Source organism: Diadema antillarum, unplaced genomic scaffold (assembly GCF_040938485.1).
Source record: "Diadema antillarum isolate AM-2024a unplaced genomic scaffold, OU_Dant_1.0 seq00000696_RagTag, whole genome shotgun sequence".
Taxonomy (NCBI): domain Eukaryota; kingdom Metazoa; phylum Echinodermata; class Echinoidea; order Diadematoida; family Diadematidae; genus Diadema; species Diadema antillarum.
This window is the reverse complement of record NW_027271601.1, coordinates 1,668,047-1,740,135: the sequence shown is the minus strand read 5'-3', so window position 1 is coordinate 1,740,135 and position 72,089 is coordinate 1,668,047. Positions and strand designations below refer to the sequence as shown.

General features: G+C 38.6%; 2 protein-coding genes, 1 long non-coding RNA gene and 1 pseudogene across 3 annotated transcripts in view; 1 reads left to right on the top strand and 3 right to left on the bottom strand.

Annotated features, from left to right (window-relative positions):
* Positions 1 to 12,935, top strand: part of LOC139737573 (tetratricopeptide repeat protein 27-like) — a 17,624-nt gene extending 4,689 nt beyond the window's left edge. Inside the window, exons 7-21 of the mRNA XM_071648255.1 lie at positions 1,789 to 1,925; positions 2,492 to 2,604; positions 3,288 to 3,354; positions 4,224 to 4,337; positions 5,269 to 5,364; positions 6,005 to 6,127; positions 6,943 to 7,170; positions 7,802 to 7,900; positions 8,333 to 8,385; positions 8,718 to 8,796; positions 9,428 to 9,575; positions 10,296 to 10,432; positions 11,017 to 11,128; positions 12,320 to 12,420; positions 12,813 to 12,935. Of these exons, the coding sequence (XP_071504356.1) occupies positions 1,789 to 1,925; positions 2,492 to 2,604; positions 3,288 to 3,354; positions 4,224 to 4,337; positions 5,269 to 5,364; positions 6,005 to 6,127; positions 6,943 to 7,170; positions 7,802 to 7,900; positions 8,333 to 8,385; positions 8,718 to 8,796; positions 9,428 to 9,575; positions 10,296 to 10,432; positions 11,017 to 11,128; positions 12,320 to 12,420; positions 12,813 to 12,935 (1,730 nt within the window). The remainder of the gene's footprint in view (positions 1 to 1,788; positions 1,926 to 2,491; positions 2,605 to 3,287; positions 3,355 to 4,223; positions 4,338 to 5,268; positions 5,365 to 6,004; positions 6,128 to 6,942; positions 7,171 to 7,801; positions 7,901 to 8,332; positions 8,386 to 8,717; positions 8,797 to 9,427; positions 9,576 to 10,295; positions 10,433 to 11,016; positions 11,129 to 12,319; positions 12,421 to 12,812) is intronic.
* An 8,239-nt stretch (positions 12,936 to 21,174) lies between these two features.
* On the bottom strand, positions 21,175 to 49,525 carry LOC139737572 (uncharacterized). Its single transcript, XM_071648254.1, has 11 exons — positions 49,364 to 49,525; positions 37,775 to 37,888; positions 35,976 to 36,116; positions 34,783 to 34,983; positions 31,547 to 31,618; positions 27,924 to 28,037; positions 26,007 to 26,153; positions 25,237 to 25,416; positions 23,588 to 24,874; positions 23,131 to 23,214; positions 21,175 to 22,253 (listed from the first exon to the last, which is right to left on the bottom strand). The coding sequence occupies exons 1-11, from the start codon at positions 49,422 to 49,424 to the stop codon at positions 21,877 to 21,879; spliced, it is 2,778 nt and encodes a 925-aa protein (XP_071504355.1). The 5' UTR covers positions 49,425 to 49,525; the 3' UTR covers positions 21,175 to 21,876.
* On the bottom strand, positions 42,696 to 45,067 carry LOC139737600 (uncharacterized). Its single transcript, XR_011711384.1, has 3 exons — positions 44,971 to 45,067; positions 44,355 to 44,460; positions 42,696 to 43,200 (listed from the first exon to the last, which is right to left on the bottom strand). It is a non-coding gene; the product is annotated as an uncharacterized lncRNA (long non-coding RNA).
* An 8,239-nt stretch (positions 49,526 to 57,764) lies between the features above and the next one.
* Positions 57,765 to 58,874, bottom strand: LOC139737599 (heparan sulfate glucosamine 3-O-sulfotransferase 1-like; annotated as a pseudogene).
* Between the last annotated feature and the right edge of the window lie 13,215 nt (positions 58,875 to 72,089).

Here is a 72,089-nt window from a genome sequence, read left to right as displayed (position 1 = left end):
TATTTGCAGTTTGAGCACAATTAATCTCTTAATCTGCCTTTTCTCTCTGTACTGTATGTACATCGTTTGCACTACTATATTTTGTGTTTTACTTATGAGCACAGCAAAGGTGATGTACCAGTATGTTACATTTTTTTATGCCTCCGCCACGAAGTGGTGCCGGAGGCATTATGTTTTCGGGTTGTCCATCCGTCCTTCCGTCTGTCCATCCGTCCTTCTGTCCGTCCATAATGAATTTTGTGGACAACGTAACTTAAAAACCTTTTGAGGTATCCTAATGAAACTTGGCATGTATGTGTATTAGGGGGTGAAGTTGTGCCTATCAACTTTTGGGTGCACATGCTCAAGGTCAAAGGTCAAAAGGTCAAGGTCAAATATGTAAAATTTCACTATTTCCACCATATCTATGCAATGCCGGAAGATATTTTCTTGAAACTTAGTGTATAAATGTATTACCCTATCTAGATTCTCTGGTGAAAGTTTGGGGTCATGAGGTCAAAGGTCAAAAGTCAAAAGGTCAAGTAAAAGTATTAAAACTTCACTTTTTTCTCCGTAACTTGGAAACTGTTCAAGGTATCTTCATGGAACATAGTATATATACATGTACTGACTGGCAGTGATTATCTAGAGAATTTAGGGTTCATGGGGTCAAAGGTCACGGGTCAAAGGTCAAAGGCAACACTTCAAAATTTTACTGTTTCCCTCATATTTATGCAATGCCAGCAGGATTATTTTTTTTTTACACTTGGTGTATGCATGTATAACCTAATAGAGATTCTCTGGAAAGTATCTTTCTCTTTTTTTTTTTTGCCTCAAAGGTCAAAAGGTCAAAGATCAAGTGAAAGTGCTGAACTAGCTTTTTCCTCCATATCTCGGAAGTGGCTCAAGTTATCTTGAAACTTACTACATATTTATGCATGTTCTGCCTGACAGTGACTATCGTATGAATCTTAGGGTCAAAGGCCAGATGAAAATGGTAACAATTTACTATTCAATACAGAAATTGCACTTTTTCTCCCTACCTTGAAAATTACTCAATATATAAACTGATGAATGGGTCAAAGTCAAGTTAAAGTCCTTAAATCCCCAAATACATGCTCTCCTATTCATCCAATTAAACCTAGGTCAAGGAAGGTGAACATTCAACACATTTGTGACAAACGTCATATTAATATTTTGCCAATTTTGTGAAATGTAATCACACATTGTCCACATGTACTATAGACCTATTACGAGAATCATGCATTATGGCGGAGGCATACCAGTCGCCATAGCGACATTTCTAGTTTTCATATGTTTCTTCTTAAAGCCACGAGAAGTTACAAAAAGTGGAAAGGTGATCATCATCCTATGAAATGTGTAGAGATTGACTAATGAAGATATGAGTATCATTGTGCCATTGATTTTACTTGCCAAACATTCTTTTTCTCTTTATCTAAATTAAAATTGTTTGTTTTTTACTGAAGCATGAGTTTTCTAAACATTGATTTAGCATGTCTTACATGTGCAGTTTCTTGATTTTGCCAAAATACAGTTATTTTCTTCAGACTGTTTTTGTTTATTTGTGTGTTGTACTATGTGTGCATGATTTTTACTCAAATAGTCATTTTCATGTGTTGCAGGACCTCTTTGCAAAGTAGTTCCAAGTGAGCTGAAAGGGCTGCCCTGCTAAAAGAAAACTGAATAAATAAATAGATAAACATATTATGTTGTTATTTCTGCATAGATCAGCAGCAATGCATATTACAATTGTACTTTGGACTGATTAGTGAACTCTTGCAATGACAGGGGCCCTTGGGAAGAGGACTCGATTCCAGGAGGAGGACCGAGCCCAGCTGGTGCTGAGGGTGAGGAGGGAAGGAGATGGAGGTGGAGAGCAGAAATCTGAGAAAATTTTGGAGAATGTTCCGGAAGGCTTGCCAAAGGTATGACGAGCAGGGCTGAGGAAGATGAGCAGTAGCAGCAGGTTACGTTTGTCATGATTTAGGGGAAAAAATGAAAAAAGAATATTTAGGAGTTAGAGAAATATTATGACACATGTAACTGTTACACAAGTTTTTCAATAGAATCGGAATATAAATTTCTAAGAATTACTAACATATGCATTATGATGTTCTAGTGATCATTCCCATAGTAGCAAGTCCATCTTGACCTAAGAGCTGAATGTGTGACAGAGATAATAGGCCCCTACTGATAATAGGTTTATATGATTTCATTTCTTTTGAGCCTCTTGCTGTAATCAGAAAATACTGAGTGTCATATCTGTTTTTGTGAAATAAGCTGTGATTAAGAGATTCTTTTTGAACGGGGGAGGTTTGATGCCAGATGCAAGCAAGAATGTGTTCATTCCATACCTCATTATTCAGTGATAGAACATCAAAATGTCATCATCAATATAGTATCCCCATCTTCATTCAAATTATTAGAATGTTAGATTATCATGTTCACAAGCATTTATTATCCCATTCCTGATGTCTTTTCTCTTTGACAGAGTCTCAGTCTTGATGATGACACCGTGTTGGATGCCATCAACTTCCAGGATGAAGGGTCCGTTAGACTGCCTGGCCTGTCAGGCTTAGAGCAAGCTGTCATCCTTGGAGTCTGGTGAGCCTCTTACTTTAATAGATGGTCCTTGAAAATTACCACCACCACCAATAACAACAACACCAACACCAACACTACCCCCAGCACCACCAGCACCACCACCACCAACACCACCACCACCTACACCACCACCACCATCACCACCAATACCACCACCAACACCTATACCACCACCAACAGTACCTACACCACCACCACCACCTACACCACCAACACCTACACCACCTACACCATCAACACCAACACCAACACCAATACCAACACCAACACCAACACCTACACCACCACCAACAACTATATCTCTATGATAGACTACCACAAGAGATGTTTACTGTTGGTTTCTGTTTGTGTGTGTGTGTGGGGGGGGGGGGGGCTGTCTGTATCATTGATTATCTGGTGCTTGATTTGTCAGTTTTCTTTTTCTTGTATGGTCTGATAGCGGCATCACAATATCCTTTGTTTGCCCATCTTCTCTTGACCGCTAGACACATACATCAGCAAAAACCACTGCCATCTACAATGACACAAGTACCCTTGGTCATGAGCTTGTATGTCAATGACATTCCGCCCCCCCCCCCCCCCCCCCCCCATAGACAATCTCTCAAGCACTGATCATATGGTAGCACACATTAATAGAATCTCTTTTAGAAATGACAGAACATTGTTCTATTTCCTCTCCACAGCATGGAGCACAAGAGGTCGAGAGCAAAGGACTTGCTCCTCGCTGAAGAAGTGATTTCCTACCTTGTGGTAAGCATTGCATATTTTGGGTATCTACTCGTACATTGAGATGCTGTATCAGTTTTTACCAACTTTTATTACAATGAGAATGCAGATGGTGAAGCTGAAATGTACTGCACTGTAATTATGAGGTCTGTAATTTTGCGTATTATGGTCCAAGTTTCCTCTGTCAGTATTGTGTTTCATATTCCTAAAAGTCCACTGGAGGATTGAATTCATGAAAGCTTTCTTGAAAGATCATTTGAAAGAGCAATTGCTTTCTTCTTACCACCATGAGCTTGTGTTTTTGCTCTGATTGTGCTTAAATGTAATTGCGAAAGCTTATTTGAATGACTTGATGAAAGAATCAGTCAGTCCTACAATTTCTGCTCACAGTAAAAATGACGATAGCCCAATACCTTATCTTTATTTTCCTATATATTGTGATGACATAACGTTGCATACCAATCTATCACTTTGAAGTGATGGAAGTGGTCGCATTAGTCAATTTGATATCATTCAGTGACCTATTTCAAATTCTAGTATACAAACATGTATCACAATGACAAACTAAGAAAATATGTGATATAGCTTTGAAAGCAACAAAAGATAAGTAGAATGTGCTTATGGAATGATAACAAGATGAATAATATGAATGATTGTATTAACATTTACACTGTATTGTTCAGATTGCAGCCATTGACAGTGGTATTTTTGACTTTTTGTTTGAAAGGCTCTGAGAATTGATTGAAGAGCAAAAGAATTTGATATAGCTGAAATATAGTTCTCGCAATTCAAAGATCATTCACAACTGCATTAGGGTTTGTTTGTTTGTATAATTTTTGATATTTTTTTTTCTTTCAAGAAATTTGAATTTGAATTTTAACTTTTCCAACCAGGGCATACTGCAGCAGCCACAGGACTGGTCCGTCCAGACCCTGGCCCTGAGGGTTCGCTGTCAGATGGAGAAGAGCAAGTCAAGGAAGAGGGAGAGGGCCATGATGCAGATGCAAGTAAGAGATACTTACTCCCAGATTACGATTACTTCTTTTCTAAATATCCTAGCTCAAAATCTTGTAGCATTTCATAATAAGTTACCAGTAACATCATGGAGCAATTTGGGTTTTTAAGAAGTATATGAAGCTTGCTCACTTATTCAACTTGTACATTTGTCAGATGCAACCATGTAAGCCCTTTCCCCTTTACATATTTCTGTAAGTTCAGTAACTTTCTTTGAGCAAGTATTTTGTTCTCTCTTTAATGATGATGTTCTTATCAAACTTTCATCATTCAACTTCATGTTTTGCTTGTTATGAAATGATGTCAACAGTTATGACAGTCAAATCATCATTCAAATATAAAAGTTTAGACGAACTTCATAATAATCTATTTTGTGCCATCGATTACTATGCTGAAGGTAACAAAGCTAGCCAGATGACTGTGAACACATTTGAGATGGTCCAAAATGATACTCATTCTGTGTGGTTTACCCTCATGTTTTTGGTGGCATGGATGTACTCAAATAGTGCATGAAAAGGAAAAGCAGAATGTATCATCTTTCTAAATACTGTTTGTGACATAAACTTCATGAGCATACTATTTCATGAGTCAAGACTTAGTAAGAAAATTCTGGTATTGGTTCAACTGTATTTTAAGAAGCACATCACAGGAAAAAGTGATTGGTATTATCATTTTTAGAACTGAAGTTAGCCATTAACTACCTTGGAGAAAATATATATTGTATTTGCTGTACTGAAGGCAATATTGTGTTTTTTTGTTGAATATGTCCACGGATATCAGTGAACTAGCTAGATTAGTTAAAATCAAACACTGCAAAATTATGTGGCATGTGCATTAGGTTCAACCCAAAGTACATTTAGTAGATGTTGCATTTTATACTTCTTTTTTGTTTTTGTGTACATCTCATACCTAATGTGCTGGTAGGTTCTTGTGGACCAAATTTCCAGTGCAACTTGTCCTGCCCCGGACAGGTTGAAGCTCTTCTACTGTGTCAACCTACCTCCAAAGTGGACTCTTGAGGTATGAGGAAAATGTCTGTCAGTGATACATGAATAGTATAATTTGTTAGATAGTTTATCAAATTATGAATATTTATGTTTTCTTGTTGTATGTGCAAAAGACCCTTACAACCCCGGGTGGATGTTTGGAAACCAGACAAAAACACTTGGCTCAAAGTTTTGTTTTGATTTGCAATCATTTTGAAGAAAGCATTAATTGAGTACCTGGTACTATGAGTTACAGTGTGAACAGGAGCAGGTGCAAATTTGTTTTTGTTTTGTGTTTTTCCTGTAGCAGAATTTATGAGTATGAATGCCATCTGGCTTGCTACCCAGATTTCATGTGCCCTCAAGAGTCCTTTTATCACATTTCAAAAGTATTGAGGTCATGACCTTTGTATGAACCTACTTTAATTTGATAAGTTTTATGTCTCTGTCAAATGAACAAATAACTATCAACCCGTTGAGGATGAGTCCCGAGTATACTCGGGCAGGTGTCTATGGGAAATGCGTGTTGTAGCAAAATCAGCCCGTCTGCAATGGGTTAAACACATTCTTCATCTTCATTAAGTTAGGGAATATGCATAATGATATTTCAATTATTTCATTCCATCCTGTTTCACACTTGGACTGGTTGAGTACTCGATATTTTTTCCCCACAGGGTGAGCTAGCTGAGCTACTGATTAGCCTTGGCTGTGTCAGCGCTGCATTAGAGATTTACGTCAGACTACAGTTGTGGGAAGATGTTGTGTCTTGCTATAGAAGCCTTGGAAAACCAGACAAGGTTTGCAATGTATTCCTCTTTCTTTTATTTTATTTTTTTTTTGGTGAGCTCTGAATGACTTTTTAAGTATCTTCTTTCTCTCTCTCAAGTTCTCCCAGTTTCCTCAGAATTTCCATCAGCATTTGACACAGGTTGTCAGATAGACTGGTGTCAAATTGTTCACTGCTTCGAGTGTGATTTCAACATAGTGATCCGTTTGGTCATACCTCAAATGTTTGCCAAATAATAAAATACAATTGATATACAGGAAAATACATCATGCATGTATGACAAAAGATTGGTAAGATACAACGTCGGAAGAGAAGACAGTGTATTGATGGCGCCAGGTCCCTTGAATGTTTCTTACTCATTGTGCGAGTCTGCTATTCATATTTCTCACTTTCATTAAGGAAGCACTGAAAAACAAACATATTCCACAATCTGATATGAACAAATGTGTTTCTTCTTATTTCAAACAGTAACCTTATCAAGCTCAGATGATTGTGTGTCAATGTCAGTCAGTGTGATGATAAGAGGTGGGGGTATGTGAGATTCTTTCATGTCGTGGGGAGTGGTCGATGCAGTGACAAAGTAAACCAAAAACAATGGTCATGGGCACAGCATTCAACATCCCTCATTTACTTTTATTTGCCTGAAATGATTGGTTTCATGTATGTTCAGGGATTGATAAGAGTTTTTACTTGCTCGTGACATCAAACTTAGAAGAAGTAAATTGTCCATTAAACTGTTTCGATTCCATATGTAGTTGCTGCTGGGGAAAAAGAATATCTGAAAAGAATCAATATTGTTCAACTCTTGATTTTTTTTTTGAACAGGCAATCCATGTTATTGAAGAGCAGCTGGCGGTAAAGGAGAGTGCCCTCATGTGGTGCCTCCTGGGAGACGTGACCCAGGAGAAGAAGTACTACGAGAAGGCCTGGGAGGTGTCGGGTCAGAGGTCAAATAGGGCACAGAGGTTACTGGGCATTAGATACCTCCATGACAAGGAGTACGAGAAGGCTATCGAGTGTCTGGAGCTCTCCTTGGAAAGAAACTTTCTGCAGGTGAGCGTTTCACTTTCTCAGTGGAAAGGGAAATTAAATCACGGGAGAAAATTATGTGAATCCATGCAGAAAGAAGAAAACAAGGAGGAAGAATTGAGAAAAGTTTGTTACTGAAAAGCAAAGATGATCAAGACTGTTAAAGTGCAGGCACCTGATGAGATGTGAAGTCTTTTTTTGGAACCCTGTAACTTTTTACAGATCATTCTCAAGAATACTCAGGCAGGTGTCAAAAGGAAATGTGGGTTCAAAGTGAAATCAGCTCGTCCTTAATGGGTTATAGATGGCAGCAGAATCATCAGGTTATTTAGTATTACCTTTGTTGTGCTGCCCATCTGTTCAGCAAACACCAAGACCAAATATGTGATGATTCTAAAGTTTATGCAAATGGAACAACATGCTCTTGATCAGTTCTTTATAAATATGCTCTTTATGTTTGAACACTGTCTCTGTGATACATCTTGAATAGACTCATGAAGAGATGTCTCTTCATAATATAATTGTAGAATGATGACGTACTACCTTCGTAGAAAAGAAATGCAAACACTTTCATGATTATATGTTGTTGTCATTGTTGTCATGCATGGAAAGTTGTGCCTTATTTGTTTGTTTGTTTGTTTGTTTATAATGTCAGTATGGAGCTTGGTTCAGCCTGGGCTATGCTGCATTCCAGTGCGAAAGGTACGACACAGCGGCCAAGGCCTACCGTCGATGTGTTCTGTTGGAAGCAGATGTGAGTACCGATAAAATCTAAGTGTTCGTTGATGACACTGAGGATGAAGATAATGATGGATAATGATGGATGGTTGATATGATGGTTGGTGAAGAAGATGATAATGGTGATGGTGATGATGATGATGATGATGATGATGATAACGATGACAATAATGATAAAGATGATGATGACAAAGTGGATGATCATGATGATAATAACAATGATAGTGATGATAATGATTATGATGATGTTAATGATGATGATGATAATGATGGTGGTGGTGGTGGTGGTGATGATGTTGGTGATGATGTCGATGGAGGATGAGAAGGAAATAAGACGATTAGTTCTGTAAATCTCTGATGAAATTGTAAGTTGCATCTTTAGTTCAAGCAAACCATTCTGCTCATGTCTATTCTTACTTGTTCAGGTATTGCCGTTTCTTCTCCACAGAATTCCCAGTCGTGGAATAATCTGGCAACTGCGTATGTCAAACTGAATGAGAAGTAAGTTTCATACACACACTTTGTTTTCCAGAGTTAAAGGGGCAAGTTACCCCCTCCCCCTGTAAATGGCATACTTTCCTTACAGGTCAGCAATGAAACATCAAGAACATAAGAATGTCAGTAGAGAGGAAAAACTGTTTGTGGGCGCCAACTATTCCAGTCACCTATGGAGGCATTTATTTATTTACATCTGTATTATCCTTTCTTCAGGGCACTTGTTATGTTTTTGTTCATTCATCATAGTTGAGTCTTATGTGTCACTCTTGCTTTGCTGCAATATTGTTTATGGTGCTTCATAGCAACCGACAGTGTATTTTGTCATCTTTCGACAGGGGCAAAGCCTTCAGAACACTGCAAGAGGCTCTCAAGCGTGACTATGAGAACTGGAAAATCTGGGACAACTTTCTTGGGGTAAGGATGCAAATAAGAAGGAGTGCAACTATCCAAGAATGAGGGAAGTACACAATATTAAACAACCTTGATATTGAGTTGGAAATTGGCAACAGACAAAAGTTGTTTGTAATATCAGCATGTGTTTCATATCTCTCCACATGCTGATGTAAAACAAAGGCTCACAAGCATCAATCTACACAGTCGGTGGACACTGTAACATAGATATGTTTCATGTGAGCAATGAATGAATATTGATGTTCCTATATAGACACTAAAAAGTGGGCAGTGTGTCTACATCATTGCTGTCCTTGTCCATGACAAATTACATCACCTTCAAAACGATTTCTGATAATCTAACACAATCTTTGTTGCCGGGGAATACCAATAAATTTCTTTGCTTTATGTGACATGTCAGGAATGTTAACATATTATAACTTGATATCTTTTTTTTTTCATTGGTTTGTCAAATTCTGCAGAGTTTACTGTACTTTCTCTTGCTTGTTTGACCACGTCTACAAATCAGAGTCTGTATGATCTTAGATTATCTGAGAAAACATGTATGGCTCAGTTGACACTCCACAGGAGATCGTTTGAATTCAGAGAACGTGTGATAAAATGATGATGACTGTTACCATGGTTACGCCACCAGGTGAGCATGGATGTTGGCGAGTTTGAGGAGGGCATCAGGGCATACAGCCGGCTGCTTGATCTGAGGGAGAAACACGTGGATGAGGCGGTGCTTGGAGTCATGGTGCGCGTTGTGATGGAGGACGTTATGGATAATACTGGGAGACCAGGTTAGTCATGTAACCTTAAAGGGAAAATCCACCCACAAAATGAATACACTCCAAAAGAGAGAAAAAAGATTTTTGTCATTTCTGAGGCGGTGCTTGGAGTCATGGTGCGCGTTGTGATGGAGGACGTTATGGATAATACTGGGAGACCAGGTTAGTCATGTAACCTTAAAGGGAAAATCCACCCACAAAATGAATACACTCCAAAAGAGAGAAAAAAGATTTTTGTCATTTCTGTATATGAAATCGAATAAGAAATTGTGAGAGCATGACATCATCAACTTACTGATTTTAATATTCATAATGACTGGTCTCAAGGTGTTTTCCGAAAAATGTTGAAATTTCAGAATGTCATAACATCCTTATTTCATATCCTATATTGATCATTTTTGCACTGTTCTGCAGTGAATTTTTTTCCTCTTATGAAATGGACAAAAATTTTGGAGTGGATTTGTCCTTTAAAGATAGGAGTCTGTGTCAGACAAAAGATGGCTCACGAGGGTTAGAACTGATCTTGTGGACACTTGGTCGTACTGTTACACTTGAGTATGAGGTAACTTATAGTTTTGCTTCAAGTTACAGAAAGTGAAAAGGTTTGTTTGGGGGGGGGGTGGTAATCTCAGAATATATCTTGATGAATCAAAAAATTGATCATGCTGGTCATGCCTGAAGTAAACAGATATTTTCTATGTTCTGGATGTCTTTGACTCTTTCACGTAACAGGAAGTGTACTAAAGCCGAAGCTGGTGGAGCTATTTGGGAGACTAACGTCACAAGTCACAAACAACTCAGTTGTCTGGAGTCTGTATGGGAGACTACTCGGGGGATGCCTGACAGACAATGCCATTGAGAATGATAAGGTGGATAGTTTGCATCCTTGTGACAGTATTTTACCTTCCATGTGAGGTCCTGTTGGTGACGTGTCCGTAACTGAGTGTAAACAGGAGATGATTGTTTTTCATGAAGTGTAACCCTATCTTGAAGTTGTGATGAAAAGAGTGAAGTAAAACAGAAATTTTGTAAAAATCATATAAGTAAGTGAATGAAAGTTACAATAATTGTTATCATCTTTTTTAAACAAACCAATTAGTGAATTGTTAGGTGTATTAGATAACTAGTATGCATATGTTGTGAACTCGTAAATTCCATAAATATCTTATTCAATGTCCAGTTTCAACCCATTGAGGACGGGCTGATTTTGCTACAACATGCATTTCCTACAGACCCCTGCCCGAGTATACTCAGGACTCGTCCTCGGTGGGTTAATGATACCCTCACAGTTCTGTTTGATGTATTAGTCAATTTTGTAGAGTCAACTTTTAAGTGGTGCAGTTCAAGTAAGATTTATTGTGGATGAATTTTTGCATAAGTCATGAAGTCTATCTTGAGGGATTTTTCATTCAGTCTAGAAGTGAATGTTTGTCTGTTTGTCTGTTTCTTCCAGGCCTTACAGTGCCTCGTGCGGTCACACCGGCTGGTCACTCAAGACCAGCGATGGCACACAGAGGTCAGCAGTGTCCAGGAGGTTATCCAGGCGTCACAGACTCTAACTGAGGGTCAGTGTCTCAGTCCCACTCATAACAATTCCTGGGTGCTGATTATGATAATGGAAGTAGAGGTCATAGTGGGAGGGGCCTCTTTGGGGCAATGCTAATGCCAAGGACATATGACCACATGAGAAGTAGTGTAGTGGGCTATAATTTAGTCTCTTGTTACTGATAGGTATTACTCTGATAGACTGACTGACAGACTGACTGAAGGTATTGTGACACAGCTCCTGGTGTTTGTCGCTCACAGAGAGTCAGGATTTCCAAACTTACTGAATGCAGTCTGCACGAAGAGAGGATTTGTCTACTTTGACCTGTCAGTGATCAGCTCTTGTTTTTACATATTTTTGCAAATTCATGTGTCTTATAGGTCCCACAGACTGCATTTGGTTTTAATGCTTTCAGTCTCATGAAAGGTTTCAGTCTGCAGTCTGTTTTTAACATAAAGCTCAAGATTTGAATATTTAAACATCGATCTTTTTTTTTTGGGGGGGGGGGGGGAAGAACATGTGTTAATTGATCAAACTTTTAATAGTTGTTTATTGAAAAAAGGCTTTCAAAGTTTTGTTAACATGTTTATGGTATTTTAAGGACTGTTACTGGACCATTTCTACCGGTAATCTTTCAAAGAATAGTTTGGTAGTAACCTTGCAATGATCACTTTTCCTTGGGAAAGGGTTGCAGTTTCTGAATAATCAACCAAAAGCATGACTATCATATTTTCATGAATAAACCAATGCAAGGTTTGTGAGTTAATTAGGTCATCACCTGAGTGATTTGCATCAGTATTTGCCAGCAATGTTACTGTTTGATGAATGCTTGTGAAACCTTTTAAAGAGTCTATATCTGTGGTATTTTATGTCCAATTTTGATCAAACCTCTACCACTCATCCGCTGAATTCAAACTCTATGTTAAAACCAATCTAGTGTGGTGTGGAATTACACTTGCATTTACAGCCACATGCAGAATACTCCCCAAAGAAGTGGACCTTTAGTGCATGGAATTTGTATATTCAAGGTGCTGGTTTGATTCCAATGACCACGGTAATAATTATGTTGTCCTTTGCTTTGTGCACCACCATTTGGTTAAAAGGTGTTAATATTTAAAAACAAATATATAAATGAGCAAACCAAAACAAAACAAAACAAAAAGAGATAACATTACTTTCATAATTATTATTTTCATTTGCATTATGACAGCATACCTACATTGCAGCAAAGAAAAACAAGCCACAGCTCAAGCCATCCAGCTACTTTCCTCTGCCAAGCTGATGTTAAAGTCTGTCATATCCAAGATCAAGGTATAGTGGCTGGGGATAATGACCTGGTACACATCTCTGTCTTTCAGATTCTTTCACTAATCTTTCCTCGTTTTAACCAACTAAACCTCTCTGTATTACAATTGAGGATTTCATATCGTGATTTTATCAGCTTATGTCCAGTCGCAGCCTATCTGTGCAAAATGTTTCAGTCTGAAATGTTTTTAGATTTGATATGAGAGCCACACTTATGGTGACAGATCAAATATATTATTATGATCTGTCTCTATGTCAATATGTATTAGAGATCTGCCACAATATTGCCAAGGAAAAAGTCTTTACTTCTGAATCTGTCTTCACTTTCAAATTAAAACAAAAATGCTAAACAAATACAAGCTTGTTCCCATTCTCTCTCTTCCTTTACCTTTTCACAGCAAGAGTACTATGACCCTGTATCTCCACCCGAGAGCTGGAAGGACCTTAGCGATCCTGTGTCTGGATTGGAGACTAAGCTTCAAGAAGTGATGGATAGGATAGCTCAGCTGAAAGCAGCCTAGCATCCTCTTTAAAATGACTCTAACTTGTAGGATAATGACAATGGTAATAAGAAATATGCACAAAGGTCAGAAATGTCTACGGTGTGAAGAGAAAAATGTTTAGGGCTTTTTATCATTATTATTAGTATTATTATTGTTAGTCCAAACCCAGCAAGGATCCTCCTGTATCTGTCCAAAATCATGTCAGTAATAATGTCAAGTGACATTGCATGATCATGACCACAGGTGATTTTAACACTTTGGTGTCTGATATTTTTGTGTTTAATTTTGGGTATATTTTTACAATTTGAGAATCTTGGTCTGTTCTAATCCACACCTCCCCATTTGCTGATACGCTTACTGACGTTTCATTGATTTCCTTCTGAGATGATAATTTTTTGTCATTACATCACATGATAGATGATAACCATTATCAAATTTAACGCATAAAGAGTGCAAATTGATTCATTTTCAGGTCAGTTTTACTGATAACGACAATGTATTTTGGAGATTGATGATGATATGATGGTGGTGATGGTGATGAATGTGATGATGGTGATGATAGTGATGATGGTGATGATGATGATGGTGAAGAAGAAGATGAAGATTAGGATAATTGAGGATGATGCTGAAGGAGGATGATTGTTTTACAATGTTTATCATGGTAATGAGGATTCTAGTGATTCATTCCATTTGAGGCTATAAAAGCATTTATGAATTAAGATAAAGATCCACTCATCAGGTATCACCATGAGTACAGACCAAAGTATTACTGAAGGTAGTTATTATGGCAGAGGTTCAGAAAATCGTATCTTGATTTCTCAGTCTCTGGATTTTATCTACCCTGTGAGACTATCTTCATGAAAAAAGTGTGGATTAATGTACGGTTGGTATTAAGCACTAGATGCCTATGTTCAGGTTTCCCAGGTGTATGGACAAATGACCCCCCCCCCCCCCCCACACACACACACACACACACACATACCTAAAAGTGAATTCCCCAGAAAAGCATTCCATAGTTGTCGCAGAGCAAAAATATTCTGCGTATCAGGCATGTATCTTTTTTCTCATTTTTTATGCTCTGTAAGAATTAACTACAATTGTATGTTTAGATCACTGCTAGCATCATACAGTCTAGATGATGTATGCTGCTGATAGGCACTATCTCATGTGATATGCACAGAGTCTAGCCAGATGATAAGATTATTTCATGATGTATTTACACTCTGCTATTTTTCATAGACGAATGGTTTAAGCATGATTATTCAAAGAGAATATTGTAGACCATATCACTACATTTTGCCCACATGAGCTGTTGGCAATTTTTATATGGAGTACTTCATTAAGATTAGTGAAATAAGAGAAGCTATTTGGTTCAAGGAGGAAATGTTGACAAACAAAAGCTCATATATTTTTAGCTGTTAGGAAGTCAAGATGTTACTATGGAAGAATTTCAGTGCTACTGTGATTCTGCTTGTGAAAAACTCCATTTTGATTTTGAACACAACAGACACACAAGAGTCACTTTGAGATTTTTGTTACAGTCAAAAGAAGTGGTGTCCTTGGCGGAAAATGTAGCATCTGATACGAGTTGTGAGGATGATATTTCGTATGAAAATGTGCAAATAAATGGAAACATTTCATGTTCCTGAAATTTTACCAAGAAACTGTCTTGTGTAGCTACAATGGAGTTATGTCACAATACGTGAAGCGGAATGAGGAATATGTGTCAGTTTGTTAAAAACCTTTGAGCCTTGCATAAGTCTAGATCTTATTGTAGCCAGTCCTCACTGCACCTTCAAAATTTCTGCTAAGTTTTGTCTATAAACAACATATTTTTAGATACAGTACAAATGACTCCAGGATAATACTGAATCAGTTTGAAAGACTGATGTTCACTGCAATTGTCTCATGTCCAAATCATTCAAGCTGATGCATACCACTGTACATAAATCTTTACTATCATGGAGAACATATCATGTACTTTGTATATCATATAGCAAGCATTTATTCACATCAAACAATATATCTTAAGCTGAGATTCACACAATACTTACAATAATCATGTACCACAAAGAAAAGCAAATAAAATCTTGCATCTGAGATACACCTCATGAAAATACAGCATTATAATATGAGCAAAGTACATTAAGTACATGTACATGTATTCTTCTCTACTATTGTAGTCACTGCTGCTATGTATTAAAGGTGTGTTTGATATAATGTTGATAAATTGATTGGGGTGAATTTATTTTCTTTGTCATGTTAAAATGAGTACAGTGCACTCCCGCTATAATGATCACAATTATAACAAAATTCTGGTTTATATTAACAAAGTAAAAATTCAGGCTGCATCATTTGCTCTATGCTTTTCTATCATGTATTTGTTCAGCTAAAATAGAAACATTTCAATTTAACGAAAGAAAACTGCCAGCTCAAGGACTTTGTTATAATGGGAGTTCACTTATCTTGGATACATTTTTATTTTGAAAATGCCAAACTTCAAATTTTATTTCTACAATATACATGTTTATCCACAAGATATTTATTTAACCAAGGAGGTTCAAAAGAATGGAGTCACAACCGTTTTAATTCCTTTGTACCCATGTTCAAGGCCGTCACTCTAAAGTTGCTTTTTTTTTTTTTTTTTTAATGCATGTGCCCAAACGGATCTGCCATGCAGACAGGAAGACAATTGACTCGTGTCTCATTGCATAATCACCAGCCACATTCTAATGAAGATATGTCTTTGTGATGGTAATTACTTTTCGCCATCCCTACTTCTAAAAGATAGGTGATATATAGTGGTAAAAATATTGGGATGCAGCAATAGAAATTGCATAAAAATAAAGAAAAATAAGAATGAAAATTACTCAACTGGGCATGCCCGGGCACTAATCTGCTATATCTTTCAATAAAGAATATACTTAAAGGTTGTTCCATATCAGTTTCATTTGTCAGAATTATGTGAAAAAGTGATCAAAATGGCTTTCTAGGGTGGTGCAGTTTAAAACATTTGCACATGATACAGCTCTGATTTACACTTTCGCACATATTTCTGAAAGGGATTGACTTTTGTTTAATATGCTTTATCATCATAAAGTAAGATTTCATTTCTCTAAATAAATAAACAAGCAAATTTTAGCCAACATTCTGTTAGCATTCAAAGTGAATCTTCAGATTAATCTTCAGATCACTCAGCAAGATGGTGGCACCAAACACTGATCATCAATGGCACTAATGCACCTGTGGATTTCTTTTGTTCATAACAGAAAACTGACTACTGCTTGAATAATAACAGCCAGTTGGAACTCCATCTCTTGAATCTCCTTCACCAAGATGCTTACAGCATAATCTTCAGACAAAACATGAAAACCCTGTGGGCATTAAATTTGATGCACAAGACAACCCGTGTTACAGCCATTTGCAAGCATGTTTTGAACATGCAATGTCCACAACACAAAAGGAAACATGATATAGAATTGGCCGTAAAAAGGCAAGTAATGGCAATATGTAAATGTGCCAGAACTTGCTAAATTTAAAGACATTTATGCACAACAACACTGACTTCTCTACAAAGATTCTGAGTACAAAATACATACTTCTGCATTCCGTTTACAAAATACATACTTCTACATTCCGTTGGTAGTGTTGTAGACTACCAATTAAGCATTACATGTCGGCCTTGGCCATAGTACAATAATTTCATTTCCCTATCAAAATAATAATTCAAAAAAATCCCAAGTAAAATAAATGAATAAATGATTCCAATGATGAAACTAATATATATTTTCAAAAGACTAAGATGCACTTCGACACGATGGACACCAAAACAAAATGTTGTATGTACTAACATACAAAATGTTGTATGTACTAAACAAGTGATGAAATAGACTCGTGATAAACAAAAGACCCGTTCACCATCCAGGCATTCTACTGCCTTTGATAGAAGAACACAGCATACTGGGAAGCTTTGGGGGACTTCCATGAGGGCTTGGTGTCCATTGGTATATTCTATCACAATTGCAACAATTTGCCCATGCATTTTCAAGAAGAAGATCAAAATGTGAAAACTGGCCCTTAGTTTGGTCCAGCTCCAAGGGGGCCACCCCCAGATCTGCCATACCATATGTCCCCCCCCCAAAAAAAAAAAAATTACAACACGGCCCTCCGCAATGATATCTTTAAAAATATTGCATCAATCTATATACAAATTCAGGGTATAAAACTATAACCCATTGCCCACATCTTACAGAAAACCCCATTCGATTTGCTTCAGCGGTCAAAGAGAAATACAGAATTTTGAAGAGGATGTCGGGAATCCCTTCCCTCCATGTTCTGTCTATTGTATTCACACACAAGATCATCAAAGTGCTAATCTTGGAAGAATCAGACACATGACATGCTCTACAACAATCTACATTTCTCTGTGACCGGTTAACCAAATCGAACGGGGGTTTCTGCAAAATAGAGCTAAAATGATATATTTTAAGACCCTGAAGTAGCATTTTAAAAATTTAATCATACTGGGTGTTATCAATGCGAAAATCTGGGGTGGTATTCTGAGGTCGTAATTAAGTCTGTAATTAACTTCGTGATTAAGTCGTGAAGTTAATAGGCCCTTAATCAAGGGCAAAATCGGTATTCTGAGGACGTAATTAAGGTATGATTAAGTCCCCTGTAATTATCTTAGGTCCCTCCCATCTAATTGTTATTCCATCCAATCAGACGCGTTGTTAGAAGCCAAAATGATGATTACACGCGCAAATATGCCCTCCATGCGCGCTCCTCCATGCCCTTTGTAACTACAACCCAAGAGCTCCATGCGCACACTCCGGTATTTGATTACAACCCCTCACCTACGCACGTGAAGATCTCAACCTCTTTGCTCACATAAAATGACAAAATTCCTCGAAGATCGGCTATATTTCTTTTTTTCTCTGAATTCTACGAATACCAAGATAACAAGATTCAACCGCTCCTCGGTTACCGAAGACGGTAAGCATCGTTGTGGCCGAGAAAACACGATGTAATGCGTGATATCGGAGAAGTTAATGACACTCTTTGGTATCATTAAGTTTTCCATTAACTTTCATACTTAATTACACCCTCAGAATACCGATTCGTAATTAACTCTGTGATTAAGTCCTCTCAGAGGTGCACGCGCATTGATACGCGCAAACGCGTAGGTCCTTCCCGCCAAAACGCTTGTTGCTATGGTAGTTAATATACCCCCTACTTAATCATGCTCTCAGAATACCAATTCGGTAATTAAGTGCTAATCAGACACTTAATTAGCTCTCAGAATACGGCCCCTGATTGTAATTTTTTGGGGACATACTGCAGTATGTCAACCAAAGATTACAATCAGATTTTCAAATTGATAACACCCAATATGATTGACCTGTCTAAGTGCTACTTCAGGGTCTTAAAATATAACATCTTAGCTCTATTTTGCAGAAAACTCCATTCAATTTGGTTAAGCGGTCACAGAGAAATGTAGATTGTTGTAAAGCATGTCATGAGTCTGATTCTTCCAATTTTAGCAATTCAATGCTCTTGTAATAGACAGAACTTGGAGGGAAGAGATTCCCGACATCCTCTCCAAAATTCCTCATTTCTCTTTGACCACTGAAGCAAATTGAATGGGGTTTTCTGTAAGATGTGGGCAATGAGTGATAGTTTCATACCCTGAATTTGTATGTAGATTGATTCACTATTTTTAAAGATATCATTGCGGAGGGTCCCGTTGTTAATTTTTTGGGACATACTGTACACAAACTTTAAAGAGCACACTCACTGTGGGGGAGTAAATGTATTTGCACAAAGTTTTTATGACTCTATACTTTAAAAAATAATAGTAATAAAAAAATTCTAATCGGGGGGTGGGCATGGCGCTGATTTGAACAAATATATACTCTATCACCATAACGAAAATAGCTGCCACTTATGGTGACAAATTTGACTATGCAAGAACAAGATGTTAATGGCAAAATTTTACCCATAACAGATGCAAGACAACAAATGAGCCAATGAAACTACATTGTATCATCATTATGACAGCACAGTGATTAGCAAGAAAGCTCTCTTTATATCCAATTTACACAATTTAAAACACCTCATGTGCAATATAATGAGCAGCTCAAAGATACTGTGAATTGGATCTTTATACAGGTGTACATCACGCATCTCCAAATGGCCGTCACATCCAAAATATCTACTTGTTCCAATTTCTGCCACTGCAGTATCTACTAATACTCACATTGACAATTGTATCAAACAGCATGTTGTGTGATCATAATGATGAGAAAATATTGTGGTAGTAATTGATGAGCAGATAGATTTCCCCAGCAGGTAGCCTCCTTTGTCATGATCCAAAATGTATTACAGTCTGACCACTGTTATCCTGCCATCACTTTTTCACATCTCTCTATTATGTAGACACTGACTGGCACAGAATTGTCCTTGAATTTTCAGTGCAAAATACAATGTATCATTGTAGTGTATATTACAATGTACATTAACAATGCGGTATGTATACTCCAATACACCTTGCTTAGAAGTGTCATGATTGAGGGTATCACACTTATCCGGCAGTATAACTTGTCCAGGTGGGCTCCAGTCCCAAAATAGCTAGATAATTGAGGTTGCACTGTATAAAATGCTTTTTTTTTTTTTTGAGAGTGCCATTTTGATATACACATGCTCATATCATTAACCTCACTTTTGCTTCATTTTGCGCTCAAGACAGACAGAAAAAAAAAAAAAATGGAACCCTGAACACAAGAGGAAGATTCTTCCGTACACACATCAATCGATTATTACACAAAATTAAACAATAGGCTTCAAGCTTCCTTTATGTATGCTTCCATGTACACAGGTTCATGTAGGTTCCAAAACAAATAATAAATCTGAACAGAAATAAATCTAATATGCTGTACTGGCTATATACACAGAACAAACTGTAAAATCTTTAATATTGAAGGAAAACCATATACCACATTAAAAAACGGTCTATGAATTATGATGAGAGGGATGCCTATATATGCTCTTCCTCTTCAAGCACTGTAGCAGTAATAATTCCATTTCAAGATAATTTTAAAACTAGAAATGTCGCTATGGCGACTGGTATGCCTCCGCCATAATGCATGGTTCTCCGAATAGGTCTACAGCACAATGTCTTGACAATGTGTGATGACAGCTTCACATAACTGGCAAAATATTAAAATGACAGCTTTGTCACAAATGCATAGTGTTCACTATCCTTGAACTAGGTTTATTTGGATGAACGGCTATACTGTCTAAGAGTGCAGGTATTTGGGGATTTGAGGATTTGTATTCAACTTTTGACCCTTTTATAAGTTTAAAGAAGAAGTGAAATCTAGCACTTTCACTTGACCATTGACCTTTTGACCTTTGACCTTTGGACAAAAAACTTTCAAGAGAATCTGTATTGGGTAATATATGCATACACTAAGTTTCAAGAAAAAATCCTGCAGGCATTGCATAGATAAGAGAGAAATAATGATATTTTGATGAGTTGACCTTGACCTTTCACCCCCTGACCTTTGACCCATGACCCCTAAATTCCCTACATGATCACTGCCAGTCAGTATACACATATATACTAAGTTCCATGAAGATACCTTGAAATATTTGTGAGATATGGAGAAAAAAGTGAAATTTTAACATTTCACTTGACCTTTGACCTCATAACCCAAAGCTCTCTCTGGGGAATCTTTATGTGGTAGTTCATGTATACACCAAGTTTCAAGAAAATACCTCCAGGCATTGCATAGATATAGGGGAAATAGTGAAATTTTGAGCATTTGACCGTGACCTTTTGACCTTTGACCTTGAGCATGTGCGCCAAAAGTTGATAGGCACAACTTCGCCCACTCATACATATATGTGCCAAGTTTCATTAGGATACCTCAAACAGTTTTTTAGATACGGTGTCCACAAAATTGATTACGGACGGACGGAAGGACGGACGGAAGGACGGACGGACGGAAGGACGGACGGACGGACGGACAACCCTAAAACATAATGCCTCCGGCGACACTACGTGGCGGAGGCATAAAAAGGATAAATATCCACATTTTTTTTATAAAGATAATCTAAACAGCAAGACAAGAGAAAGCAAAATAAAAACAACAATATGGCAGCGAAGATTCAAGCTTACCGTACAATCATGCATACAGGAATGTAAGGCTAGTACGATTACTCTTTTTGCAATCAGTTTTATCAGATGCCAGTAGTTTGAATGCCAAATACATGTATTGCCTTCACTGAAAATTTCTGCTGTCCTATGAAAGATATTTTTGACGACATTATTCACTGTCATAAGTACCAGTAGTTATATTTAAAAAAAAAGACAGCACATCTGCCTTTCTCACAACAAAATATATCATCATCACACAAAGAATCACCGGGAGAATATTCAGTGGAAAATAAATAGCAAATATGTGATGTAAGCTAGCAATAACTTCTTTCACTTCTCTCTACATTTTTGCAAACATGAAAGTTGAGGCATTTTACACCCTTATCTACATGGTTACAATCACTATCTCTAGGCCTATAATCCAGAGATGACAGATAACTGATGCTATCCTTTGATTATCTTATGCAATAGACATCTTCTACGACATCTTCCAATTTCAACCACGGCCATGACACAAGCACCATGAACAAATTTAGCAGATAAAAGGTCATTCCCACCAGCAATGAACCTTCTTCTGTTCTCACTCGCCCAAAATGTAAAATGCCTCCTTTGACACCTCATGGCAGAGGCTTAACCCATTGAGGACAGGCTGATTTTGCTACAACACGCATTTCCCATATAGACACCTGTCCGAATATACTTGGGACTCGTCCTCAATGGGCTATAAAAGAAAGGGGGGGGGAATGGTTTTGCAGGGAATTATCATCCTAAACGAAGTGCATGCTAGCATATTCCCCCTCAATACCCAAATTTTTCCATTTTGCGGACAACATCCATGCGTTGGCACTGTTTAACGACAAGTTTCAACTGTCTGCATGTCTCCCATGGCCATTTTTGGCTGATCCAAGTTAGCAGCTCTTCTGTGTGGTCCTTGTTTTTGTGTTCCAGGTACCTGATCATCATACCATCCATCCTGTAGTGATGAGCTACGTCTTTCCAGTTCATACCAGTCGCGCTCTCTGGGTCTAGCAAATACTTCATTATCTTCCTACAATTATTGTCCATCTCAGCGATGGTGCAATCTGCAGGTTCTTTCTTCTTCTCCTCTTCCAGATTGATGGTGTCACGTGACAACAAGTTTTTCCCCTCTGATGCTGTGAATGACTGTTCATAGCCTTTAATTTGAATAGAGAGATGATATGTATTAAAACATGAATTACAGTCCAGTATGAACAGCACAATACATCATATTGTATGTGTAGGACTGAAAGTAATTTGTTACAAAGACTATCATACGCACTGTGGGGGAAATATTGAATAGATTCACTGCACACTACTTGTAAAGCATTATGCTGTAAAAGGGGAAATTTTCGCGATGTTGAAATTTTCGCGCATTTCGCACAACCAGAAACTAGCGCGAAAATAAAAACCCGCGAATGTTTTTGCTTGCCATATGTTCCTGTGCGTGATGTCTTGATTCCGCGGAATTAAAAAAACGCGAAACTCTTCTGACCCGGCCAAGCGCGAAATATTAGGCGCGCGAAAATATCCACTTTTATAGTATCAGTCAATGCATTCAAACCATCCTAACATAACATATACCTTAGAGCATTTACAGTTCGAACTGAATTGTATGAAATATCTTCTTGCAGCACTGAATGCTGTGGCTCTTATTACAATTGATTACTGTACAAACGAGAAATGTTCATACAAATTATGCATTCTAATTTCTTAAATTTCGCGAGAGCCAAGATTCACAAAATTAAAATGCACGCGAAAGTTTCTGTCTACACTGTATGCATTGAATGTTAGAGGCAACTTGCGAAAAATTTCATGCCGCAAAAAATTGAGTTTTACAGTATAGACATCACTTATGCACATACAGTTTCTGGGCACCTGAAGGTCACTGTAATATTTATGCCCCTTTCAGACACGTCACGTGTGGTCTCTATGGGAGTGGTGATTCTCTGCATGAACAAACAGGAGTGCTCCTGGGCCCACCTTCGTGTATAAATGGGGTATATACAAGGTTCTTCTAATTTTGTAACTTACCCATATCCTTGTTCTTCACACTTGTTCCAGCTGGCCGGGACCTGAAGTTTGAAGGGACTTCCTCATTGGGGAGGTTCTCGAAATCTGGAGAAAAGTGACACGAGGGATAGACTACTAGTTAAATCTGTCCTTGAATTCATATTCTAAGGTTTGATGCTGTGTCTCCTTGTTATATATTCTAATACTCACCGCCAGTGTTTCATAAAGTAAAAGAAAAAAAGAATTGTCATTTGAACCTTGCCTATGTCATTTAACTACTATTACAAATTTCTGTTGCAAATATTAAAATCTTCAATCTCTGAATTTACTACTAATCATAACATTGGCAATGAGCATAAATGAATAAACAAGATGCCCCTAAAGATACTGTCTCCACACATCAACAACATTATCGCCTTGTAATGTCCAAGAAAGAAATTCTCAAATTGGCAAGCATAAAATTTGCAGCAATAGTTACCTCTGCGGTCCTCTTGGGCAAAAGCATTGACACTTGGTGTATTGACGGCATAGTGTGGCTGGTGGTCATTGCTGATGTTATAGGACTCAGATGAGCACTGTACAATAGGAGGGTCCCGAGAGCCTGACAATCTATTTGTGGCTATCGACTCCAAACCAGAGAAGTGAATCTGCTGATCACCGATAGATGCACCTGCAGTGACAGTGGGAAACGACAATGGGAACTGGCTAGAAGTTGTGGAGGACGGGAAGGGAACAGCACAATCCTTGGCCTGACTGCCGTACGAGAGCATCTGGGAGGAGGGACCACTAACAGCTGACGACACATTGTCCATGTTATCTCTGCGTGGGAACTTACAGGCAGTTGGCCTCTGGTTCTGGCCTTCTGGGTCAATAGACTTGCTCCTCTGTGGAGCGGAGGTTAGGTAGCTGCGGTCTGATCCTAAATGAGATGCCATTTGGTGCTCTGAAGGAAGAGAGTGGAAACCCTCCTGATTGGTGATCCTTGCTGTGTTGTTGAGGTTATTTCCCGACACAGGTTCGACAGTCGGATCTGTTTGGCGTGTTACGGGCTCGTGAGAACCAAAAGGCCGCACAGAAGAAGAAGGGAGTGAGGTCATAGAGAGGGAAACATTGTCGGCAACATACCTAGAGCGGCCAAGAGATGACTGAGCTGAGGTTGCCTGCCTGTACATCATCCCAGACCCATTGGGAGAATCACCAACTCCTGTCAGTGCAGGATTACCTCCAGGATGGATCATCTGTTGTGGAAAGGAATCTCCAGGTGATCCTCCATTCGTAAGGGTTTGACCTTGCTGCATCATCCGCTCAATGAGTGAGTCACTGTTGGGAGCAAACTCGGCTGGACCACCACTCCAGGATCCCCCATCGTTGGTGATCACCTTTGACCTTCCCTCTCCAGAGCTACACATCCCGCTTGACGCCCCGGCTGCCTGGGTGGGCAGAATTGGTGCTCCTGGACTCTTTGCTCCGTGATACTGCAAACTGTGGGAGTGAAACCCCGAGGGCAAGAGGCGTCCGCCTTGCTCGTTCTGGTTGCAAGGGTTTCCAACAATGGTACCCACGGGCCCCTGGCCCAGATCTTGGTACTGACGCCGACATCCTTCTTCTGATGCCAAAGCCCTCGGCTCACTGATGTGGGATGATCTTCGATCAGCAGAACTCTGTCTCTCTTCGCCTTCATCTTGACAGGCTTTGGGAGATGGCTGCTGGTCTCCTGCATCTGAATATAGTGCTACAGGCTTTGTTGGGACTTTCACTGGCATACCTGTAGTGGAAAAAAAAAAGTGTGTAGTTCATAACACCAGTCTCCTCTTTCTTTTTAATCAATAAACAGAGACTCAACTCTTGATAAAGATGCAGCAATCTGTACGAATGCATATCCAACAGAAATATATACTGTTATTCAATCAAGAATGGAATGCTGCATTAGCCAATGAATTTTCAAAAACTGTTTTGCAACTATTAGTAAAACTGCACAATTTCAAAACTTCCTTATCCTTATTGAATGTTGATCAAATTTTCAGGACTGTGTGTATGTTATTTCACAAAGTCTTTGGAGACAAACTTTTAACTGGTCCAGAATTGCCCTTTATCAGTAAAGAATGAGGAAGGGAGGATGCCACTTACTCCATGCAACCTTGATCCGCTCCACCAGATTTTTAAGATCAATACTTCCATCCTCGTTCACCTCGATGGGCACAAAGCCGAGCCCCATCAGCTTCTGGAATTCATTCTTGATTACATACTCGTTCACGCCAAGGCATAAGTGAACAAACACTTTGCCACCTCCGCAATTGATGAGCAAGTCTGGAAAAGGACATTGACAATAGTCACTTCACAGTATTGACATAGAATCCCACATATCTGAGTTTCACCAACTGATTCTGCAACAAACTTGTGCATCTCAAACATTCATCAAATCTTTTTCATGTGACTGTATAGGAAAGAAATCGAACACATGGTAAAGGAATTTAGAATGTTTTTGTAACGATGAATAATGAAAATTTTAAAGATATCTGAACTCTACGTAATTATACATGTAACAGGCAAGTATTCACAACATGTTCACAGGATATAAGATGGTCTTCAATTGCTCTACTACACAGTAGAGATTTAGAATGGTCAAGATGATAGTTCAAGAGGAAAGTTTTATCCAGCAAATTTTAAAACCAATCTGTATAGAGCCACTTCTTGATAATGCAGAGATTTTCCAGCATTTTTCCAGCATTAACAGAATCAGTATCAAAACGAGATTACTACCACTCATTTTTTGGTAAATCAGAATAAAGCGCAAAAAAAAAAAAAAAAGAAGAAGGAAAAAAAAAATGAGTCAACAAAATGGCAGATTTCCATTAGGTACCTTCAGGGTACCCAAACTGCATCATTTGCTCTCTTACTTTCAAATATCCCCTTGTCTGATGACTTCACCATCATGTCAAGAAGCTTGGGACACCACACGACCACCCCAAGAGTGTTGGGCCCATCTTTCTCGATCACCGCCCGCACTTCACTCAGCACAATTTTGGCAATGATCCCAGGATCCGCTGCATAATTGTTTTAATGGAAAAGAGTCAACCCAATGGTTCACGTTAATGTCTAACACCGCTTCTCTGTACATAGAGTCACTACCCCTCCAAGTTATAAGTATCGTTCGAAAATACAGATGGAAGGCGGAGGATAAGTTGGAAATTGAGGAAAAAAAATGGCTAAAATTAGAAAGCACTGAAAAGTATCTACATATTTCTACATACTCGGGTACTAACCAATTACATTTAGCACTAATTTTGCATTGTTAAGCTGACTGCATGTTCTGCAAAAGTCTTAAGTGAGTCCTGCATGCATGCCATACAACACAGCTGGGAATGACCATCAAATAAGATAAGATTCACTATATATTTGGAATATTAACCTACAATTCCTGTATGAATGCACTTCTCAATTTCCCTACTGAAGACTGCAGATCACATGGAGTAACCACATCCAAAAAAACATGAATAAAGGGGAATTTACCCCAAACATACATGTGGATTCAGTGGATGTCAAAATGGTAGAACACACCAGTGTACATTGCAAAAAGAAAATAAATACATAAATTGCACTATCCGTTCAAAAGTTTTGAATCTTGTGTCAATGTGGCTCAGTGAAATCCACATACACATGAAAATGTAATTCTGTCAAACTTCCTTATAAGTTACCACTTTTAACAAGATGAATTTGGCAGTCCCCATTTTTTTCTCATAACTGCATTTAAAGGAGATGGCTAGTAACTGATCAGTGGGAATCAGTGGGAATGCTGGGGGATGATTGTTCCAATTCTTGTGGGATTCATTTAGGCAGGGCTCGACACTAACGGTGGCCCGGAGGCCCGGGGCCACCAAAAATGAAAGTCGGGCCACCAAATTTCAAAAAAGGGCAAATTTGGTGGCCCGCCTCGGGCCACCAAAATTTTTTGAAAAGTATGTCAATAAATTCGCAACTTTCTGCGCCGGAAATCAGCAGTTAAATTTGTTTAAAGGATGGATGAAAAGGACTGAATGAGTGCCTGAGAGTGAGTGTTGCAAGTTTGTTGAAGTTTATTTATGAGTAGATTATGTCCAACTTCTAACTCTTACTATCATAAAACTTATATATTTGACTCATTAAAAAAAAGGACTTTTAACGTTTTTTATTGTTTTTTTTTTTGGACACCAAATTTTTCTCTCGGGCCACCAAAAATTTGAAATTTAGGATTTTGGTGGCCCCATCGGGCCACCAAACAAAAAAGTTAGTGTCGAGCCATGATTTAGGAGTACATTATGCATATATTGTTGTGTGAAAATTATTTGCTTCAGAATGGTCTCATATTCTAGTAATGTGCAGTTTAATGTTTCCAGGTTAGCATGCCTGTACAGTGACGGGGCGATTAAACTGCACATTACTTGAATATATATGTGACCATTCTGAAGCAAATAGTTTTCGTATCACAATAGATATACAATGTACTCTTAAATGAATCCCACAGTGATTGCAACAATCATCCCTTAGCATTCCCACTGATTCCCACTGATCAGTTACTAGCCATCCCCTTTAAGTGATCTCTTTTTTAGTGCATTTACAATGTGGTACCGGTTATAATGAGGTAAAATCAGCAGTCCTGGAGACCTCGTTTGGACAGGGTTTCCCTGTGATGTGGTAAATTCCCCTTGGAGCACAATTCTTCTGTCTAATTACATATAGAATTTCATGTGGATCGAACTATTCGGTAGTGAAAATATCATATCCACAATATGCAACAGGCGCAATTAGAGGTTAGTATTCCATCCTACTACACCTACCTGCTATTCCATGGTACAGTTTGTACTTGATTGTCTCCTCTAGTTCAAAGCCATCTTCTAATTCGCGACCAATTTCACGCACTGCTTGCTTGGCCCCTCCATGGACGATGTGAACTGAACACAAGCAACAATGATCATGGAAACAGACATTATTATTCTGTTTGTGTTTATAAATGTTCCATTTCTGTGATTTTGTGAGCACTCTGAACCTTATGGGGAAACACATTTTTTAACATCAATTGTATTGTATTGTTATGTATTTCACTGTTTCATTGCTACATTCTCATAAAAAAAATCCATAAATTCCATCTGACATTGGAGGTCATATCCTAAGTTTGATCATAAGAATACTGCACTTCAATCATATTTCTGGAAGGAAAAAAGTTTATAACAGCTCACAACCTTGAATTCAGTTTCATGACCATGCTCAATTAGCAACTGACATGACTATGGGTCTTAATTACAAGTCATAATATGCTTCTTGCTTTTGAGTGAAAATATTCCTCCATTAACTCCATCTTGTCCATTTTGGCTGTTCACTTGAATATGCTTTGTTCAAGCCTATATGCATATAACAGGGCTCGACACTAACTTTTTTGTTTGGTGGCCCCGAAAAAAACAATAGAAAAACATTAAAGTCCTGTTTTTTTAATGAGTCAGATATCTAAGTTTTATCCAGTCATAGTAAGAATTGGAAGTTGGACATATCTACTCATAAACAAGCCTCAACAAACTCGCAACACTCACTCTCAGGCATTAATTCAGTCCTTTTCATGCATCCTTTAAACAATATAACTGCTAATTTCCGGCGCAAAAAGTTACGAATTAATTGACGTACGTACTTTTCCAAAAATTTTGGTGGCCCGAGGCGGGCCACCAAATTTGCCTTTTTTTGAAATTTGGTGGCCCGACTTTCATTTTTGGTGGCCCCGGGCCACCAGGCCACCGTTAGTGTCGAGCCCTGCATATAAACAAATAAATGATTATGTAGTGATTCCTTTTTTTTTCTGTGGTAGTAATGACAAACAAGAAGCACTGTAATGTCATGGAGACCGCATATGAAATTGTTGAGACAGCATAGTTGATTGAATACCAGAAACCTGCTATTCAGGGCCCCATTTCATAAAAAGTTCACAATAATGATAGCAACTCTTGCTGGAATGGCAATTGTCATGGTAATGACAAGAATCCAGCTTTGTGGTTGGTTGTTACCATGGGAAGTTGCTAAACGTCTTTTATGAAAACAGGGTCCTGGTGCAGTACCTCCACAGGAGTTCAAACAGGTGCGGAGTAAGACACAATGTCATGCACATCATTTTTCAATATGCTGATAAACTTTTTGCCAAGTTACATTACCACTGGCCATCCTTGCAAAAAGTTATGACTGGATGCTGACACTGTCAGCAAAAGTTCAATGACTTTTGACCTTTAACCTTTGGAGATTTTGTCAAATTCTACTAGCTGCATCTTCATCTCACCTAGTGTACAGTACTCCAGTCATGTATTGGAAAATATGTGATGGCTGCAGGAGATAGGAATGCATAAATTCTCTGACAACAACAACAAGAGACCAGCGGGTCTAGCGCTCACCTGAGTATCGCAAGTTCACCTTTCACGCAGTCACTAATCTAAATCATTCACAGCTCTACCAAAATTTGACCAGGCATTCTCAAGTAGAAGATGAAAATGTACAATAAGGGCCCAAGTTTTTTAAGATTCCTTAATTTGGGGAGATTGGGGCCCCCTGGGGCCCTCTGGGTGGGGCATCGTGCCCATTTTCATAAATTGAGATCCTGAGCCCCTAGGGATGCTACCTGCCAAGTCTGACGAAAATACATCATGAGGTTTTCAGGAAGAAGATGAAAATTTACAATTCAGGCCCCCATTTGGACCTTCCCAACCAACCCCCTCCCCCCTGCCCCCAAGAGGGGCACCCCTGGATCTCCCATGAACAAACTTGAAACTACAGTCATTAATGTACTCACTCATAGTATTATCTTAGCTCTATAACTTCTGATTCTAGATAAGATTTTTAAAGATTCCTTCATTTTGAAGGTTTGGGCCCCCCTTCGGGCCCCCTGGGTGGGGCATGGTGCCCATTTGAACAAATTGAGATCCTAACCCCCTAGGGATGCTACCTGCCAAGTTTGGTGAAAATGGGTCATGGGGTTCTCAAGAAGAAGATAAAAATGTACAATTTAGGCCCTATTAGGACCCCACCTCACCCCCTCCCCTGGGTCCCAAGGGAGGCACCCCTGATTCTGCCATGAACAAACTTGAAACTGCAGTCATCAATGTACAAACTCATAGTATTAACTTAGCTCTATCACTTCTGGTTCTAGAGAAGAAAATTTTGACAGATTCCTTAATTTTGGGGCGTTTGGGCCCCCTGGGGGCCCCCTGGGTGGGGCATGGTGCCCATTTTAACAAATTGAGTTCCTAACCCCCTAGGGATGCTACCTGCCAAGTTTGGTGAAAATGGGTCATGGGATTCTCAAGAAGAAGATGAAAATGTACAATTTAGGCCCCTTTAGAACCCCTCCCCACCGCCCTCCCCTGGGTCCCAAGGGGGGCACCCCTGATTCTGCCATGAACAAACTTGAAACTACAATCATCAATGTACTAACCCATAGTACTAACTTAGCTCTATCACTTCTGGTTCTAGAGAAGAAGATTTTGACAGATTCCTTAATTTTGGGGGGTTTGGGCCCCCCTGGGGGCCCCCTGGGTGGGGCATGGTGCCCATTTTAACAAATTGAGTTCCTAACCCCCTAGGGATGCTACCTGCCAAGTTTGATGAAAATCAGTCTTGGGGTTTTCAAGAAGAAGATGAAAATGTAAAAAGTTTACGCACGACGCACGACGCACGACGCACGACGGACGACGGACGACGCACGACGCACGACGGACGCCGGACGAAGGGCGATCGCAATAGCTCACTTGAGCCTTTGGCTCAGGTGAGCTAAAAATATCAGACATGTTTGCATGTCTTTTTAAAAGCCCATCATACACTATATGATCAGACCAGTTGCATGACTAGAGAGGACAGCTGGGTAATACGAATAGTCGTATGACTTGAAGACGCACACTATGCAATAAGACTACACAGCTACACGCAGGCTTACAACCATTCTGGCTTCTGTACATTATACTGTAGCGCGATTGGCTGAAAGTCTACAACCATGTCCTGGAAATTTGACATGTCAAATCTCTACGACCGGCATTAACCCGTTAAGCGTCTATGGAAAATGCATGTTGAAGCAAAATCAAACTGTCCTCAAAGGGCTAAGATCACGTCCCCCCACTGGTAACTGGCAAGGCTGATGACGTCACACTTCCGGTCTTCAAGGTCGTATGACTTGTAAATTGTGGCAAAGTTGTGAAGTGTGCGGTAGCCTTTATTCACATCAAGACACGCTATCAAAACAGTCTCTTGACATCAAAATTCACTACACTACATCTGAGGGACAGGGTTTTGCCTCTTACAAGAGGGTATGATATGATTACACACAACATTGCTCAGCTAGACTTGGGAATCCAATCCAAATCAATTGGGTTGGGTGGCAGATGCCCTACCAACATAGCCAAAAATCACTGTCCTATTATGAGAAACTGTGACGCACCATTTTCCACTTTTAGAGTTGTCTCCTCTTGACTCGAGACATCCATGTCTCCAGGAGGTTCAGCATCTGTACCTGTCAAGATAGATCATTTTTCAAGAACAAAATATAAATAAATAAATAAATAAAACCATATTACCATCCACGAGAATGGTGTGATGATGAGTGATAATGCTTCACTGGTTGATTTTAATCAGCTCATATCCAGTCCAAGAAATCATTTCTGTGCTTTGATGCTATACCTGTTTACTACCTTAAACATTCATTGCTAGTGTTTCATAAGGAATGAAAATGTCTCATTCACTAAAGCCCTAAATTGGTCATACTCAGTTCTTCATATGTGTTGTAAAATTGCCAAAAACTTTTAAATCACTCAATCCTAAGGTCATCCTTTTTTGTAAAGAGTAAAATTCAGGCTTCTGCCTCAACTTTGCAAACTTTTGTCAGCTTCTGATTTTTGTTAAGATTTATCGATTTCAACCAGTTCTGTCTAATCTTTCTTGAATGAAGGACATGCAGTGAAATTCACATAATGGACCACAGGTTGACAATATCTGTAGCAAAATAACCCCAGCACTCAGGGGGTCAGTCATGTCGTAAAGCCCTTAACCCTATTTGAACTGGGCTATTTGAGACCAAGTTTTTACTGGGGGGGGGGGGGGGGGGGGGGGGGGGGGGGGGGGGGGTCAGGGGGGCTCAATTTGGGAGACCCCCCCTTCAGATCTCGGCTGCCAATCACGCGACCGCCGCAAAATTTTGCATGAACATAGAGCCGGATGTCAACTACAAGATTATATGGTCATACAATAGAAAAATTTGATTTTATATATTTTAATAAATTAATTATGCAAATTTATGCATGAAATCATATTTTTACCTATAACTCCATTAAAAAGATTGAAGGATTGCTAAATTTTTGTGGCAGAGTTCCTCAAGACACATCGAACAGTTTTCTTGTACAAAAATTGCGCAATCAAAATCAGTTTCTTTTGTTTTTTATTGTTTTGTTAATTTCTCATGTATTTTATTGTTTTTTGACCTTTTGTTTTCTGTTTTTTTGCCCAAATTTGTTGCAGGCACTTTTTCAAGCTTATCTACATTAGAATTAATTAATATCAATGGTTAAAAGTTGAAATGATCTAATTTATATCAATTAAACAAAAAAACACAATTTGCATTGGATTTGCACACGAAATCATGAATTTGAGCTGTTTTTGGGTTGACATGCATAGTCAAAACATTGCGTAACTTCAGAACGGTGTACCCGGATGTCGCAAATTTGGTCTCAAAATATGCGGGAGACTTCAATGAAAAAAATCATGAAACGACGCGGCAAAATCTTTGCATGTTGCGGAATCGTGGTGTGAAATGTCGAGGGGGGGGGGGGTCAATTTGACCCCCCCAGTTGGAATAGGGTTAAAGCATCGTGAAATGGTGGACAGACACTCCTCCCTCCCCCCCCCAAAAAAAAAGAAAAGACATTTTCATTATCATAACATGGCACTCCCAAAGTAACAAAATTATTGGGACAAGTAATTATATATCATGAGCCAGCAAAAATCCAAAGCCTACAACACTAAAAGGAGTTTTATGTTTTTGTGTACATGTATATGTGACCCGCCACAACGGTTTCAGGCAAAAGTCGCAAGAGCAAATTTCCTCCTAGGCGGGGTACAAACATCTTGACCATTATTTTTGTCGATTTAGGTTTTTTGCAGAAATCAAATCTTTGATATGTTTTCTACATCTACACTAAATTTCATTGCATAAGACTAAGTTTTTCCTATCGAAAATGGAATTTTAAGCACCCTATGTTGGATCGCACTCGTCAGTTTCGAGCTTCTTTCGAACGCCACGCCAATATCCCCAGCGTTGCTACGGCGCAGGGTCTCGCACGCGATTGGCAGGTGCGTCGCACACATTTACATAATTCGGCTTTCGGAGACACCAGTTGCAGCGTTTGGGGAATGCTTTGTCCACGCGTGCACGATTACATGCTCCATTGTTCTTGGTATAGTGGTTTATACACGCTCGCTCTGTAGTGTGTGCTCTTCGTTTGGCTTTCTATCCAAACTATTCTACCGCAATGTTCGACAACAGTAGTGAAACAAAAATCATGTAGCATAACATAATCGTGTGAAAAGAAAACAAAATGTTTTCAAATTTGTATACTCGTACATGTAGTAAAAATTATTACAGCACACTGACTCAATGGAAGGTAGATGAAAAAGGAGCGGTCACATGTGACCAATTATATTCAAATACTACACGTCAAGATCGCACCAAACTAACGATTCGTGTTTGTTTATTTGTTTGTTTGTTTTAATTTAATTAGCACCACCGAACAAAGCAACATTTGCATGTCTTGTAAAAACAAAACAAACAGGAAGCGTGACCCTTGCCAGCACTAGCAATTTTCTGCCTTCAAAAGGGTGGCCACTGATAAAGACACATCAACCACAATGAAAACGCGATTTGTAAATGTGTGGATTAGCCACCGCTCCTGTTACATGCACACGGTCGTGGCGTGTGGATCGATGCCATTGCGTAATGCGTGCACCATACCCATGTACATGTACACCATACGTGTAATTATCGTATTCGCCATCTTGAAAGACGTACTGGTAAACAAACCCGAGCGAAACGCATTGTTTTTCGGCTCCATACGCTGAGCTCCGAGGAAGGTGCCCGGGAAATTTGACTCTCTTAGTGAGCCAATCAGAAGGCGATGTGGTTGCTAGAGGCGGAGCTTAACATCAATTGGCACCATCATACGGATGGGTGATTCTCCCCTCGCATCGCCGCTCGGACATTGTCTTTGAGAAAGAGGTGAATCTTCAAAGCCTGTTTTCTCGCTATTTTGTCAGGCTAACAACTTAAAAAGTGTATTTTATTTCTCTTTCTATGCCCACTTATGGTGCCGAAGAATACAAGTGTTTTATATCAATGCAAAGCTTAGGAAATGGGCAATGTGATTTAGTGAAAAAAATCAATTTTCAAAATTCCCGACTTTTGCCTGAAACCGTTGTCGCCGGTCACATATTGTGTCTCACTTATTATGCACTCACAAACAAAATGAGGAGGGCAATGTAAGGAACACTAATTTTTTTCATATGACTCATTGGGAAAAAAATGACAAGTCATGATGATGACAGGTTTATGGTATTGTGAAATATTTCGTGAGCGCACTCGTTTCGTGGAATGTGGCCCAAAAAGTCTTGAATTGGGCAATTCACTACCTTGCCACTGCTTGCGGATGGCCTCAGCATCCAATGGTGTTGTACTGCTCTGTACTGCAGGCTGGATTTGTCTCATGCGATTGACGAACTCAGCAGAGAACACCTCGCTGACGATGGGCTTCGACATCATGTCATCTTCTGTTAACAGCCAGGCAATGCGATGGTCCACACTCGGCCGACTTAGATCCTCCAAGATTTTCTCTGTAGCAGAAGTGAAATTACATCACGAAACTGCATAATTTCTAAAGGAGATTTTTTTTTTTTTTTCAGTGAATACAGACTGCAGCATCTCAGCCACACAACAACTTGGATATTGGGTATACTAAAATCTACATGTTGTATATAAAAAGACATTTGATTAACAATTGTTAGAAGGGTGTTGAAATACGTAACCAGTGTATAAACCCTGAATGATACGTCTGCATATAAATCAATCTTAGTTTTCCTCATAGCGGCTCATTTTTCAGACGTGTAGTGGGGGAACTGGCAATAAAAGCGGTCCTCTGTAACATGTGAAGCTGTGAAAACCACAACATAATCTAATGTTGAAACACAATTGATCAACTAATAACAGGGTTTTCTGAATGTTCATACAACAGCTGAGAGGAAACACTATATCTGCCATCTTGGCCATTTGAACGGAATATGAATTTGAAATGATATGCATGACTGGATATTGACAGTGCCCACAAACCACACATCCCCAGCTGCCATGTCTGGTGCAAGTTCACCAAGGATCTGATCCTTCATTAACTCAGCCACAAAATTCGTTTTCAAATATTAAAAAAAATAATAATAATAATCTGTATCAGAGACATGTGACCCAACACCTCAGTTTCTAAGGGAAGTGACAAACTTTGAAAGTGCATTGTGTCATTGTTGTTTTTATGAGTCAAGATAGTTAAATCATAATCAAACTTTTAAAGAGAGGAAATTTCCAAACACAAAGTAGATATACAGGCAACTCTCATTATAAGGAAGTGTCCGGGACCAGCAGTTTTCTTGCATTATATCCAAATTTCATTCTATTGAAATTTTTTTGACAGTAAGCTGAATACTTGCAATAATTCATACCGTAATATAAGTAATGGAAACAATTTGCCAGTATAGAAATTGGATGAGAGAACATAATTAAGGTGTTCACAGATTCTTTTGCAAACAGCCTGTTCTGTGCAAGCATGTCAAAAACTCACCTTCAAATTGTTGAGTCAGGATTTTGTTGTTTTTCAAGACCTTGCAGAACTGGTGTGAAAGCATGACGATACCTCTGCCATCACCTTTCTGAAGTGAATTTACCATGTTTAAAATCTCCCTTGCAATCTCTTCATTCGGCTCTGCAGGAATAAAACAGATTGAGCGAATTTTTCTCCACATCACTAATTTGCAAAATCTACAAACCATAGAAATTTCACTGATGTGGTACAGACTGACACGAATCCACTCGTTGCCTGCTTATCCCAGCAAATCAAGTCACTGTCTGGCTGGTACATAGGCCACTAAATGCTGTTTTGGGTAAGGGTAAGAAGTGTGCTGTTTAAAAATGCCATATTGTGATATGTCTCAGCATAAAAGCTAGTATTGCGAGGTGCCCTTAGAACAAATGATACACCACTCCATCCTCGCAAAGGACTTTCTTAAAGGAAAATCAACCAAAGACAATGACAGATGCTTTGATAAAGTTGACACAAGATAAAGAAAGTTATGAAATCTTCAAGTTTAAAGGGATGGTACAGTATTGGTGGAGGTGATGATTAGGCTTTTAACTTTTTGTGAGAAACCATGAAACCACTCATAAAATAGTACAGAGCATACCATTCTAAGATGAATTCAAAGTTTATTTGATGAAAATCGGTTTTGGAATTGCTGAAACATCCAAAAATAAAGTAAAATAAAGCAATCATAATAAAAGGTGGGTCCCACCTTTTACTAGGATTGCTCTATTTTGTGTATCTCGGCCATTGCAAAACCAATTTTCATCAAATAAACATTGAATTCCTCTTGGAATTACATGCTCTTTCATGGTTCATAAGAGGTTCTCAATATCTCACCCAAAAATGTTAGAAACCTGAAGTTAGGTCTCAACTAAAACTATACGATCCCTTTAACAATATATGCCAGTTCACAGCTAGAGAGTTGGATATCTGTGACATCATTTTTCTTGAGGTCATTGCAGACAAAATCATGGCTGTGTGTGAATGGGACTTCAGTTGCTGCTCCAGGCACTATTATCTATTTTCCTGATTAACTTTGATTGTCAATGCTGTCGGCTTGAAATGGAATGCCATGTCATTGATTGCAATGGTTTGTTTTGTTCTGTGTTTTTTCCTTACTCTCTCTTTTCCACATCTGGAATTCGCAAACCTGTGGAAAATAAATCATCCTCTGTTCACATGAATGCACACAGTATTGGCTTTGAACAACAACAATGAAGAAAAGATTATCACACCATGAATCTGTGAGGGTATAAATTGGGTATGTGTACCTATTGAATTTAAAGGGATACTTGACCATTTGCAGATGAAACAAAAACCCAGCATTAGTGCTTCAAAATAGTTCTAAAATGTGAGTTAGGGATAGGAACAACCAATGTAAAAATTAGAACAAGTATAATCTATGTTAATTATGGTTAAATATACAAAATGTGAACAATAGTTATAATACAAATGTTTCCAGGCTAAACCATCTACAGTTATGGTTTAATGAGACAAATAGTGATATCTCCTTATGTTTTAGGCTTTATTGCAAAACAAAATGTTATGGTAGGATGTTTTGTGATACAACTGACCGACACATATGCATCAAAAGTGATATCTTGAACATTTTTTAAAATCACTGTTCCCAAAGGTAAACAGGACCTTTAAATATCCTTATCCCACATTGCATTTACTGTTTGCACATGCACACAGTGTGTACACCGGTTCTGAAGCTCCAATAGCAGTTGCACTAGGGTTAAAATCTGCATAGTCTGAAGAGTAAACAAGTGAGCACTCACTGTCTTTGAAATTCCGTTTATACGTCACTTTCTCAATTTTGAGGTCATCTTCAATCCTTTGTGTCACTGGGCTGACCACTTCACGTATTTCCCTTTCGCCATGGATCATGTAGACTGGAAAGAAACAAGAAATATTACATAAAGTTGCTTTGCTAAATCAAATTTACTACCTGTTAGAGCTAAAATACTATGACAATCAAACAAGACACATTCCAAGACTTATGGTACAATCTGATCAGCTCAGAAGAGCAACCCTGAATAACCAAAGAAAATGCCAAGTTTTAACCTATTGAGGACAAGCTGATTTGGTATACCATGCATTCCTCATAGACACCTGCCTGGGTACACTCGGGACTAGTCTTCCATGGGTTAAACTTTGAAGTGAGTTTTGCTTGGTTCATCTGAAGTGCATCCAGATTACGTACATTACTTTTAGAGGAACGGAACATCAAAATGAGGGCAAGTCCAAGATAACACGCGCGTTACGTATGGGACATTCAGAGACTTTTATGACCTGAAAAATAGTGTTAATGGCCTTTGATCATATTGAACTTTATCATGGTGATTGATACCTAGGAGAAGTATAATCATGTACAAAATTGAGAAAAATGACCATGACAATTATATTCTAGAAGAGAAAATATGTGCCGTTACGTATGGGACCAGAAAAATTTTGTTTTTTTGAACATTTTTTTCAACCTCAAAACTCTCTGAAAGTATTTCATTCTACAACTTGTAACTCACTGTGATGAAAGTCACAACACTCAAGATTATCACAGGTAAGTTTCATGTCATTAGGCAAAAAGCTCTAATTACAGGTTCTAATTAAAGACAGACATGACGTGTTACGTATGGGACAGTTACGTATGGGACACTTTGTCCCCCATTCATTTAGTGTGTGGAAAACCATGTTTATGGGTATTTTGCATAATTATTGAAGTAAAATCAGTTGAAACTACTCAAATACTGATCCAAATTGTCAAGGAAACAATATTCCCCAAATATTCACCATCATAGTCATATTCAATCATATTTTTATATTTTTATGACCAACCTGAGTATGCATGCCCTTTGTCCCCCATTTGTTTAGTGTGTGGAGAACCATGTTTATGGGTATTTTGCATAATTATTGAAGTAAAATCAGCTGAAATTACTCAAATACTGATCCAGATTGTCAAGGGAACAATATTCCCCAAATATTTACCATCATTATCATATTCAATCACATTCTATATTTTTTATGACCAACCTGAGTATTAATGCCCTATTTTTATCAGGATAGTTACAACTAAAAAATTGAATATCTAAAGTGTTTACTTCTATTGATGAAGGGCAATTTGCCATTTAGTTTCAATAAAAAACAACTTGACACAAGAAATATTAATTTTAATAGATTTATAAGCAATACCTCATGCGTGGAATTCCAGTAATCGAGTAGATGTATGACGTCTGTCTAGCAGTCAGGTAATTGATTTGAGTCACACCTCAGTATGTATACCCATGAATTTTGTTGTGGCTATACTATTGAAAACTGAATAAGGACAATTTGTGTATCACTTGCAATATAAAAAAAAAAATCATTTAACTTTTTTTTTTGGATATCTCAACCGTTTCAAATTGGATCTCCATCAAATTAACTTTGAATTCCTCTAGTCTTAGAATTGTATGCTCTTTAGTAATTCATATTATTGGTTTCCAGTCATCTCATAAAATGTTGAAAACTGAATCCCCATTTCTACAAAAACTATACCATCCCTTTAATGCTGATTTTCATAAGTGTATTTTGCCATCTTCCCTTCCCCCTTTCTGAAAATTGTTCAGTCAAGTACATGTATCGTTTCAAGTGTCTATAACTCAAAAAGTAGCTACAAAGTTGGGATGCTTTCTTCAGGATGAAGACCATTTGTGTACTGAGAGACTTTCCCAGCCAGCTACATGCATTTACATGCAATATATATGAGGATGTCCCATACGTAACGCATTTGTCCCATACGTAACATTATTTCAATGCCTAATAAAAAATATTTCTTTTACTGTTTTTTCTTTTTTCTATGGTATTTAATTTCTCTAAACAATAAATTAGAACTTTCCAAAAGGGCATTCAAATAAACTTAGCAATTTCAGAAAAAACCTAAAAAAATGACCTCATTTTGTTACGTATGGGACATCTCATGATAGGACACGAGCTAATTTGCATAATCATTTGCATAAACCCTAAATTTTCATACCAAGTTAAACTATTTGATGAACTTCTTATGTCCACATATTAATCAAATATCATTTGCTTTCCTTTGAATAAATATGAATTTTTATAAATGTCCCATACGTAACGCTGTGTTTTACATTTATGCAAATGAAGCCCTTGAAATTTGCATAAATTTACATAATATCATTTTTTCCTCCATGGAAATCAAAACTTCAACTCATAAGCTTCAAAATGATACCAAATATGTCAATATTGAGCAAAGATGAAATTTTGCCTTCTGAGGGGACCTTATCTTGGACTTGCCCATGACCAGAAATGATGACCTTCAAAAAACAGCATGGAAGCAAAGTGTTCTTCTTACATATCTCCAGCATTTTCATCATCAGGCCATGTGGATCATATGGGCATTTCCACAGTAAATGGGTAGTTTTAGGTTGGAAAAACATGAAAAATTAAAATTGTCTTCAGAGTATCCATATTTCAGAGTTTGGTTGCCTAATACCTATATTAAATATTTTTAAGTAGGAAAAGATAACTTTGTATTCAAATAGAGCTTGAGTGGGTATGTAAGTAAGACATGTGTAATAGCTATGGGGCGAACGCGTGTAACACATAGAGTAGGACAGAAATATTGGAATGATGGATTCCTCATACAAAGAATACAAATATTGATTTCAAATCATCTGACACTATTTATTGTGCTGATACATTATGATAAGAACAATTTAGGGTGTCCATATTTGTGAAAACATTCATTATTTGTGTCATTTTGAAGTGTGCATTCATGATTAATGCCAGAAAATTTGTGCATCATATCCGAAAGGTGAGATCATGTTTGTACTAAGTTCCTCCATAATCGGGCAAACTGTTGTCATATTCATATCTGTATGGGTGCATACGGGGTGTGAGGAAAAGCCAAAGCTTCATTGGCATAGAGTTTCTTGAAATTCCAAAGTACATGATATGACATGTATCACTGCATTAGTGGTGAACGTATGTAACACAAGAGTAGGACAGAAACTTGAACTTTACAGAGTTTTTTAATTTCCAAGGTATACAATACACTCCCATTCTCCAGTATATTGTGTAGTTCATTTTAAACCGCAATGTGCAGTATATACAAAGGCTGAAATATCGAAATACTGTATGCAAAGGAGCATTTTGCTGTTGTCATTGGGTCAGCAGTTACCATTTCGTGTCCATTACACCTTGAATTGATATTCCTACATACACATACATGTAAATCAAGTGGATTGTATTTGCCTGTCCAAATTTAAAACTAAAGTGATTTTTTTTTTTTTTTACTGATACAAAATTACATACAAATGTATTGATACAGTTTATAAGGAATTAACTAGAATTTCAGTCATCACATCCCAAACTCAATCAACACACAGGCTTTGGAAACAAGAATTAAAACTTGCATTGTTCATTTTTCTATTGCATTTAATGTCCATCAGCCACAGTCAGAAACATAAAGCAGTTAATGTACCAATAGCTGATATCAATGTGAAAAGAAACTGTTATTTGATAACTAGTGCAACAGTTAAATCTGTTCATTTCAATTTACATTCATTTGAAAATGAATAGTTGTAACATTCATTAAGGAAATAATCCTAATAGGAAATCAATACACAAAGAATGACACTTTCTGAATTGTTCAGTGTTTCTATAGTAGCCATGATATAAAAAATCATGGGCGTACATACTCGAGCAGGATTTGAACCTACGACCCCCTGATCTCCGGACAGGCGTCATCTCCACTAGACCATCGAGTTTCTGCCTGACAGCAGAAAAAAAAATTAATAAATCATGGACGTACATACTCGAGCAGGATTTGAACCTACAACCCCCTGATCTCCAGACAGGCGTCATCTCCACTAGACCACCGAGCTTCTGCCTGACAGCAATGAAAACATCTTGACAGAAAAATTCCATGAATTTGAAAGCACCCTTTTCTTTGCCTGCCAATTCAATGCAGTGTACATTTTTATATGGTGTATCTAGGCTCATACAGGCTCCATAAACAAGAATTAAACTTGCATTGTTCACTCTTCTATCGCCTTAATGTCCATCAGCCATAGTTAAGAAACATATGGTTTATCAAGAATAATACTGATATCTCCTTATACTTTCGGCTTTATTGCAAACATTTTAAATGGTAGGATATTGTGATACAACAGACTGACACTATATGCATCAAATGTGATATCTTGAACATATTTCAAATCACTGCTCCCAAAGGTAAACTGGACCTTTAATGTAAATCAGTCACAGTAAGAAACATAAAAAAGTTAATGTGCCATCAACTGTTTTCGAAGAATAACACTTTCCGAAATGTTCAGGTACTGTCGGAGAACTCTTAACTTTACAATCTATGCGTTGATTTGTAAATTAGACAAAAAAAAAAAAAAACACACGCACAAAAAAACCCACCCTTTTTATGTGCCCGCCCATTCGATACATATGCATTCAAATGGTGTATAAGGCCCATCCTGGAATTTCAGTCATCATATTCCAAACTCAATCAACATGCAGGCTCTGAACACAATAAAAACTGACATTGTTCGTTCTTGTATTGCCTTAATGTTCATCAGCCACAGTAAGAAACAAAGCAGCTAATGTAACAACTTTTTTATTCAGTTGTATCCCTGTTTATATCTTGCTTTACAACAAAAGGGATGGTAAGTATTGGTTTAGGTGATGACTCAGCTTTTAACTTTTTGAAATAGCATATAGGTTCTCTTAAAGGCATTGAAAGTTTACTTAAGTGAAAATCAGTTTTGAAAAGGCTGAGATATCCAAAAAGAAAGTTGAACAAAGTGATCCTCATAAAAGTTGAAACCCAGATCTTCTATTTAATTAACATTGGTTTAATTTGTGGTTTCATACCTCAGCCATTTGAAGACCATGTTTCATAAGCTAAACTTTGAATTCCTTGTAGAATTGTATGCTCATAAAAATTTCATAAGTGGTTTCTTAGTACATTGTATCTTGCAAAAAATTAAAAGCTCAAGTCATATCTGATATAGTTTACAACTTGAAGAAAAAACAACAACAACTGCTGTCTTGTGGTGCTTTGCTCCTCCAAGAGAATGGGATCAGGCATTCTACACAGGATATTGTTTGTAGATTCTCCGGAGAGGTTGTCTTTGAACAACCACTTGAAAACTCCATGCCTTGGTTTCCCCATCAAGTCATCATCCAGGATGTCTTTTACCTGTCAAAAAAAAAAAAAAAAATTATACATACATAATCAACAAATACATATATTGAGTTCGTTTTATCACAATTTTTGAAAGTTTGGAATATTCCTACATACTGAGTGCAGATAAAAGATTGTTCAAAAGCCATGTACATGTCACCCGCAATTGAAATATAGTTAAAACATTTTGCTGCATAGTTATTCCGTAAACCAAGCAATAAAATACACAAACTACAAATACAGTTTTTTTTTAAATGGAATTTTAGAAAAAAAAACTGTTGTAGACAACAAAAGTATGAGTAGCCATCCAATTTGAAGAGCTGTGTTTTATCTAACAATCTTCATTCAAAGACATCTAATAATAAAACATTTCCAATAAGTTTTGAATACACTTGTATAGGATTATAGAAATTTGGAGGAGGCCGTGAGTTATCGCTATCTTCGCAAGGTAATGTGTAATATTTATTTTTTGCTGCAGACAGCAATTGAGTATCAACACCTCTGCACAATGTTTGCCCTCTTGAATTTCTTTTCTGTTTGATTATTTAGTAATGTATGCAATATTTATAGATTTTGGGAAATAAATACAGAGTACTTCTGTACATAAAAGCAATGTATGTTTATCATAGAAAAATAAAAGTTGACCTCCAATCTATCAACCCACCTAGCAACCTTTCCTGGCCAAAGTTTCAAAAAAAAAAAAAAAAGGATAGGTGTAATTCTTGGTATCGCCAATACCTAGTTGCCGTGCAGAGAGCAGTGTTTTAGATGCATTATGAGATAGCTTACAGGACAAACTTGACCTGGTTTTGGCTGCTCATGCACTCAGATCATGCTCTATCTTTATCCAGAGGTATTTTTGTTGAAAATTTCTTCGCTTTCCATCATGTGACCAGCACATTGAATCAGTAAAACTTAAAAACTTCCAACTCTTTTAAGCTGAATTTTAACCAAGAAAAAAGGGATGGCAATGGAAAAGCAGACAATTAACTCCATTGAATCATATGGGAACTGCGACCTCTTAGCGTGAGACAACCAGAAGTGAACAAGGGCACAAAAGAATCCCAAAGTGTATCTGTGACAGAGCTCTTCAGCATGCACAGAATTTTTTTTTGCGCACTGGCGATACCGAGAATTGATTGCAACTTCATGGAAATATGCATACATACCTTATCACTGGAAAGCAAACATGCTTGGCATGATGAAAAGATGCTCTGGGCACTCAGAGATTTAAAAAATTTCCACCAAAAGCTGTAGAACACGGCAATGCAGCTTCTATAAATAGAATGATAGTAACATAGGGTGAAAACCCCGATAACCACAGATATGGCTACACGACAACGGATAAACATATTACCAAAAACAACAAAAGGAGGGCTAACTATAATTGTACATAATCATTCAAAAAGATATCTATGATAAAATCTTTATAATAAAAAAGAATATGCCATAGTGTCAAAAAATATGGAGGCCATGGCTTCTATCTTTGAAGGGTAACAATCACTGTTTGTTTCACACTGTAGAAAGCAATTCAATATCCTACAAACATCCTACACAAATTGCTCTGCAATCATTTATTCATGTATGCACTATAAATTTATATACTTTAAAAATGAATAAGAACTAGTCATGTACATAAAAGGAACTTTTTTGTTTTTGTCATGGTCTGGAAAAAAAAAAATATATATATGCACCCTTAATATATTTAAGAGTGCCAATGTAGCAGCCTTTTTGGCCAAAAAAAAAAGGAAGATTACATAATGAAATTAAAATATGCATTCACACCTTATCACTGAAAAGCAGACAGGCTAGTCATGATGAAGGGATGCTCTGGGCACTCAGAAAATCTCCACCACGAGCTGTAGAACAGGGCCACGCAGCTTCTATAGTGATAATCGTATCAGAAGAAAACCCCAAATACAGTGCATGCACACATGTGGCTACATGACAATGGACCAAAATATCATGGAAGACAACAAAATGAAGACTACACATGTACCAGTTCTATGACATCTACAAATAAAATATTTACAATACATAATAGCATGGCATTAAAAATATGGAGGTCATGGCTTCTTTGAAAGGTATTACTGTTACTTGTAATGTTTGTTTTCCACTGTAGAAAGAGATTTAATATCTCCGACACAATTTGCTTAGTGGTCATTAATTCATGTATGCAATACACATTTATAATCTTCATTAAATAAATACAAAATAGTTCTGTAAATAAACATAACATCGCAGAATTTCTGCGAAGTGAAGTTGCGGAACTTTGGTCATGTCATATATTTATTAGAGCAGAAAGATTTGGGGCTGATTTCATGACAGGGATCGTTTTTAGGACACGACACAGGCCAGCAAAGAGCAAACATGCATGGTGGATGGTGCGACAGCTGGAATGAGGCTCTGCACAGATAACTGTCCAGGCCACAAAAGACAGGGTGTTATGGACATATTGTACATTGAGTCAGGGTCACTTAGCTCCAACGAGCCCTCCCGCAAAATCACAAAAATATGTATATACACCTCACCGTAACACTGGAAAGCAGACAGGCTGGGCATCAGCATGATGATCAAAGGGACGCTCTGGTCACTCAAGACACAGATTGAATCACTACCATGACTACTAAAAGGTGCAGAACAGGGCAGCACAGCTTCTCACATCAGTTGCTAGTTGTCTAGTCTATATCAAAACATAGAAATAGAATCTAAATAAATTAATCATATCATGAGAGAACTGCAATCCATGAGCTCATGTGGCTGAAGGACAACATTAACAACGTTAGAAGTCGAGTTTGCACTTTGCTTAGGCAGAAATAAATCAAGTCAAGTCCCGATGTAGGCCTGGTAAATTTTCTTTTCTAACTTGTTTGATCATGGATGTCTACATACACTAACGATATCGTGTGGTTACACTTGCACTTAGGACTCATGTCACTAGCGTAGCGCTAGCCTGGCTTTCGAAATTCAATATTAAAATGTTACAGTTACACTCGTTTCGTAAACTGAATAGCGAGTTAACGTTAACACGGTTACAGTGCGTCAGCTCACGATGGACAGTGGAGTTAAACTTGTATTCAGCCATTTTAAGTACCACTCTTGACTTAGCTTTCGTTCATTGCTGTTCTGTCACTGTCATTTTGGTTTTATTTTGAGGAAAAAATATTACGAAAAGATGAAAAGAAAGATTGTTTGAAGCTGGAAGCAACGAAGAATTTACTGACAAAAAATAACACATGTGGGACTTGGCTCAGTTATCGTCCGTGTGAACTCGAAAACGAGTAGTGAAAGCAAGCATACAGAGAATCTCAAAAGAATTTCTAATAATGCCAGCAGGGCCATTAATCCTAAAAATACGGAAGATTCTACTCTAGAATGCAAATTTACCTTTTGTCAGCGAGAGTCGTAATCACCTCCGTCATATTCAGATCTGAGCAGTCGATGCTGGATTGTACGCAATGCAGACATTAAACACGGGAAATTTCATGCGAACGATACGCAACCTCGGACAGAACGGCGCGAAACGAGCAGGTAAGCAAGACATGGGAACGATCTGTCTGAGTTACGCGCGTGCGAACACACGTAACGAAGACCGATTGTCGATTCTGTCCACCGTTCGTGCGTCCCACCAAGCGGAGCGTACCCACTGAACGCACGTAACATACTGGACAGAATTAGAAACGGAAGCTGAAGCTAGATAACTAAATGTTCTGAAAAGACAGCTATGCTTTTGGCGCGAAACCGAAAGCAGATGTCTAACTTCAGGGTAGTGTCGGCGTTTCCGTGTTAAATCGAACGACTCTGGAGTGTCTCAACCAGCAGTTACGTACGTTCGCGGCGTGGACAGAAAATTGAATTTGGTAACTTTGAATACAGATATTAAATATTTGATTTAATCTTCTGTTGAACTAGTGAAACCTAACTTGAAACTGTGGTCAGCAAAGTGTATGTAAGACAAAATAACTGCACTCTGACGCCTGGAAACCAAACGAAATTGAGGCCGAACGTACGTAACTGAAGTAGGACAGAACGCCGACCTTTTTGGTCCAGCTTGCTTTCCACTCTCTCAAAACTCGTGTAATCGTTCAGGGCGAACAAGAAAATGATTTCTCGGTGCATTGACGATAAATTTTGAATTATAATCCATCCAGGGTGCGTGTCTTCTAAGAAAATTTATTTTATACAAGTTACAATTTATGTCAATTTTTATTTCAAATTTGCACATTATCAACAATATTAAATAAAAACAAACAAACCAGCAGATCACAAAAAAATGACAAAAAGACTCAACGAGGTTGAATATTTTATTTCACCTTGCCACATTCATTCACGAAATAAACAAAAAAAGATGATTAAAACAGATATATTCAAATGAAATTGCTCTATGTCTAGAGTGCATAAAACTACCCATTTACCGTGGAATTGCCCATATCTATTCTATCAGGTTTATTGGTCATAGAGTGCATCTGGAGTACCGGTACTATGTACAAGGTAGATGTATGTTGCTTTTGCATTACATCATGAGCCAGATTAATACATAATCATTTACAGATTGTAGTCTCACCATGTGCTGATTTACACAACTACATACCCTAAAATCAACATTTATAGTAGACCATTCTAATAGAGAAATCGAACTACAAATTGGTCAGTCCTTACGTCCATAAACTCTGTAGGACATCAGATATAATTTATACAAAGTTGTGTATCTATCCTTGTAGAAATCATATGAACTGGTAAGCTATCAAATTTTCCTTTTGCAGAGCCAGAGAAGTTGAGGACCCAGAGCCAAAAGTCTCAACAGACTGTAGTTCACTCAGCCATTACTTATCTTCTCTGATTTAAAGAACTGGATACAAGAATAAATCAAAATGTGCACCTCGATTAACAAACGACACAGCAATGATACTGAAACTCTCTAATATGAGAGAGCATTTGGTAATCATACATGTACTTAAACGTATTGAATGGATGGAGTTTACACAAACAGGGAATTATCAAAATCAGACGGGGATGGGGGGGGGGTGGTTGATTCACAAAGAATTTCACTCGATTGTAAAAGTTAAGATCTACTTAAAATTGTGGTATGCGTGCTGTGTGTGTCTACAATGAATTTCCAACATCCAAATGAAAACTAAAATTGTTGAGATTTTTACATGCAGCCATGAATTAACGTACAAAATGAAAGAGATGTCAAAGGTACATTTTTTTTTCTGTAAATTCTGATTTAAAAAAAAAAAAAATCCAACCATATACCCTGCCATATATGAACATTCAATGAAACTGAACAGTGAAACCTACGGCACAACAGAAATTCAAGTCAATCTTAACTTTTAAGAATGACTTGGATTCTCTGTGAAACACCCCAACTGAACACCTTTATTTGGCTTTTCAATACCGAACCATCGTAATCAAACATCATAGTATTCATACTTCGCAGTGATTTACAATCTCCATCTTTAACCAGTCCTCTGGCAGTACAAAACCTTGACCGACAAGTATGTCTAAGGTGAAAAACTTCTCATTTATAAAAATGACATTTGCTGGGTCAGTTGTTTGCTTCTTAAAGGAGCGAAAAACTGACCCAGCCAATGTCATTATTATAAATGAGAAGTTTTTCGTAGAATTAGACATACTTGTCGGTCGATACGAAACCCACAACAGTGTGACCTTAAGACGTTTAAGCGCAGTAAAAATCACAAATGCAGTACGTTTCTTCGCAGTATTTATGGTGCATGGAAAATAGGGGTTTTTTTATATCAAATTCAGAGTGACCTAATTTTGACCACTAACGTTACTTAGGCACTAGGCGAGACTACAGTCTACAGACAGTATTCACCTCATCCCCTCTGTAACTCCCGCCAATGAATCTGGATTCTGGATGTTATTGTTCGGGCCTTTGACTCAATTGAGTCCAGCAATGACTTTGTTTGTCTCAATTTCACAGTTCGTGATGTCACTTGACTGAGAACCAAAGATAACGTTGAAACGGAATATTACCTATGCGATAACTGAAGAGAATTTGACGCCATTTTGTTTAATGCTGCGTGCCTAGGCTAAATCTACGTAAAAATTTACGGTTGCAACGTACAGTTTAGTTGTCCAAATGTTTCGTGCTAGTCACTCAAAACAGGACTCACCCTCAACAACTATAAAGTCACAAAACCCCAAAACTTACCAGGGTCGCTTGACACTTTGTCTCGATAGCTATAGCCATCGGCATCGGTTTGATATGCCATCACGATTTTTCCGGTTGCTTGGTGCTAGAAGGTTGACAATCGTCAAGTCAAATTCGTCACAAAAAATGCAGATTTTGGAATCTTTCGTTCGCAACGCAAAGTGTAGGATACCAGATATCGCGTACGTTCGGACCTTTGCCCCCCGTCTGCTTTTGCTATGTATGCGCTATATGCGATTCGATGCTGGTCGACACGATAGTACTGCAGGTCTATGCCTGCGTGTATGGAACGATGTATGGCTAAACTACGTCACTACTAATACTCGATCTCGCCGATGAATGAGAATTGGATTTCAGCACAGAGCTCACTAAACAGTATCAGTCCTAAATCTGTTAGAATCTAATTCAAATCTGTTTGAAATATGTTTTTCAATTAGATATAAAATTTTAAGGATCAAAATTTTGAAAGAAATAAAAATTCCTGCCATTATTGGTTATAATCTGTACATAAAGAGAATATAATTTAAATTGGCATAAACGGGGATTCCCCAGGACCCACAGTACCGTTTGGCTGGCTCTCGTTGCGCAGTGAAGGGTTACAATATAAGGAAAGATGGTTCATGCTGTACACGTACAGTGTAAAAAAAAAAAAAAAAAAAAAAAAAAAAAAAAAAAAGGATGCAAGTGTTACGCTTTCTATATGCTTATCTGATTCGAACGTCATGTCTCCAGCTAGAATATCTTTTGTTATATATATATATATATATATACACATCGACATTGAAACATATCTTGGTATTTAACTGGCTTTTCATACCTTCGTGTAAACTTATATTTCTTTCGTCATGAAGACTGTAAACAAATCTTGCCATTCTGTTTGATTAATTGTGCCAATGTACTGACAAAAGACACCATTATTCCCTTCAATCACATTGATACCTTGTGTTTAAAGGAAACCAAAACCCAAAGAGAAATGTGGATTGAGTGAAAGCAGCAACATTACTAAAACGCATCAGTGAAGTTTTAGGAAAATCGGACAAACGATGCAACGCTTTGGTGTTGGAACCACTGGATAAGGAGACTACTTGAATTTATAAAAACGCTTTCATTTTTCTTGAGTAATGGAAGAGCACTTGAATAACCGCTTTCAGAAAGCAGGGGGAATAATTACTACCCTTAACATATTATGTCAGTATCAAGTTGATGGAATGTGTAATTTTCGTGAAAACTGAATTTTTGTGGAATTCTCTTTATATTTTCTTTATGTTGCTGTCCACACATGACGTCATGGATTCTAGTAGTCTCCTTATCCCGTGATAACAACACCAAAACTTTAAAAATTAATAACTTTTGCATCGATTGTCCGATTTTCCTCAGACTTCATTGATGTGTTGTCGTTTTCTTTATTACTCCTCATTTCCAAGTCAACTAGGGTTGCTGAACACTCTGTTACCTTGATTGATAATATATTTTCTGATGTTTCTCCTCATCATGATTCTTGTCTTATACTTTCTGATATCTCTGATCACTATCCTATGATGGCTCATTATATAATATCAAGCGAAAATGCCAACATTGGGCCTTGCCCAATGAAAAGAAAAGTTACTCCTCTGAATATATCGCGTTCGCCTGAAAGTCTTGACAACGTAGACTTGTGACACATTTATATTATAGATTATGTAATTCTTCATATGATGCGTTCTGTAAAATATCATATGAATTATCTGATATGCATATCCCTATCCAAAAGTACGTTAAAAATACCCCCAAAAAAGTTCGAAGACTTCCTTGGATCTCAAAATCTTTATCACATTCTCTTTATATTAATAAAAAATATATAATATTATATACATTTTGTATTACAAATGCAAGCTTAGAAGTACTGATCAATCCAAACTTAGGTTTACTTCTCATAAAAACATTCTAGTGAGAGTTATTCGTTCGGGGGGGGGGGAACAGTGTTTTGTTACACGCTTGGAATTGTACAGACGATATGCAAACTATGTACTTGGAAAACTCTGAAACAAGCCATGAATCTTTCAAATAACACACATGATTATACAAAGTTTGAATTTGATAATGTAATGTATGAAGATTCAGAAGCTATGGCTCATATTTTCGACATGTATTTTTTTCTGTTGGCACCAACCCTCGACGAATATACCTCCTTCAAATAATCACTAATTTGCTATAACAGTACATGTATTTAAGCTCGTCCAACCCAACTCCATATTTTTCTTTCTCCTGTAGATAGATACGAAATTCTTGGTATCGTTTCAAATATGCCAAATAAGAAAAATTCCAGATATGGTGGTATTGATAATCTTATTCTTAAAAATATTGTTGAGTATATAGCTGATCCATTTATATGCTATTCTCAATTTATCTTTATCAAAAGGCTGTGTGTCTGATGTAATGAAGATCGCAAATGTTAGACCTCTATAAATTAAATGGAATGAATACCTAACCGTTAACAGTTAGCCAACTGAAAAGGCTACCCTGCTAAAAAGAATAGACTTAATTGGTGCTCCTCCGAACAAAATGGGATTCTTTTACCTTAGGGATGCTACCTGCCACCTTTGGTAAAAAAAAGAAGAAAAAACGGTCATAGCGTTTTCAAGAAGAAGCTGAAAATGTGAAAATTCCGCCTCCTCCCCATCCCCCCCCCCCTTCTCCTCATCTGCCTAGTAAATTTGAAATTATACATTCATAAATTTACTTAGTAATATATCACTGTATAAACCATATCACTTCTGGTTCAAAAAAAATAACAAAAAACAATCCCTTTAATTGGGGCCTTTGACCAAACCCATCCCCGCCCATCCCCCCCCCCCCCCCCCCCCCAAATGGACTTGGTGCCCCTTCGAACACAAAAGGATTCTCACACCCTGGGTATGCTAACTGCCACGGTGAAAATCTGTTCCAGATTTTTCAAGAAGATGCTGAAAATGTGAACATCCTGCCTCCTCCCCCTACCCCATATACTTTTTGTCTTGCATATAATTTGTGGCTTGCATACAACGTCATACAGCCTTGCACGTATTATGTGCTTTGCATAATATTTTGTGTCTTGCATACATGTATTTCATTTTGTGCCTTTCTGTAGATCTTTTGCAGTGCTGTTGATCGTTTGTTGACGATGGTTACAACAGTTTTTCAAACCTAAATGAATATCAAGTAGAAGTAACGTAAAACAAAACAACACCGACAACTCCAAGTACACTTTCAAACAGATCCCCACACACAATATTTTCCAAACAACGCTAACAAAGTTAACACAATCATGCACATCACATGAGTAAGATTTCGGAGGTCAAACAGAAAGTTTATTGCTTGTAACATTTATCACTGAAAATGTTCACTGTATACTCTTGAATAGCTGATATTCGTGTGTATTGGAGCACAGTATTTTAATATCTTTAAAGGGGAAATCCAGTCAAAAAATAAGTTAGTCTGATAAAAACTATACATACATGTAGTAAAATCTTACGAGTTCACCAGTAACAAGAGACCCGGGGGTCACGCGCTCATCCGAGTATCGCAAGTTCACCTTCCATGCATTCTTGTAGACTCTTACCTGAGAACATTGGTAACTTGGGGTGGGGGTAACTTGGGGTGGGGTAACTCTGAGAGCTGGAGGCATGGTGACCATTTGCATATTAAACCATCACACTGGTAAAAATACCTGCCAAGTACACAGCACTTTATAGAATGTTGGACTATGCAATTTCGCCAAAACAAAAAAAAGACTTAAAGCTCTATCACTTCTGATTCTAGAGAAGAATATTATTGAATATTCCTTAATTTAGGAGGTTTGGGCCCCTTGGGGCCCCTAAGGAAAGCATGGTGCCCATTCAAACATGTTGAGATCCTATACCCCTAGGAATGCTATTTGAGAGCGATTATAAGAGCGATCGCAAAAGCTTACTTGAGCCCTGGGCTCAGGTGAGCTAAAAAATTGACTGAAATCGGATGAAAAATAAGAAAGTTATGACATTTTGAAGTTTTGCTAATTTCTGCAAAACAGTTCTTGTACAGTGAATATGAATATGCAAATGAGTGAGCTTACCATGTCTATACCTTCACAATTTTCCATTGATCGCGTACAACAAAAAATGACGAAAATTCAATGTTTCTGTCATTGAAGTCTGAAACATGATGTTATTCATGGTTGAATAACATCAGAATAGTGATCAGTAAGATATGAATGAAATCATGGAAATTTCAAATTTTATGTACAAACTATATGGTAAATTGTGAGGGGATGACATGCTCACTTCTCCATTTGCATAATCATGTTGATTGTTCAAGAACTGTTTCCCCCAAAAATAGCGAAACTTCAAAATGTCATAACTTCCTTATTTTTCATCCGATTTCAATCAATATTATACCGTTGAACTCGTAATATTTTACTCTTTCTTATCACACTAACTTATATTTGGACTGGATGTCCACTTTGAAGTTTTCCTCGTCTTTGCGTCTATTTCAACCTCTTTCGTGTATTCCGGAGGAATGAAGTATCATTTTACTCTCACAGGGAAAGAAAGATATATTGATGGCATACATTGTACATCTTTCTGTCAAATATTAATCATGAATAAGAAAAAACGTAATCGAACATGAAAAATAGGACTCAGTCAGTGTGACTAGAAAAATTTTAATACAAATGTACTTTATATTTTATATACTTTATACATGACACTTACACTTTTAACGGTAGTAAACATGACCAACGGCTTGTTCCATAGCGAACATGAACGCAGGTGGTACCGTACATACGATATAGGTGCCCACATCGCATACTAATATCATATAAAAGAGAGCTATTTATTTCCAACAAAATCATACCACTTTCTCACAACCGACTTATGAAATATGTTTCATCTACTTACTATGTATACCGCAACCATACAACCATACAACCCTATACAAAGACTGGTTTCATTGCCACGGCGAGTTATGCCTCAACTTATATCGATTTGTATGGCAACTTGCAAGTCATAAAAGTATGCTGAGCAGGTGGATGAAGTACGCATATGGGATATTCCACAATAAGGCCTCGGGCCTAATACTTGGAATGCAACTGAGATGCAATCGAACAAACTGCGAAAAATAACACATTTCACAATTTATTATGTATTTCTTACATCTATTCAATTATAATTTGCATAAGAGAGAGAAAGAGAGAGAGAGAGCAATATACTTTCTACCATCGCTCTTCCAGTAGCCAAAGATCCTTATCTATCTTTATTAGATCACTTTGATGTAGTTATAATTAGTCAACCATTGATTCATTTTCACTGCTTTGTCATTCACATCCTTCACGCTCGAATATCTTACAATTTATCACATCATACGTAATATTAACAGCCTTTTAACGGAGGTTGTCCACATGCTGTCGCCTCTGACAAACTACCAAAATGTCAAAAATAAATTGAAATTCAGGCATCATCGTGTAGCAGCATGTACTGTTATCAAATTATACAACTATAATGAAGCATGCACACACTTCATGTTGGTGTAGGGTGGTGGAATGAACACTTTTTGAAAGATATGATATAACGATAAATCATGAAAAAGCTGTAATGACTGTGCCACATGTTAAATTTTATGGTTCTCTTTCTTTCGTTTACGACAGAGTATTTGACCTACAAATAAGCACTAAAACGCGTACAAGTCATCACGCACACATTAACATATCTGTACCTTTACAAATAGTTAAATATGTAGATTATACAAGTTCGGCCTATTATAGTCCGTGACATGATATATTCATCTTTGTACAGGCAAACACTTATGCTATATGAGAAAAATTCCCATGCATGATCATTGTACAATTTTCAGTCCATAAGCTTCAATATGAAGAAAATGACATCATCATGTACAGTATTTACATCTTTTTCTTTTTTTCTTTTCCTGTATACAGTAACCACATGAATTCATTTTCATTGGCAAATACAAAAATACAATAATGTGCATGAATAGTAAATGATATTGGCTTAACATTGAGAGCGTACGAGCGAGTAGTACGAAACAACATCAGCACGAATCATATCACGTGACAACCAAGCAGCTCTAATCCCACAATGGATTACAAGATGCTGAAATATTCACCATTATCTAACATTAAGAGAAATCATCTCATACAACCGGCAATTTGTATATACAAATGACCGAGACGTATAGCAGGGCCTGCGTATAGCAAGTAGAAGAAAGGAGTTACTCATTATTTCTATTTGATTGGGTTAGGACATGACTGCCATCACGCTAAAAGTCACGTGACATGACATACAAAAATGGCGCACTTGTCTTTCTGCCTTCACTACACTATCCACGGAATTGATTACGTTATTTTTTTTATCCGAGTTATTTTCTTCAGGGCTGTAAGAGGGATTCTATATGACGTTACAGAATGCTATATTTGTTCCCTCTTTACATGTTCCACACACAGGGAATAAGAGTGAGAGAGAGAGAAAAACAACTCCACGAAATTCTCTTACAAGAAAAACTGCGGCAACTTTTGTGGAAATGGTCAGTGACAGAAACACGAACAAGAAACAAATCTTTACAAGAAGATACTGCCTTATAATCTAATATTCCAATTATGGAGAATATTATCGCCGATTACTTTTTCTCCTCAATGTTCACTTACAATCAACTTAATCAGTCAGCGATTTTACACAATTCGCGTGAAATTTCCGTACTGCTGGATTATAGGAATATTGATCAACAATTACATATAGGCCTATGAGCACACACAGGCGACTTTTTTTCCTTGCTGTGGACATATCGGCAAAGTTGTTTTCTCGACCCTTATCAGCACGACGCCGTGGTGATTTGGAATTTTGAATCATCATGTGATGTTCAGTTTTATACAGATGCAGACACAGGCTCAGTTCAGCTGAACACGCTCACTCAATCTTAACATAATATTACGTCACTCAATTCGAAGTACTCAAATAATGCTGGTACATATATAGCTCTTGCACAGAATTCTGTTCCACGTACAAACCTACATTGTACAAACCGCCTCTTTTACACGGAGCTAAAATCAAGCAATAGTCGCCCATTGACTTGAACGCGTATCGTCACTAAATTGCAATGTTGTTGTCAATTATTGTCAATATGACAATGATAACTAAAAGACATCGTTAGAAATACAAATAATGTAGTTGCTAAGAAATCATCGCCAAAATATACCTCATTTTTTTTTCTTTTCAGCACACAGCTCATAACGAATCAAACCTTGATCCAGTTAAACAATTGTGACACGTATCATTATTTCGTGAAGACTAAAAGACAAACAAACAAAAACAAAACAAAACACAACAAAAACTCACGAATTCCACAACTTTTCTATACTTTGTCTGTCTTTAATTTCCAAGACATCCTAAAAGCAGGCAGCCGAGTTTGCCTTATAGCGGATCCATCTCATGGTACGGCCAGTGACCAGCGCTTTAAACTCGAGACTATAATCTCACCTAAGAGATTAATCTCTTTGAATCTCACTGAGATGATAGAATACCAGGAAAGTATTGAATTAAAAGACAACCCACTGCTTTTGAAACACATGTATATACAAACTTAATAATCATCACTACATTTTCTCGCACAAATCTCAAATCAGAGGCCCGACAGTCACTCTTTTGCTACACAACACACATTTTAGGAAGGCAGTACCATCACCATGGGTCTCACTCCCCCCCCCCCCCCCCATCTCTCTCTCTCTCTCTCTCTCTCTAAAATAGGGAGATAACTGATCTAGGAGAGGACGACAGTCTTGTGTTTATCTCACATCATTAAAACATGACAGGTAAAAAAAAACAACTTCAAGAGGTATTCTGTAAATTTCTGCTTCATTGGAGGGATAAGCGTGTATACTTCGTCGACACGCACAACAATCAAATCACTTCATATAGACTATCTCGGTCGGTCAATACTTTGGTCAATGCAGTGGGCATTGGTCAAGACAAAGCAGTACACTGAGCAATCTTCCATTCAAAATACTTATGGGCGATGTGCCCTCTATCGAACGCAAACGCGTACACTAAATGAAAACATTACACGCAACACTCACCACAAAACAGCATCGTCAAACACGCTCCTCTGATCTGTCACAAACTTCTGAGCTAAGTATCATGACACACACACATTGTAATGTGACTCTACAATCTCAGAGACGGAATGAAATCTTGCGGCTGACGTTCTGGAGGATAGATATAGAAAGAGCATGGTTTTTTACTTGCAATAAATACCCGAATCAGTATGATCAAGATGAGCTGACACAATACACAGCGAGTGAACGTCAGTCAATACGGTTGAGTTTTGGTTTGATAAAAAATCTCATTCATCACAAATTTTAGGCACGGTTCTGATTAGCAGCAGAAAAAGGCGATAGCCTTCATGTAAATGAAAACGTTTGGTTCAGAAGTTTTTCTAACTCCACGTTGTACGGCTCGTAAAAACGTTTCAACTTCCCAATTGTGTTGTCGCTGACCGGCGAGTGGGGGCGTCCTTTCGCTGCCTTCATACATGCATACACAGGCTGTGAAAGACAGAAAAACCCCTTTTCCGCGCTGAAGAGAAAATGCTCCGGCGTGAAATACGGATCGACCCCAAGGAATTTTTCCACTTGAGTTATTACTCTGACCGGGTCGCTGATCAGCAGGGTCACCATCCAGGAACAGGAACTGCTTTGATGGGAAGTATTGCAACCACTTCCGCACATACTTGACGTAAATACCCGTGTCAATGATGGCGCTGCTTGTATCGATTTCGCCACTATCGGTAAAGACCGACTCTTCGAAAGTATCTCCGATATTATCGTAATTGGGATATTTGCTAAAGAACATAGCTTCCTCTGCTTTCACTTTTCTGCGCATTTCTGCTTGTTTCGGCGTCAGTGTAGGCTTCAAAGCGTCGCTGTCTAGACTCCTCTTCTGTTTTTCAGTCGTGTAACGTTTAAAGATAATGTGAGTGTAGTCCGACACTGCTCGTATCACTGTGGTCCCGAAAAATGACGATCAACTTGACATTAGACGCTAAATCTTTGCGGATACGCGCCTGGACGCCAGGGTAGACAAAGTACCTTGGAGTCTTCTCCACAATAAGCTGATTGGGCAAGGCGTAGGGCATCTGCTCTATAACCAGTCAAAACCCATGAATCGCTTGTTGTCATAATAGTGGGCTTCGAAGTCAGCAGCGGCGATCTGAGGATGGAATGCAATGAAGTCCTGAGCGTGGACGTACCACACTTCTTCGTGCCGATAATCAGAGCGTCAGGCGTACGTTTTGTGCAGCCCCGATCCAGGCGCGTTCGTGGTTTGTGGTTGGCGTTGTGGAAGGTTTTGCTGAGGGGAGTAGCAGCCGTGATCGTGCTTGACGGGGCGAACGTCTTCTTTGCTCTGGCTGGTGACACGATCATGCGCAGATCACTCGTCATCATGAGACACGTGACCGTCCCAAGAAACACCAGAATGCCAATTATGAACTGTTTCCGATTATGCCACATTCTACTTGGCGTCCAAGCAACTATTACAAGCACCAGCGCGAAAAAAGGGAAAACAAAAGTGATTAAGATTGCAGATCTTTCTAAACAGGCCAAAAGATAATTGTGAAGGAGTCAAAAAATTGGTGTCTCTCAGCAACTGGGCAATGTCAGAAGTTTTCGCTCCTCACGTCTCTCGCTTTCTTCTTATGACCAGACCACATAGTTATGGCAACGGTCTCACGCGGTTATCAAAACTTTCACGAGGGAGTCGTCTCAATGTTTAACAGTTTTGTCGTTTTTTGCTTGTTTAATTAAGTGATCGACCTATGAATACTTCACTGTCGTCACAGCTGGCAATCTTTCACAGCCTCCATTCATCTCATTGTGTTACGTCGAAGCACGGAGGTCGAAGCCATTGCGGTACCAGCGACAGAAGCAATCTGTTCGATCTCTGAAATACTCCCTATGCTCACGCCATAGCGCGAACTGGAACCCTGCAAGAGACAAGAAAGAAACAAGGCAACGTTAAAGGAATAGTATATTATATGGTGGAGATGAGGACTGGGCTTTTAAATTTTTGTGAGATACTAAGAACCACTAATAAAACAAGAGACCGCGGGTCTAGCGCTCACCTGAGTAACGCAAGTTCATCTTCCACGCAGTCACTAATCTAAATTATTCACAGCTCTACCAAAATTTGACCAGGCATTCTCAAGTAGAAGATGAAAATGTACAATAAGGGCCCAATTTTTTAAAGATTCCTTAATTTGGGAGGATTGGGGCCCTTTGGGCCCTCTGAGTGGGGTATGGTGCCCATTTTGATAAACTGAGATCCTGACCCCCTAGGGATGCTACATGTTGTACCTGCCAAGTTTGATGAAAATCCATCATGAGGTTTTCAGGAAGAAGATGAAAATGTACAATTCAGACCCCCATTGTGGACCTTCCCAACCAACCCCCACCCCCCCCCCCCCCCTGCCCCCAAGAGGGGCGCCCCTGGATCTCCTATGAACAAACTTGAAACTACAGTCATTAATGTACTCACTCATAGTATTATCTCAGCTCTATAACTTTTGATTCTAGAGAAGATTTTTCAAGATTCCTTCATTTGGGGGTTTGGCCCCCCCCCCCCACCTGGGGGCCCCCTGGGTGGGCATGGTGCCCATTTTAACAAATTGAGTTCCTAACCCCCTAGGCATGCTACCTGCCAAGTTTGGTGAAAATGGGTCATGGGGTTCTCAAGAAGAAGATGAAAATGTACAATTTAGGCCCATTAGAACCCCTCCCCACCCCCCTCCCTGGGTCCCAAGGGGGGGGGGCACCCCTGATTCTGCCATGAACAAACTTGAAACTACAGTCATCAATGTACTTACTCAGAGTATTAACTTAGCTCTATCACTTCTGGTTCTAGAGAAGATTTTTACAGATTCCTTAATTTTGGGGGTTTGCCCCCCCCCCCCTGGGGGCCCCCTGGGTGGGGCATGGTGCCCATTTTAACAAATTGAGTTCCTAACCCCCTAGGGACGCTACCTGCCAAGTTTGATGAAAATCGGTCTTGGGGTTTTCAAGAAGAAGATGAAAATGTAAAAAGTTTACGCACGACGGACGACGCACGACGCACGACGGACGCCGGACGAAGGGCGATCGCAATAGCTCACTTGAGCCTTTGGCTCAGGTGAGCTAATAAATACAGAGCATGCCATTCTAAGAGGAATTCAAAGTTCATCAGACGAAACTCGGTTTGCAATAGCACAGACATCAAAAACAAAGTAAAACATAGTGATCTTAATAAAAGATGGGTCCAAATTTTATTAGAATTGCTCTTATTTTGGATATTTCAGCAATTTCAAAGCCAATTTTCATCAAATAAACGTTGAATCCCTCTTGAAATTACATGCTCTTTCATATTCTATAAGATGTTTCTCATTATCTCACCAAAATATGTTAGAAACCTGAGTTAGGTCTCAACCAAAACTATACCATCCCTTAAAGATGATAATACGATGAATAACAAAAGACCCGGGGGTCTCGCGATCGCCTGAATATCGCAAGTCCACCTTCCAAGCATTCTCGCAGAAAAAGTATTAACTTAGCTCTATCACTTCTGATACTAGAGAAGATTTTTAAAGATCCCATAATTGGGGTGGGTTGAGTATAACTTGAGACCCTATCCCCCTAGGGATGCTACCTGCCAAGTTTGGTAAAAATCCGTCATGGCGTTTTCAAGAATATAAGAATGTACAATTTATACCCGAATATGGACCCCCGCTCCAAGGAAGGAGAGGGGGGGGGGGGGGGCACCCTTGGATCTGCCATGAACAAACTTGAAAACTACATTCATCAATGCACTTGTCCTTAGGGGGAGCATGCTGCCCATTTGAACAAATTGAGGTCCTATCCCCCAAGCGTTGATATCTGCCAAGTTTGGTGAAAATTCCTTCAAGAAGAAAATGAAAATGTACAATTTAGGCCCCAATTTGAACCCCCCCCCCCCTCCCCGCTCCGAGGGGGTCAGCCCTGGATCCGCTATGTACAACCTTGAAACTATTATCATCAATGAACTGACTCATAGTATCAACTGAACTAAACTCTATCACTTCTGGTTCTAGAGAAGAATATTTTTTAAGATTCCTTAATTTTGGGGTGCTTGGACCTCCTTGGGGTCCCAAGGTGGGGTACGGTGCCCATTTGAACAATTGCGATCCTATCGCCCTAGACATGCTACCTGCCAGGTTTGCTGAAAATCCGTCATGGGGTTTTTGAGAAGATGAAAATGTAAAAAGTTTAAACCCCTGTCAGTGTCACACTTTGCCAGATAGGCCCACAGTAAAAGAAACGGCCGAGATTTTGCTCATCTGTTGTTCAAATCGTCAATGCGGTGGACAAAGTGTAAATTTTCCTTTTCAGAGGAGCGTACATACACTGTCTAGCGGCCGCCCAAAACGCATCTTGAGCGATAGTTTACAGGACAGTGGAACGCGCGTAAATGCATAAGAAACGAATAAGAATCGCATGCCCACAGGATAGAACGCATGAACAAATGGGTGACGCAAGAGACGTATATCGAACGTCAGAGAATCGTGCGTACGCGTTTGATGTGCTGTACATAGCCGTTCCATCCGTTCCATTTCTTGCAACAACGGACTCTACAGGAGGCCTAGCGGATGGAAACGCGTGGAAAACGACATAGTACAGTACAGCTATAGGAGAAAATGTACAACTGTCGGACAAGGGTCAGATCGCGCTATCCGTTGTTGGCGAGAAAAAACTCTGTGCATGCACAGAGTTTTCTGGCCGCGCTGACGGAAATCAGCGGAAGATAAACATCCGTCCAAAGAATAAAAGGGACATGAAACGCATTTTAACGGATATCAACGAATGCCAAAAAATTGACATTCGTTTTTAATGCGTTTGCCATATCCGGCAAAGTGTGACAGATTACGACGCACGACGGACGAAGAACGATCGCATAAGCACATTTGAGCCCTTGACAGGTTTAATCGCAAATATGTCAGACTGATAACTCATTTTGCATTGAAACTCTGTACATCCACATTACGTCATGTGTGCTCGTAGTTCCTCCATACTCGCCAGGATGTCGCTTTTGGGAAAGAGGACACACTCCCTCTACGTTACACACGACACAACACAGGCATCTCGAATAACTACAGTACATGCATTTCATTGCATGTAGATTAAGGGGGAAATTATGTAACTGTTCGAGATAACTTTCGAGATCCATTAGCGGGAAATAAAAACATCCTCGACCTATTAGCACCACAGTTATCGGTATTTATCTGGAAAGACAAAGTTAAACGATCTTTCCATTACACACCTGTCATTATACATCAATGTAGAGTCTACAGAGAATGCACAATGTATACCGAAAAGTAGTCGACGGTTTTCACTTCTTCAATGGTCATATTTATCACGTGTCGCAACGTTTAAAGGGGGAAAATAGTCCAAATATAAGTTAGTCTGATAAAAGAGTAAAATCGTATGAGTTCAAGGATAAAAATTTGACTGAAATCGGATGAAAAATAAGGACGTTACGACATTTTGAAGTTTTGCTAATTTCTGAAAAACAGTTCTTATACAGTGGATATGAATATGCAAATAAGTGGGCTAACCATGTCATACATACCCTCACAATTTTCCATTGATCGCCTGCAAAAAAAAAAATGACGAAAATTCAATGTTTCTGTCATTGAAGTCTGAAACATGATGTATCCCTGGTTGAATACCTTCAGAATAGTGATCAGTTAGATATACGAGGATTAGAGCCTCCGGCGTTACAGCGTTTGATGAAAAACTGGAAATTTCAAAATCTTATGTCTATGGACAAATTATATAATGGCACGTTGTGAGGGAATGACATGCTCACTTTGCCATTTGCATATTCATATTGACTGTTCAAGAACTGTTTCCTGAAAAATAAGAGAAAATTACAAATGTCATAATTTCCTTATTTTTCACCCGATTTCGATCAAAATTGTACCGTTGAACTTGTAATATTTTACTCTTCCTTATCAGACAAACGTATATTTGGACTAGATTGACCATTTAACAAGTCGCAGCAGACGACCAGGCTTAGTATTTGATCGAACGCATCATCTATTACGGAAGAAGACATCACAGGAGGGTGTAGCGCAGCCATTGAGGTTGCGGGTATGCCCCATTTTAGGATGTAATGATATTATGCAGGCCAACAATCATGATAAGTGTTATAATGTACTTTGTTTGCGGGATTATCATGTATCATGGATATTGTGTGGGGTGGCGATCTCTAACAAACGTTCCTTATGTCGCCCTCCTCGAAAACAGATATAGAATCAGATTACTAAGTGATAAGTTCAAGCCCTAGCAATTCATAAACATCACGGCCTCTAATAGACCAGTTCGTAATTCCACTTTGCGCATGAGCAGAAAAAGGTCACTTGTACCAACAGGCATTTTGGTTTATTAATTTACTTAGATAAGCATGTGTGATGTGATGACTACTCATGTGATCCTTATCTAAATAGTGCTTGCCAGCACATCCACCTGACAGCAAGCCTGATATTTGGCAATATCAAAAGAAAAGGTTGTTATTGCATTCAATACAAAACAATAGACGGCTGCTAAAGTGTCAACTGACGGACTATTCTGGTCATCTGGTCTAAACTCAAGTTCATACTTTGTTTGAACACGAATTCCATAAAATGTTACGTCGGGCAAGCTTATGCATTATACCGCTTTGAAAACGAGTTAAGTGCCTAACCATCTGAGTAAAAAGAAAGGTCATTTGTACCAAGGTGTACATGAGCTAATTACGAACTGGCTTACTTCAGTTGAATAAATTACATACAAAAATATTTCGCGACAAGCTCCATCAAGCATTTTGAACATGGTGTGGATTGTGTCTCCTGTGATTGGAACCCCTTACCCCGTCGGTGTATGCACGTGTGTGTTGTTTATGTGTGTGCAAATAGTGAGGTGGGAAGACTTCCCCCTCCCTGGTGCAAATACTGGATGCTCTTTAATAGTAGCTTTTCACAGTCAAACCACTGCCATGTTTCATCAGACCACAAAATTGGTGCAAGCGATATGATAATGATAATCACCATTAGTATCATTATTAATATTGACCACTAAGTCTAAATGTTTGAAGGCTCCATAAAATGTTTTCATGACAAAGCTCGATTGCGAGAATGATCGTAAATCGTGATTGTGAAATTTAATTCGCAACAGTTTCTTTTTTTCCAGTCTTCTGCCACGGCGATTGCCCAAACTGCACTGCAATCACAGTCGTGGACCCCGGACTGCAGACATGTTTTCTTTCAGGTCAATGGATTTCACATAAATCCTATAAAAGTCATTGGCCTGACATTGCCATCCGTCACGTAAGGCTTTGCTAGAAGAAAAGAAACAGAAGGCTCAGAAGCCCTGCAGAACTAAACAAAACGTCCTTCGGGTGTCGAACGCGAGCTACTGTCAACTAAAAGCTTTTAAAGGGTGTGTACAGTTCTGGTTGAGGTGAGCATTTAGCTTTTAACGTTTTGCGATATATTCAGAAACCACTCTATAAGATGTCAAAGAGAATGCAATTCTAAGGGGTATCAAAAGTTTATTTGGAGAAAATCGGTTTTGAAATGGCTGAGATATCCAAAAACAAGGTGAAACAAAGAGATCCTAATAAAAGACGTGGCCTGTCGCCTTTTATTATTAGCACATTTTGGATATCTCAGCAATTTCAAAACCAATTCTCATCAAATAAACGTTGATTCCTTCTTAAAATTACATGCTCTTTCATATTTCATAAGAGGTTTCTCATTATCTCACTTAGGAATGTTCAAAACATGAATCCCCACCTCAACCAGTACTGTACAGTCCCTTTAACGTCAAGCCAGGGGGTGGAGGCAGCAAGGCTCATCATGACGACGTTTATAAACACGATGCAGTCAGAACAGGGAGGTGGATCTCTCTTCCACCTCCCTGGTCAAAAGACCATCTCCCGTCGGAAACTGATAAAACCAAGGAGGTACCTCTCTCGTACCTCCTTGATGAAACCCTTTGGACAGGTATATGTACTGTGGTAAGTTCCATGACAATATGCTCCTGCGACAATGCTCCCATGAAATAATCTGCACGCTACAGTCAAACACAAATTCTACCCACCAACATAACCGTAACCCTAATCCTCATCCTCACATCAAACTAAACCTAAAACCTTATTCTTGGAGAAAATAAGACAGGAGCAATTGTCGCAGTAGTGACAGGTAAATGTACAGTGGTAAGTTCCATGGCGTTCTGCGACAATGCTCTCATGAAATAATCTGCACGCTAAGTCGTAAACCTGAATTCTACCCACAAAAACATAACTCTAACCCTATCCTCACATCAAACTAAACCTAAAACCCTATCACAACCCTAACCCTAAAGTTCAGGGAGAAAATAAGACCGGAGCAATTGTCGCAGGTGTGAATGTCGTGTCACCAATGTGGTAATGAAGAGCTCTGCGGCGTTTGTGGAAGTTTCCTTGTTATTCGAAAACAAAAATCGCTGTTCGGAAGAGACCATTAAATGTGACATTGAATGCACAGAGAGAGTCAGTGATCAAGAGCTGCAGGCCGATAATTTTGACTCCCGTTGCCGGGGGTCCTACCTTCTTTTTTTTTAATTGGATCATGATTTCACCAATTGTTTCGAAAAAAAAGACAATGAAGGCAAAGATTATTTCAGTTTCACAGGCAGCAGGTGGCTGGTTTGACTCTTGCTTCCGAATGCTGCACCTTCTTTTCCTCAAAATCGTTTCTCCACAGCTGAAAAACAAACACAGAAAAAAAAAACCGCTAAGTTTTATGGTGTCTTTCACTCGTCAACTCCTGCTGGGTTGGCGGCTTAGGAACTGGGTTTCGCCACCCTTAGAACAGAACCCATTCAAACGAGATCCATAAATATTCCATTTTTCGGATCATGCTCAAAATCAAACAGCTATAATAGAACAAGCTTCTATTCGTAGCGTACATCACCAAACAGCCTATATGTCAGCCGTGTTGAAGGATGCTGTGGGCTTCGAAGAGAGCGTGGTAGCACTGGAGTGCTGTGGATATAACTCTTAGCTTGAAACAAGGTCCTCAGTTCGACTCCCAGCTAGTGCGTTCAACCTCGGACGAGAGGTCTTGCCCATAATTTCCATCTCGACCCAAATTTATATAATTATAAAAAGATACAGGATTTAACCACACCAATGTGTTTTGGGGACTGCCTGGGTTCACACGGCAGGCAGCCTTGTACCAAGGAGGTATACTTATCTCCTCTCCGACACCAGTCAGTAGGGCGCGTAGTGAGGGGGTGGAGACCCGAATGCAGCGGACTACAGTATTTACTCTTCGTCCCTAATAGTTGATGCTACTGGAGGTCAGAGATCTCAATGCACCGAAATAAATCTGCTGACGCTCTCCCATATAAGCATGCACTGAACCAGGGAGGTGGAAGAGAAACTCTTCCACCTCCCTGATTGAACCATGGAGTTACTGTTGTCGTAGCTCAATGATTAAACGATGAGGCCTACAGATCAAGGAAGGTTGTATGTCACGGCCTCGTTGCTGGTGATGTACCTTCCTGTAGTCCTCATATACTACGATTGTCTATAGCAGATGCACAATGTGTCGTCTATCCATGGTGTTACTATGCCATGGAGCTACACCATAGTAGCTCCATGTTTTTACCAATTTTGACATACATAAAATTAATAATGCGTGATCTAAGTGTATTTTACTACCCATACGAATGACAATAAATACGCAAAATATTAGAGAAGTGAACTAGTTTTTCTGTTTTACAGAGTGCCAATTATTCCACTCGGGAGCATAAAGTCAGTAACGCATGACAGAGCATGCATCGTTCGCTCCATTGCAAGGGTGGCGCCACCCTTTCCCGAGACTGATCAAAAATGGCCATACGAATCATTTCATGATAAGTTAGCCCCGTACGTGGTTAAAAGCTATTTTTAAACCAAGAGCCGAAGCAAATACAATGCCTATACAAAATTCACATAATGACGTCCGGTCCACACTAAAAAGCTATATATATTTTTTGGCTTGCCAAAGATTTTGCCGTCCCTCACGAAGTTGCTACCGAAGCCCGAATGAATCCATCGGCGATCAGGAAGTTTATACGATAAAAACCGAATGTGAAAATGTCCTTTATTTATCGTGTGTCCATCTGTGCTTAATTTAGGGACTTCGAAGCCTGCATCAATAACATTTATCAACTGCATCAATTCCCCGTGCTAGAATGCATGTTTATAGCATTAGGAATATGTATAGGCCTATACAGTGTAGTATCATACACATTAACACACTAGCATCTCATCTTCATTGTTCGCCTATCCACATACACATTTTTGCAACTGCCCCGCAAATCCCATTATAGTTTCATCAAAATGTGAGTAAAATGTGTTATAATATTTCCATCTGAAGATCTGACAAAATACACTTGTATAGTTTCATCACACCTATCTTGTCTCAATTCATTTACCTTTGCCTTTTCTACTACAGCAAAACCATGTCAGTAATTTTCATTATTCATATCATATCCGTCTGGCTCTAAATCATTTTGCTTATTTTACCATTGAGTCATCCACTCCCTTGATTGGTATTGTCCCTGGTGTTCTACACGCTATGTCATGGAATGCTGCCAATATGAGAATTCAGATCAGTACCACAAACAGAAACGTGAGCTATCAGAGTTAGAATGTCAATACACTTAAAGGTTCTCTGAAATACATATGCACGTTGCTTTGTGTTGATTTATGATACCCTCAACATCACTTTTGCGGTGAAATGAATATCTAGAAACATTCCATATGTTTTTAACTAATTTTTCTTCTATTTTTCCTCAGATTACTTGGATACGCCCACAAAAAATCCTTCCAAACCAATATTCCTGTTGTGACCTCATCTGTCAATCATTGCTAAAGTCCTGGTATATGTTTAACAAAAGGCATTGGAATGCACCTTCCCCTCGACTCAGCATAACTTGCATGTTTCTTTGATATTAATGTGACTAACAAAAGATATGGCAAGGGAACATGCAAGTTATGCTGAGTCGAGGGAAAGGTGCATTCCATAGCGTCTTTAAAAGTTAAACATACCAGTACTTTAGCAATGAATGACAGATGAGGTCACAACAGGAATATTGGTTTGGAAGGATTTTTGTGTGTGTGGGAGTAACCAAGTAATCTGAAGAAAAATAGAAGAAAAATTAGTCAGAATATATGGAATGTTTCTAGATATTCGTTTCACCGCAAAAGTGATGTTGAGGGTATCATAAATCAACACAAATCAACATGCATTTGTATTTCAGAAAACCTTTAACGTAGAATTCTCCCTCCCTCTCTAAGCTGGCACAGCCTGGTAAACGCATCAGACAATCGAGTGTTGCTTTGCGCTTGACCTACGACATGAACACGTGTTCAAAAGAATTCTATGCTGGCAAAGAAACAAGAGACCATTATCATTATACCAAGTGGTCGAGAGAGACAGCTGTCGACGGTTGGCTGCTGGTCATTCATTCGGCGTAAAAGTTCGTCATTACAGCGTAGAGAAAACGCAAACAGACATTTTGGTAGAAAACCAGAAGTAAAAATTTTACCGGATAGCATGCTTCCTGAAAACACGCTTCCTGAAAACACGGGTACATTGTATCTGTCGCAATCGCTATATACATTAAGTCTATAATAAGATGGGAATTCGTATTTATGTCGTCTAACAAGTCCTCCGTTCACCTCACGTGGTTTACCTACACACAAATAATTACAAAATGTCCCATTCTGACATTAGTATCAAATTAGTTCCGAAATGATAGATGAATTTCGATCATTTCATCGTGCAAACTAATGAGGAAACTGTGACATAAAGTGAGACACCACTCGCAAAGGTATGACATAGGCCTATATTACTGGCTCGTGAAAACTTATTGAACTTCAAATTACATAAATACATTTGTAGATCTCCTATTCTTCGCCTGGTTTGGGTAACTCTATTCTTTCGCCTAATTTGCTGACTTAACTTTCATATTTCAGAGACCGTGGTGGAAGTTTTTAGACTTAACTTAGAGCAAACGCTATCTTGTTTTTAGTTTATAGTACGTCGATCTTCATTGCGCTAAAAGAGAGCAGTGACGGTAAGCGTTTACAGAGTAATTTATTAATACTGCACATAAATAACACTTAAAATCTTAGAAATGTTTTATAAATTTCATTAAATCAACCAAAAGCAGTGTACCCTACTTTCCCTTGAAAAGTTTTCCTATTCTTTTCTTCTTCTTCTTCTTCTTTTATCTTGAGGACTGAGAACACGGGGACACAAGGAAAAGGGGCGTTTGATTGAGAAATGGTGAGTGACAGGCAAAGTTGGGTTACTCGAATGAAAGACAGAATAAAAGTCAGATAGAATCTAGGCTAATCACTTTATCGAGTGTAGACTTCCTTCCGCGTATGCTCAGCCTTCTGCAGTAGACCGTAGGCAGTAAATCGCATTGCTGTCTACATATTATCCACTTGAATTGCATGGCATACATCCGGCTATATAGGGACCCGGATGCGTATTACCTGTGTATGGAACCCCGCTAATGTCTTTCGCGCTACCTGCAGCGCATGTAATCAGAAACGACTTTCGATTATACAGGTGCATGAAATATGGAGCAAACTGCATACAGACCCCAACCTCATTTTTTTTTTCATTTCTCTTCCTTCTCTTCTTTCTGTAGCTCCTTCTTTCTCTCCTCCTCCTCGACACTGTATTCTCTTCTTCTTTAGTCATTGGTTCTGTTCCTCGTCTTCTTTCACCCATTTTCTGAGTCTTTCTAATTCTCTTACCCTCAATAATAAAACACAATCGTCATATAACCGTCATCTTACACTAAATACATTGATCCAATAGCAGTACTACATTCAATGACTCATGGCATCATACAAAAGTTGGAAATATACGAAACATTTCTGGGTCTTGTGACCAATTGTGCAATATAAACAAAGCTAGAGTTTCGAATATGGATTCATTGAAAAGGAAAACCACTTTTCCCTCTCTCAAAGTCACTTTCACAATGATGCATACTTGGCTAGAATGTCCAGTAAATTTTCATAACTTGTCTTCCACTTTTTTTCTGCTCGTCGAAGCGATAGAGTACACTCGGAATTAAATGCCCCAATACCGTTACGACAACGTGGAGCAAGTCTACTGGACTTTAATGTGGATATTTAGTGACTCATCTTAGGAATTGACTCGTTTCCAGATGTTTGTTTTCAACAACTAGTATCTGAGTCATGCTCGTCAATCATATTATGTCGCCTTAGATATTGAAGTAAGAAATACTCTGTAGCCAATGCGAAGCATAACGACTATACGTCGTTACTCTACTACTCTAGGGCCTACATTCGTGATTGACATTCTCATTGGCATCATAATAATGTGTATTATTGTCATTATTACAATATCAGCAGCAGCAGCACCACCACCACCACCCCTTTCATTACTTTCAGTATATTCAGTATTAGCATATCACTAGTTGTCACTATGATAGGCCTACAATGTAAATACTAAAGTACTTGGAGTAAGACTAGCATTATCTTTGCTATTTACGATTACTGGCGATTGGCCAGGCTCAATTCCATGAAAAAAAAAAGTTTCCGTGTCATCGCAACGAAGTTTGGCACAATCGTCATGTCAGGTGATGGATTCACCATTCCCATCACCATCACCATAAAATAAAATACATTGTATAGCTCTACTCCAAAACATGATGTCATGTGCTGCTCGATCTCATATACTGACGACAGGACTATTGAAGCTATTCTAAAGAGCCAGGAACTCATAAAATAGATCAAAAATGACTGATGAAAAGAAAAAGAACATGAATTCGCTTTGCGATATATGCTTCGACATTATTATTTGCCTTCTGATCACAAATTCAGTCGAAAACTATTCGCATCTGAAAAACACAATTTATCTCAATCTTGAAGGAACAGATAAAGTATAAGTCCACCTTGTTAGGTGAGAGATTGCAAGAAGCCCCTCCAATCTTATAGGAAATACCCGTCTTAGATTTAAAACCAAGGAGATATCTTGTAAAACTCCTACGATTTGGTAGCTGAATTGGTATAGGCCTACACGGCAGACAGACACAAAGCAGCCTATATACCACAGATCAGGGCGAGGCTGTCGCTCAGAATAAAGATGGAAGTTTGACATCTACCAGAGCAGCAAAGAAGTCAGTGACCGCTAGTCTACGACTTCCTGACGCCCTTTTCCCTCCTATTTGCATTCGAAGTGCAGAAATAGACAATATCAGTGAAGAAAGGTGGGAAGCCTGCGAGACGCATACACAACTCTTCATGAGCACCCACAGCACCATAAATGGGACTATAGGGAGGTAAATGATGATGTGTTGAGTAGACGTTCTGGGTCAAATACTTCCGGTTAGGTTAGCCTTCCGTTATGATTATGAGGGCATGGGCAAAATTAACGACTTTTGTAGTTGTTGTTGTTGTTATCCCGGCTGTCCTAACCGTCTTTTCCATACCTAGGCCTTTAACCTCTCGCTCTAAATTGTATCTGTTATACTGAACTTTATTCCAGTGAAGATCCCAACTAACATTCATTGATTTGTTTCATGATGTCAGCGCACAGTCTAATGGAACGGGTAAGCAAGGAGGTTTATTATATGCATGACAGCCAATATGAATAGGCCCTA

Bases quoted from the DNA above. Each gene is read 5' to 3' on its own strand.
- LOC139737572 (XM_071648254.1), bottom strand. From the start codon at position 49,424: ATGGCATATCAAACCGATGCCGATGGCTATAGCTATCGAGACAAAGTG. The intron at 34,984-35,975 runs GTGAGTTTTTGA...CTTCTGCTACAG, and splicing joins CCTGACTCAACAATTTGAAG to AGAAAATCTTGGAGGATCTA. The intron at 25,417-26,006 runs GTAAGAGAGCAA...GTCCTTTTCCAG, and splicing joins AGACAAGGGGATATTTGAAA to ACTTGCTCATCAATTGCGGA.